General features: G+C 32.3%; 3 protein-coding genes and 1 long non-coding RNA gene across 4 annotated transcripts; 2 read left to right on the plus strand and 2 right to left on the minus strand.

Annotated features, from left to right (window-relative positions):
• Positions 1-38,451: 38,451 nt before the first annotated feature.
• Positions 38,452-42,547, plus strand: LOC105780269 (V-type proton ATPase subunit C). Its single transcript, XM_012604495.1, has 11 exons — positions 38,452-38,730; positions 38,812-38,880; positions 39,105-39,232; positions 39,343-39,442; positions 39,555-39,622; positions 39,703-39,844; positions 40,994-41,110; positions 41,267-41,392; positions 41,477-41,560; positions 41,648-41,727; positions 42,083-42,547. The coding sequence occupies exons 1-11, from the start codon at positions 38,617-38,619 to the stop codon at positions 42,180-42,182; spliced, it is 1,128 nt and encodes a 375-aa protein (XP_012459949.1). The 5' UTR covers positions 38,452-38,616; the 3' UTR covers positions 42,183-42,547.
• A 396-nt stretch (positions 42,548-42,943) lies between these two features.
• On the minus strand, positions 42,944-45,861 carry LOC105779775 (pentatricopeptide repeat-containing protein At3g26782, mitochondrial). Its single transcript, XM_012603698.2, has 2 exons — positions 44,760-45,861; positions 42,944-44,649 (listed from the first exon to the last, which is right to left on the minus strand). Exons 1-2 carry the CDS (start codon positions 45,693-45,695, stop codon positions 43,606-43,608), a joined length of 1,980 nt encoding a protein of 659 aa, XP_012459152.1. The 5' UTR covers positions 45,696-45,861; the 3' UTR covers positions 42,944-43,605.
• LOC105779776 (uncharacterized) lies at positions 45,638-46,177 on the plus strand. Its single transcript, XR_001129130.2, has 2 exons — positions 45,638-45,750; positions 45,886-46,177. It is a non-coding gene; the product is annotated as an uncharacterized LOC105779776 (long non-coding RNA).
• Positions 46,178-46,508: 331 nt separating this feature from the next.
• Positions 46,509-55,282, minus strand: LOC105779774 (probable alpha-mannosidase At5g13980). Its single transcript, XM_012603697.2, has 29 exons — positions 54,727-55,282; positions 54,544-54,627; positions 54,248-54,336; positions 53,938-54,112; positions 53,715-53,834; positions 53,438-53,521; positions 53,282-53,353; positions 52,590-52,703; positions 52,353-52,453; positions 52,179-52,272; positions 51,919-52,086; positions 51,740-51,829; positions 51,537-51,602; positions 51,394-51,450; positions 50,651-50,870; positions 50,386-50,525; positions 50,082-50,153; positions 49,875-49,931; positions 49,721-49,792; positions 49,399-49,446; positions 49,090-49,209; positions 48,739-48,804; positions 48,516-48,628; positions 48,237-48,321; positions 47,808-47,918; positions 47,625-47,720; positions 47,390-47,437; positions 47,019-47,087; positions 46,509-46,904 (listed from the first exon to the last, which is right to left on the minus strand). Exons 1-29 carry the CDS (start codon positions 54,922-54,924, stop codon positions 46,656-46,658), a joined length of 3,078 nt encoding a protein of 1,025 aa, XP_012459151.1. The 5' UTR covers positions 54,925-55,282; the 3' UTR covers positions 46,509-46,655.
• Positions 55,283-63,379: the final 8,097 nt, after the last annotated feature.

The raw sequence follows: 63,379 nt of genomic DNA on the forward strand, positions 1-63,379 counted from the left end.
TCCAGTATGGCACCCAGTGCCTCATCGGATAGTTCGAAGCAATAGTTGACACCCAGTGTCTCATCGGTAAAGCTGAAGAAAGTTGGTACCCAGTACCTCATGGAATCTATCCAAAGAAATATAGTGACACCCAATGTCTCATCGACTCGAGGTCGAAGTATCTCTGAACTCTTCCAATCCTATGGCATGCCAACTATATCCGACTCAGCCCGATTAGTTAATAGGGTCTCCAAATTCACATTTCAATTCAATTTCCCTTTTTCACTTTCAATCAAAATTCAATTCAATTCCACACATATATTCATCATTCAATTGAATTTCTTTCAACTTAATAATAATACTTAACTTATATTTCACTTACCATACATATAAATTTAAATATAGCATTTAATAATAAGTAATTTGAATTATAGTAATACAAACCCGGATTTGTTCGATTACTCCTCGACAAATTTTTCCTTTCCTTTCAGTACCAATGCCTCGGGTTCTTTGCTAGCTACGAAAATAATAATAATTTTCACTATTCAATTCCTACTTATTCTCAATTTAATCCTAAATAAGTTTACTTACTTTTCTAACTTCTTTTCTACTTAATTTCTTGCCATATTTAACTCAACTATTCAATATTAATAATAAAACCCTAATTTAAAACTTCTTACAATTTAATCCCTATAACACAAAACTTATAACTTCTTTTACAATTTAATCCCTTTATCAATTCTAACTTGAAATTCATTTAATTAAATCCATAATTTCACTATTTGTTTAACATGAACTATACTTAAAAACTTATGAACTTTCAATATATTAACTTAGTTTCATCAAAACCTTATTCTAAAGCTTTTAAAATATCAAAATTAAATAAAAGGACTTAATTGACTTACCAATTAAAACTTCAAGCTTTTAATCCTTAGTTTCTCCTTTTTCTTTTCTTTCTTCTTTCTTTCTTCTTATTTTCGTATGATTCTCTGTAACTCTTTCTCTTTTCTTTTGTTTCTTTATAACTTATATATATTAGTTTATAATAATAATAATAAATATTATAAAATCTATCTAATAACAAATACTTATATTAGAAATGGTCAATTATATATTTTACACTTGTCTCTATTTAATTTTTTACCTCATAAAAATCTTATAATTCAATTGTATAATTAATAATATTATAAAATCTTTTATTTAATAATAATAAATAATAAATATCTATTGTATAATTAATCACATATACACATTTGTACACACATAATTAATTACATTTGTACATCATCTATGCCGTACATTTGTCATCATTTATTTTATTTATCACACAAAATCTTATAATTTAATTATTTATTTAATAAATATCTATCTAATAATTTAATATAATTATTACATATGTATATATTTCTATCAACACATTTGTATTAAATCACTACCATACATTTGTCTTTGTTTAACTTATTTCATAATATAATAATAATAATTAATATAATTTATGATTTAATATTAAACCTTAATGATTATTAATGAAATTTTAATAAAAATATCACATAAAAATCTTCAATCTTACCCAACTTATGCCACCTCATACTTGTCAATTGGCTTAATTTCCATTTTGATCCTTTATACTTTTTAATCTATAATTAAACTTTTACCCTTTACTCAATTTAGTCTTTTTTGCTAATTACCCTAAATTAAGTTAAATTCACCTAATTAAAACCTAATTAAACACACTACTAAACTCATAGGTATTTCTAATAATTATCTACATGTTCAATTTTCTAAGACGGAGGCCCGATACTACACTTTTCTGATGCCCGTGAATTTTGGGTCATTACAAGTTTGTTCAGTTTTAAACATTTTTTCATTTAATGTAATCTAAAACCAACCAAAAAATAACACATGCCATATTCCAATTAGATTATTACAATCCCCACATAAAAAGTGATAAATTAAAGTAAAATACTTTTTAAAATAAAAAGTTTGAGACGATCCTCTGTATGTCGAGTCCAAATCCTAACATCATGGACTCTCTATAAATACAATAAACTAAGGAGTGAGCTATAGAGCTTAGTGTGAGTCTTAGCACATAAGGTTTTTAGTTGCAATAGGATAAAATAGCAATAAAGTTAACAGTGCACAGTATAACAGATAACATAAATTATATCATGTATGTACATGCTCATGTTTAAAAATGCAGTTTATTTTTCAATTCAAGAGAAAATTCCTACCTATCATCCACTACACACCACAGTAAAAGTTCCCCAGAACTCATCTATCCCTACACACTGCATTGTGGACATGCCACCAGTATTTGCAGATAAACTGCCAAAAAAATGTGGATAAACCACTATAATTGCAAATAAAATACCAGAAACTTCCTCCTTACATATCATCCCGATCCCCATGCAATGCATTATGGCATAACAGAATCAGAATCAATACAATAGGCATTCTTCAATATGCAACTAGTTTAAGCAGAAATAGTGGGCATGCTTTTCATAATGGGTTCAGTAAAATGGTGAAAGTAAATATGTTTTAACATGTGATCAAAATATCGGTAACAGTATTATGACATAATATCACAAAACATATGAATCAGAATAAAACATACAATAACAGTATACACAATTTCAGTCAACACAGAAGCCATAGTTTGAGACACTTACATTCGACCAACCCTAGTAAAGAGCTCAAATCTTATTTGGCTAACACCAAAGGCACTCATACATTCGGTTAGTCATAATTAAGGCATAGATTCATACGGATACTACCACACACACACATCAAACACTTATGGACAAGACATATGCAGATTACATTTGGTTAGAACCCACACCTTAATTCGTATGTCCAAATAGACTAGATCTAATCCACTATACTCGTTTGCTACAGATCTAATCAGATCTCATCCAGATCTTAACTTTGAATAAACACAACACACAAAACAATCCATATTAGATTTGATTATATGATCTTCCACGATCTGTTATGGCAAATTAAGGTTTTTTCGGCACTTAATGAGCTTGTTTTATAGTCTTTTTTATATGCTTTTATTTTATTTTTTTATTTTATTTTTACTTTTATATATTTGTGTTTAATTAATACAAAATAAGCATTTTTACGCAATTTTGAGTTATGTTATGACCTAATGGGCCACTATATGCCTAGGGATGATCTAACGGCTTTACCTAGTGTGTACGACACTATTTTCGAGCTTAGAAAGCGAAGGACGATTGCAGCGTCATGACACCAACACCGAACTTCGAAGCCAAAATACCCAGATTTTGAAGGCAATGTCGCAACATCGGTCTTATGGTGTCGCGACACCAAGTTACAAGTTGAAATTTTAATTAAGGGTATTTTAGTCCACACAATGTACCTTAATTAGATTTTTGGGCTATTTAGTAAACCTAATTAGGTCTAAGCATAAAATATGGCATGTTAAGTATCATTTGAAGTGGTTTTTTCCAAGTGAATCGTTTAGCTATTTTAAGGTTTTTGTTTAGTTTTTATTTTATTTTCAATTTAGTCCTTTATATACTTTTTTACTTATTTTAACTTGGATTCGATTTTGATCCAAGACTTTAATATAGTATTTTTTTTCCTTATTTTGTTGTTGATTCCAATTGCAATCGAAGTGGTATTCACGACTAGTAAAGGAGATTTCACTTCTGAGCTCAAATTGAAATAAGAACGAACTTATTTTTGTACTCCTTAATTTTATTTAATTTGATTCTTTGCATGTTAAATATGAGTTTAGGGATTATTGCATTTAGATTCCTCAGGGAGATTAATGAACGGTTGTGTGAATAATTAACGGAGGCATTAGGATTTGAAATCCAAGTTAGTTTGCTTAAATTATGTACGATTAAACCCTAGGAAATGATGCCCCTAGGAAGTAATTTAGGATAAACAAGCTTGAAAGATAAGTTTACTGATTAAATCATAATTTATCCCAGTCAAGAAAGTGAGGCTGAAAGGTAAGCGTGTATTGGTCAATTAGTTGATTAGTTAAAGGCCAAGAGGTAATAATTGGTTAATTAATAGCTAACTCGATAAAACCCTAATTCTAAAGTTAATTAGGATAACTGAAGTCAGTTGATCACCTACTTGTTTTATTGGATTTATTTCGATTGTTAATTGGTTGAATTTAACTTTAGGTAATTTTATGTTAGTTTAATTAATCCATTTTAATTTGGTTTTCATAATATAATTTTAAATCTGTACTATTTAGACATATTAGTATAGAGAATTAATTTAGGTTTAATTCAACCTCCCTCAGGTACGATCCTCGGAATGCTTCTCAAAGTGTTTTGTTGTAACACTAATCGATATTACAATTTGACTCGTATACTTACGGACACCGTTTTTTAATTATTTATCTATTTTGCTGCAGTATTTCCAGTCTAAAAGTTCGCACATATGACGGTGGTCATTATACTAGATCAGAGAAAAGATTTATAGATTTGATTACTAAATAGAAGAACACTTAATCTTTTTTTCCAATTTACAAATCTGAAACAACAACACTCCTATAGTTCAGATCTGGTTTGACGCGCCTAGATCTGTACCTTAAACAATGAATAACACACTTATTAGAATTAATATTCTCATATCTAGGAATGAAAAAGTGATATCTGAGATCTAATCAAAATAAAACACTTACTCTACACCAGTAATCAAATCGGGATCGAACAATTAATAGATATCTTGACAATCAAAGGAGATTCGGCCAAAGAGATGGTGAAAGAAAAAGGGGATTCGACTATAGGAGAATAAAAATTGAGAAAAATAAGCAAATATCAGACCACAAAAAAAGGAATGAAGATGAAGAGAGAGGCGAAAAAATGATGGTGTCCAGAAGGGGCGACGGTGCAAGGTGGTGTGGCGGTGGTGAAAGGGAAGAGAGTGATGGCACAAGCAAAAGAAATAAATAAGAGAAAAAGGAGAAAAGAAAAAAATGAGAGGAGGCTAAAGAGAGGGGCAGCACAAGAGTTAGAGGAGAAAATTTCTTTTAGATTTTTGGGCAAGGGTGGCAATGTGAAAGCAAAAAGGAGAAAAAGATGTTATATATTAAGGTTTTTAAACCCTAAGGATGGCAATTGGGTTAAAAACAAGGGAAATGCCTAAAATAGTAATAATAATGCAAGGGAAGGGACTCATACCTGAGTTTTAAGGAAAATTCCCCTAACACTTAACCATTAGACCAAAAACTCATTTATTCTAAACGCACGCTACATAAATATATAAATTGGGGCATGGCATTCAACATTATTTCTGATGTCATTCGTAATATAATCATACACCTCTGGTTGTACCACTCGTTTTCCTGTCTTTGATAAAATAATATTATCCAAGTCAACCTCTGACAATAGATTATCAGATAAATCACTTTCACCCTCGATTTCGTTCCCGCCATCACTCGAATCATTATTTTCGTCTTCACTACCCTTCTTCCTCTACTAAAATCCCCTTCCCTTTCAAGTCAATTGTCGCATTCCCATTCCCATTTTCCTCCTCCTCAAGATCATCATTGTCGACCTCGTCTTCATTATCGATTCGAGGTTTATGGAAATTTTGAGAGTGCGAGTAATTACCTACTTTGGGTTAGCTAGTTTTGTCAGGATTTGGAGTTTTGGGGACTTAAGTGATGAGCTTTCCTGGTGTTGGGTGGTAAGATCAGGGTTGGGTTTAGTAGGCAATGAACGTTGGTGAGGGGTGTTGGTTTCGGCCATTTGAAGAGATTCAATTCATAGCTGGGATTTTTCTATAGGTTTCACGGGAAGAGAAGCCCTCTAGGATGGATAGGCACAACAGAGGATGCCCCATATTGAAAATTATCGGGATATTTCCCAAGCAAGCCCTAATCTTTTGCAAAGTCCTCTTAATTCTTACTTAATTCTTAACACCATAATTTTTCTTCATTCATCTTTCTTCTTCTTCTTCTTTTCCCTTTTAGATTTTATTTTTTCAATTGTATTTGTTACCTTTCTAAACTTTAAAAATGAGAAGAAGAAAAAGAATTTCGGAAAAATGGTTGCAATTTTGTATTTAACTTACTTTATTTATGAATTGTTGTTTGTTTTTTTGTCATATTAGAGACTTTTTTCGCAAATTAATCAACTTCTCATGTACCACCAATAATCTTCAAGTTTAAATATATATATATTTTCTTTCAAAGCTCAAAATCATGTTTTTTATGGTAAATTAAGGAAAGCGAGAAAACAAAGCTACAGAAACTAAGTAATGATGTTGCAATTGTTAGAATTACTGTAGCCACTCCACACCAAGTGACCAGCTTCTCCAAGTGGTTACATAAAATGCTGCCACTATGTTATATGGCCATTCGATATCGAGTCAAAAAAACATAAAAATATTTAAAAATAAAAAAGGTTCAATTGATTTTTGTATACAATTAAGTATGTCAATTGGAGTTTTCCAATTTGATAACTTCTTTCAAAACTTTCAATTTTAAAAATCAATCTAATCCATCAATATTTGTGTGACTTTCATGTTATAAATATTTTTCAAGATTAAGACAAAATACTTTCAAATTTTCATCATCCAATGAATTTAATTTTTCTAAATTGAATAAAAACCAAAAATATCTTCATATTTTTAAATTGTTCAAATCTATTTTGAAGAGAAAAATTTGTTTGATATACTATGTATAAAAATAATTGATTATAAAATATTCTTGAGGAGGTTTTATTATTTCATTATCGACATTCTTATCAAATCATTAATTTCTATCAATAATATGTTTTTCACAAAATTCAGGTCTATTTCCATCTCAATAGTTATTTATTTAGCACACGTTATAGCTTTTTGGAATCCATCTTTCCTATATTTTTCAAAAAATGAAAGAAGACCTTTTAATTGTTCTATAGCTATACCAATTCACATATCTTTTGATTGTAAATTTTACTAACCTAGTTCACAAGAAATAATATTTCATACCAAATAGTCATGTTGTAACACCCTAAACCTAGCCCAGATGTTATGACTGAATCTGGAAATGTTCGAATAGGGGTTTTGAAAACTGAGTCATTTTGCAAAAAAAATGAATTCGAGTTTTTATGACTCATATCCATTTATATCTATTATCGAAAGCATTAATTAGTTTATTCATTCACCAAAAACAGAACTTACAGCGGAAGTCTCAAAATCGTAATATTTTAGAAAATCAGGTCATATTTTTAGAAAACTTTTGTTTTCGTAAAACCAAATTTCAATCAAGCGTCGCAATGAAAGAGTCAAAAAACGCATCCAAAACCAAAACAAAACCAATAGTCCAAAGAGACCCAAAAATTACAAACTCTTCAAATAAAAAATATAAATATAAATATAAATAAGAACCGTAAATTACTAAGTAAAATAGTTTTTAATCAAGTATCACCGCTGAGCCTCATTCACAACATCTCGTCTAAGTCTGTGGATTACCTATACAGAACAGACAAACGGATGTGAGTTTTTCGAAAGCTCAGTGTGTAACCCAACAGAAATAGACATGCTATACATACAGAAATCACATACACAGTCAGATTCATATTCAAATTTGGATTCGGACCTAAGTCCTTCCCAGATTCAGATAATAGAAACAAATATGCAGAATAGATATACAGAATCCTACCCCCATTCTCTACACACCAACTTCGACCATCCCAACACACTATGTGGGGTTAAAAACATCCACCCATCCCTACACACCATATCGTGCCGTTACGACATGTATCAGAAAATGTGCAGGCAAGCTGCCAGAATATAGGCGATGATCGCCATACAGAACACTTCCTCCTCATATAAAAATCCCACCCCAAACATAATTACAAATTACAGTTACAGAAATATTATGCTCATGTTCAGATATCAAATATGTAAATATAACAGAATAAGCATACATGCATAACAGTGTCATACTTAGAGCAAAATATCAGATTATCAGATCACATAGTTTTAGGGTTTAGTTAGCCCTTACCGACCCTATGGTAGGCCCACAGTTGATCGGACCGACCTGTACGACCCTAGGAAAAATTTTAGAAATATAGGCCCACATGCCCGTGTGAGCCCACATGCTCGTGTGACCCACACGCCCAAATTAGCCTTGCCTGTATGGCCCAAACGGCTTGGCCCAAAAACCCACACGCCTAATTTGGCCTAGCCTGTGTGACCCACACGGCCACACTCACACCATCACACGGCCGTGTCTTGCGCATGGCCATGCCCTCATCAACCACACGACCATGTCTCACACACGGCCAGGCACACACCCGTGTTACGTCGACAGTAAGGTTTTTAAACTTCCGCAGAAACTCATTTTTCTGAGTTTTGGGAACACACCTGGTATGATTTCAATGTGAAAACACTCCCGAGCCTAACAGCATCTAAATTTGACATAGAAAACCCCTAAAATCAATCTAAAACCAAGATTAATCCAAAACCATGAAACCAATAAAATTTCAATTCAACCGTTCATCACTTACCCCTACACCCCGCACGATTTCGACTACAAATCAGCACGATGAGAGCCTTTTTCTTTCCGATTCACTGTTGCCAAAACTCGAAAAGAATAGCATTAATTTGGACAGTAAAATAATTTCCCCAACCCACACAAAAATCACCCCTTACACTTACCAAATTGCGCAAAAACACCGAAGAATCGAAAACCAGGGATTGAATAACAAGATTCGGACAGAGTTTCAAAAGTAAGGAAAGAAAAGAATTTTGCTAGACAACAGAAAAAAGGACATTAATTCTTTTGAGTTTGAAAGAGAGAGAAAATAGTCAAAAAGAATAAAAATAAAAAGAATATCCACTAAATCCCTCAATTTACTCCCGACTAACCCACTAACAAACCACTTCCTCAGAATCCCAACACCATCAAAACACTAACAAAACTGAGCAAAAATAATACCCACACTCATACAAGGATTCGAACACAAGACCTCTATCACACTTACTCCCCTACCACTCAAACCAACATGCTAATTCTAATATAAATTAACAGACAATTTATGTCAAAAATTTACAAAAACGGAAATAAATTATTTAGGGCATTACACATGCCCAACAAAAACTCAAAATTTTCAGGTTCATATATTTCTAAACATTCATGTTCACTTTTGACTTTAAGATCATCACTAACTTCAACTAATTTCAACAAAGCATCTCTTATTTGTGTAGCTTGAAATATTATAGCTTTAGCACTTCCAATAAGACTTTCCAAATGTTTTTGTGACAATGATTTAAGAGTCAGGCTCGGTAAATAATTTTTAAAAATTTTCATCTTTTCGTTGAAAAAGAAAAAAAATGAGTATATTCATTGTAATACTCCAAAAAAAAAAAAGGATGCAGTTTTAGAATTAGAACAAGTCATATCACAAAGTGCTAATTGAGACTATGACAACCATATAGAGTATAAAATGATCTTGGATTAATATCTAAAAGTCTTTTTTGCCCTCCTTAATGTTTTCCTTTCATATTAGATCCATTATCATATCAAGTTCAACCTTTTTTATTTCATCCACAATAGCATCAAAAATACATTTTCCAGATGTATCATCTACCTCTAAAAGTTTTTAAAACACCTACGCATCGTAATATAATAGACAATTGCTCTTGATGACTAATATTAAGAGTACAATCAAGTATTATTGAAAAATATTTTACTTCAATAATTTTTAGTTTGACTTTGTTTCTCAATTCATTTTTATATTATGACCAAGGTAATGATTACGAATCCCATCATCATTTATGCCCAAATTCAACAAGCATTTCTATTAAACTTGAAAAATTTTATTACCTTCTTCATAGATCTTTGCTTTGTTTTCCACAAAAGACCAAATTATTTTTACCAACAGTTTTACTATAGCAATTATTCTTACTAATACATTTCGCTAATGTTTCTTTTCTCTATTTATTCAATTATTTTACTTTTTAATAATTGAAATTTTAAATCATTTCATAAACTCATATTAGTAATATGCTCGTTATTTATTTCATGTTTTTAAGCTTTATACTAAGATTTCTATAATCATTAGTACCTTCACTAGCTATTTTACTTGTATTAGGCATAACATTAAATAATTTACAACAAAAACAAAATACTTGGTCCACGTCTTTCATGTTTCATTCACTTGCCAACTTTTGAATATAATGTGAAGTTATAAAACGTCTCGAGAAATTATCCTTAGGAAAATCTAGATCAACAACTTTAGTGGGACCTTTTTTAATAAAAGGACTCTCAAGGATCATAAATATTTTCAGCCTTAGGAATTGAATTATCTAATTCATCAACTTCATTGTCTTCATAATGAGCTTGGAGATCAACATAGGTGTTTTTGTTAACTAATAACTCTTCTTTTTCTTTTCTTCTAAAATGTTATTATTATCTATAAATCTACATCATTAATTTGTTCATTCAAACAACAATCACCAAAGTTTTCCAATCTACTTTTTTTAGAGGCTTTTACAAATTTATCAAGAGATTCTTTTGTGATTTTATTAATGCTTTAACTTTTCCTCTCTCTTTTAGTTTTGTTTTATCGATTCAATGACATTTTTTAAAATTTCTTATATAGAAAAACTAATATAAAAAACAATATTGATTATATAGAAAAAAATAAGTTCCAACAAACCAATAATCCAAATTAGATAAAATATAAATTAGTAATATTAACATTCAAAGTTAGAATAATATAATCTTATTAGAAGAGTTAGAATAATATAATCTTATTAGAAGAGTTAGAATAATATAATCTTATTAGAAGTTAGTTACCAATTGTAACACCCCAAAATTTTGAGAATTTAATTGTAAAAATTTATAGTAATTAAGTCTTTGTATCTGTGGTTGTGTGTTTTGCTTTTGTGATTAGGTTTTAGAGTTCGAGTCGTGTTGTTAGCAGTTTTATAATATTTTTAGAAACAACCCTTGTCCATGTGTTATGTAATTAAGTTTAATTCAGTGTAAACCTGTAACAAGAATGGGCCTGCTGGTTCACTGGTTAAGCATCTGTCTGTATTCTATTTGGTTCCGAGTTTGAATTCCAGGGTATGCGATAGGGAACATTCTTTTTGCTAAGTGCTAGTATCTGACTGGAAGTTAATAGGAATTAAAATTTTAGTCATCTTCCACTCGTTCTTTTTTTGTCATCATTCTTTTATTTTTCTTTTTCTCTGCTTCCCTTTAAGTTGCATTGATCGAAGGTTAGTAAGTAAGTTTCAATGTCAATTCGTTGAATTCTGGGGTTATGTTCTAAATTGGGCATCTTGAGCGTATCGTGTAATCTCTGATAATTAGTCGCTTGGTTTCCTCTTAGGCGGAAGTGTTGGGAGTAACAAACCTCAACTTGACAAACCGAGTGACCATTGTTGAATTTCCAGTAAGTTTGATTTAGTTGAAGGTTTCATGTCGAAACCTTCGACATAAAGTATTTTGTGTAACATGTGCATTATTGTCGATAATGTTGGTTGATTAAGTTATTGGGTGGTCGTTTTAGGCTTCAGAGACTATCATCATTGTTGTTGCTTTGAAATCTCTCCAGGTGCGTGCCGGAAACCTAAAATTTTCAAGTTTCTGTTGCTGGAAAATGTGGCTATTGACGCCACAAGACCAAGCACACGGGCGTGTGTCCGGGCCGTGTGGTTGGTCGTGTAACTCACTATTTATCAATTTGGGGCCACACGGGCAAGGCACACGGGTGTGTGTCTAGGCCGTGTGTGGCCATATTAGTGCAGGGTTCACACAGGCAACAGACATGGGCGTGTGTCTGGGCCGTGTAACTCACTGTTTGTGGTACAATACCACACGGCCAAGGACACAGGCGTGTGCCCAAGCTGTGTGAGTCACACGGGCAGGGACACAAGCGTATGCCCAGGCCGTGTGAGTCACACAAGCAGGGATACGGGCGTGTGCCCAAGCCATGTAACTCACTGTTATTGCTTTAGAACCACACAGGCAGAGGACATGGGCATGGGACTAGGCCGTGTGGCATGTCATTGGGGTCCGAAACCTATTTTTAAGGCCGTGAATGTTGCTTAACACTGATATTGGCTACCCCAATGTATGAATGATTGAATTTGATTATATGAGAACTGTCTGATACTCTGAGATTGATGTGTGAATAACATAGTTGTATGTATACTATGATAGTTCACACAAAAAAATATCGCCATTAATTCCTATGACATGCGTATTTGTATGAAAACCACAAATTTAGAACACAAATATGTGTTTAATAAAAACATATAATAAATAATAAAATGTATGATTTGAAATTAATTAATAATAGTATCTCATGAAATATATGCGATATTAAAATAAAAAAAAAGATTGCTTTTATCATGGCGTTATCATCTATCAAATAAATTATTAATATATACAATTGATAGAGATAATAAAGTATGCATAATAAAATTAAAATGTGTACAAATATATTAAAATAAAGTTACCGCCATGTATAGTAAATTAAATATTTTATTAATATAGTTTATGTAAATTTAAATCTCATATTATATATATATTTTTATTAATTTTTAAAAGTTAATAAAATAATATAAAATACTTTTAAATAATATGATTATATTTTATATTCAATTTAATATAGCTTGAAATTTTATTTTAATATATTTGTATCAATTTAATTTTTTTGGGGATGAATTATTATCTCTATCAATTGATATATTAATAATTTATTTGATTGATGATAACGCCATGATAAATAGGTTTTTTTATTTAAAAACAATATCGCATATATTTATGTGATACTATTATTAATTAATTTCAAATAATACATTTTATTATTTATTATATGTTTTTATTAAGCATATATTTGTGTTCTAAATTTGTGGTTTTATATACAAATACGCATGTGATAGGAATTCTAGTACTAGTGTCTGCTTGTTTCAATTTGAAAATGGCTTTTGAAAATAATTTCTAGAAAATGACTTACTTTTTCGGAAAAGTTAATATTTTCGGTATTTGGATGAATCTATGTAAAATATTTTCTATTATTTGAAAATTTTCTTAAAATATTTCATAAAAGTTGTTTTCAATGAAACAAACATGCATTTGAGATTTTCTTATCTTTTCGTTGTTTAATTGGGTTTATTTTATATCTATAAATTTATATTTTACATTATTTTTGCATATATGAAAAATATTTTGTTGAATTTAAGTTCATTACAACGTTATTTTTAGTTACATGAGTACCAATTGAGTATTTTTATTTAAAATGTGACATCAATAAAATTAAAATATTAAATAATAAATTAAAATAATAAATTATATTAATTATATTAATAATTTATTATATGACTAAATATAAATAATTAAATATGTATGTTTAATAATATTGAAAAATAATATTTTATATAAATATTTTAAATATTTTTAAAATAAAAATAAAATATATTATCGATATAATAATATTAAGCTTGATTTATGTTAATTTTATATAAAATAAAATTACCTATAGAGGAGCTATTTTCCGAAAAATGACTTACACTTTTTAAAAGGGTAAGTCATTTTACAAGAAAAAGAGTTGATTTTACGTTGACCTGTAAGTCATTTTCCATTGATCAAACTGTTTCCTGTTAAATAAACACATGAAAATGCAGAAAATATTTTTCGTAAAACCCTTTACATGTAAACAAACGGACCCTTAATAATATTATTTATTTCGTTAGTGTCACAAATTAACTCAACATCAGCTCATGATTGACGACAATACTATGATAAACAATTGTGTTTATTTAATATTCTTAATCTAATGTATTTATGTGTTTAAATTTTGTTTTACTTATAATTTAATTTAATTTTTTCAATTTAATTTTTTTGTTTTAACATTATACATATTTCATATGTTATTATTAATTAGTTTCACATAGTACATTTCATTATTTATTATATATTATTTTAAGTGCACATATGTATTCTAAATATGTGACTTCCACACGCAAACGTGTGTGATAGAATTTTTAATTTTCAATAAAATGGTTGAGTTAATTAGGTTTGGATATTAAATTAACATTGTTTAATGCATCAATGTGATTTGTTTCTTCAAATGGTTCTTATTATAGGTTCTTATCATATCTGCTCTTTTTTATGCAAATCTAGAATTACTCATATCCCCTCCCCAACCCTTAAATTGGAGGATAATACACTTCAGCACATTTGAATCCACGTCCTCTTACACTGATAACAATACCGATACCAATCGAGCTAAGACTCAATCGGCCTTTAAATAGTAAATTAAACTTATGTTGAAAGATAATGTTTTCATTATTTGAGATAATTGAGTTTTAACTATAGTATTAAATATTGGTCCCTGCTATAATATAGTTTCTACACAGGCTTTTGCATATAATATTATAAAATTGATTTTAAATTTTATACAAATACCTATACACAAAATTTGTATTAATACTAAAAAATCTTTACTTTTATAAAGTTATTGTAATGAACTTTTATTAATTAAATTATCTTTTAAATTAATTTAATACCATATAAATTTAAGGGTCTTTTTACAATAATGATATGTATTCTTTTGCATTTTATAATTAATTTTTAAATCTTATATATGATACATTATTTTGCTTTCATTAGCAACATAATTACAAATACGAAACGAGATTTATTTATGTAAACACCCAAATTTCAAATAATTGCAAATATGGATATCAATAATTAATTCATGTTTGCTTTAGATATTCAATTTATTCTATTCTTAATATTCTAAAATTAAACATTTATATTTTTACTTTCTTAATCGTAGTATTATTGAAATGTTATAATTTTTTAATAAATAAATATAAAATGTTAAAATTGATACATACAACTGCATAGGATAAAAAAAAAACTAGTTAGTGCATATGGTAGGATTTAATGAGTGTGCCAAAATAATTTATAGTTATATTTCGTTGTTGCAACTTGTGGCTGAGAGAAGAGAAGAGACGTGGTTCAATTCATTCAATTATGATATTTTGCAAGATGTGCTCTATCTTATGCTAACAACGATAATTACAACATCTGATACACTACTATTTTAGTTGGCAATTTTTCACTGCGTTTTTATATAATATTATGCAACAAAAATAGCAAGTAGGATGTATTGTAAGAAGTTCATGAAAGACTTATCTCTTACAGGGCAAGTAGATAAGGCATGAGGCATGAAGAGTTCTTATTGAATTAAAGATTATATTACTGTAGATACTGAAGGATTTGAGGGTGTGACCATTTCTAATAAGGAGATGTTATGAGATTTTGAAAATAAAGGTATAACTTGTCACAGTTGATGTTGGGCTTAAATCATTAATATTTTATATTGTGTTTATTTTAATATATTTGTTTTCTAAGTATAGATACGCAAACTTAGATTAAGTATGAACTGTAGAGGCCCAACTTAGCCCGGGACCGATTTACAAATAAAAATTATCATTACAAAACCCAAAAACCCAAGTCTCGACGGGCCCAAAACCTTAATTGGTTTCGGTAAGGCAGAAACCCTAGTGCCCTAATGCGCCGTTGCTACCCATGTGCCTCCGTAGCGCACTCGTCGCCCGATGACCCCATGTTGCACCAAAATGGCAAATCTTTTTGCCAATTGACTCCACAGACCTGCAAACAATAAGAGAAAGAAACAGAAGCAGCAGATATCGAGGAACAGTGGCAAGTATTTTCAGCTATAAGAGCCGGATAAAACCAATGTAAAAGGGGGTTTTTCAGAAATAAAGAAAAAAGAAGATGATTCGGAAATAAAAAAAAACTAAAAAACTTGAAAGGTGGATTTGTTTTTTACCATTTTCTTTTCGTATTCTTGTTCATTTCCTTTTTTTTGCTTGTTTATTTTTTATTTTTATACGAATCAATAATAAAAAAAAAAGAAGAAAGGGAAAGAGGAACTTACCGGGGTAACAGAATCGGTCGGTGGTCCTCTTCCTTTTGTTTTTTGGGTATTTTGTGACCGGATCCGGATTTAGGAGGTCGAGATCTACAAAGGGGTACCTTTTTACCCTCACCGGCCACCGTGCACGGCGGCGCCAACGCCGGCACTGGCGGCCGGTGCGGTGGACTAGTAGACAAATCCCTAAGCCAGACCTCAGATGGCCATAGAGCAAAGAAATGCTCTCTTTTTTTTTTTTTTTTTTTTGCTAGCTGTTAATAAAGTATCAAAACGGCGCCGTATAGAGCCTGCTTCAGTGGCTCGAAAACAACGCCGTATAGGGCCACCCGTGCGCGACCTGACCCACTCTAGGGGGGATCCGCGTGTTTTCCTCAAATGGGTTATTTACGACCCTGGTCCTTCTGCATTTTTACTTCTTTTAATTTACTCCCTTTCTGTTCATTTTCCTTTTTTCAAATTTGGCCCCAGAATTTTGTTTGGTTTTCAGTCAAGTCCCTAACCCACCAACGAGCTGGACAACAGACAAGTGTCCGGGTTTGGGTTTTATTCCCATTTGGTCCTTGACCTTTGTGCGTCTTTTGATTTTAATCCTCCATATTTATTTTATTGCAATTTCGACCTTTAAATTTTATTTTTATCCCTAATTAGTCCATTTGTGTTATTTTTGTTGTATTATTAATTAATCTACTTATTATCATACTTGTATTTTCATTTTATATTTATTTATTTATTATTATATTATTATATTATACTATTAGTTTTGTATTATTATTATTATTATTATTATTATTATTATTATTATTATTACTATTATTATTATTATTATTATTATTATTATTATAACTATTATTTACTCATTTATACCATTTAATTTTAGATTTAATCATATATACATATAAATCTTTGACTTATATATACTTACCTATATTTTTATATATGCTTTATAATTTATATATACGTATGTACATTTTATAACATGAATATACATCTATACGTACATATTTTTGTAATCTATTTGTATATGTACATACGCATACTTAGTTTCTTTATACATATTTTATAATTTACATATACACATCTATATATATCAACATGCATATGTTACTCTCATAAATATATATACATACATATATATGTATTCTTCGTGTTTCAAAACACACCCTTTTTTACATATATTTTTTTCATTTTATAATTCATATATATACATACACATTTTTCATATATCTTACAATTTATATATATATATAAATATATATCTATGTACATTTTATTCTTTATAATTTTAATACACATATACATACTTTATATTTTTATAATTTTGTTCATCTCTTTTATTTATTTATTTATTTATTTATGTTTTATTATTCTTTTAAAAGGATGTTTTAATTTTATTTGCTTATGCTTTTTATTTTGCATGTTATTAATTTGTCCCTTTTTATTCATTCATTTTCATTATTGTTGCTTGTATTATTTTTTATACTATCGCATTCAATATTGCTTTGTATGCATATTAACCTCGTGTTTCATTTCTACTATTTCGAGTCAGATTTATCTCGACGCATAAGTTTCGACTTTCCAATAAGTAAAATTTCATGTTTAGATTCGAAAGAAATCGTACCCTAACTTACAGGGTTTCGACTTTTCTCGACAAGTTTAAAGAACCAATCATTTTTAAAAAAAAAATCAAAGCATAAGTTAAATAAAAACTTATCCTCGGGAGTTTAAAAATGTTGTGTTCTAACTCACTGGATGTGACATTTTGTTATCTCAAGGTAAAGATTTCTAAAAACACAAAGGCAATATTCTGCATGTGAAACTTTGAGAAATCCAGCCCTAAGTTATTGGGTTCCGATTTTTTTCATTTGATCCAAATGATCGAATATCCTTTTAAAACTGAAATAAGTGTTTTAAATGAAGAAAATAAAGGCGAGCTTATTCTCAAAAATACGAGGTGTTGTGTCCTAACTTACAGGATGTGACATTTAGTTTTCTTCGATATAAGGAGGCGTTTATGTACTACAATTCATTCAATTAATTTTAATTAGATGATATTAATAAAAATGGGTTGTAGTTTAAATTCTTTCTGAATTTTCAACTTTCGACATTAAGATACTAATTAATCAACTAGGTACCAATTTTTGGGCGTTACGAGGGTGCTAATCCTTCCTTGTACGTAACCGACTCCCGAACCTGTTTTTTTGAATTTCGAAGACCAAAAGCATTGTTTTAATAAATCTAAACCATTTATTAAACACAACCGTTTTACGAGGTGACACGATCACACCTCAGCAAAAAAGATTGGTGGCGACTCCCGTTTTCACAAAAAAATGGTGTCAACATGAACCATGTTAATAATCTTTTTGAAGTGTAACATGTACGATACAATTACAAATATAAGTTCGAGTAACCACAAGTATCAAACTATTACAATGGAACTGTACAAGTAACCACTAAATAGAATTAAACTATTACAGCACAAACAAACTAAAAACTCATATAATTGTACATGTTAACAATATTTATGTGCAAATTTTTTTTGTTATTATTTCTACTATTGTGGCCACAACTCTTCCAAAACATAGACAATCATGCATTCAATTGGTATAAGAGCAAACACATGAAATTAAATCATATAAAATATGTTTCAATGATTTTAATTGGATAAAACCTTATTTACCAAGTTATTTAAATAAGATATTTAAATAATTCGATTAAGGAGATACATATTATTTTCAAATAATATCATATTTAATTTTAAAATCCCTTAATCCTCCGAGAACATGATAGTGGTTATTCAAAATAGTTTGAATAAAACAAGAGGTTATTATCCCATTATTCGAACTTAGCCAAAATTCTATGTCTAGCACACGAGTTTTTCAAGAAAAATATTTGAAATATTCATGAGAGAATTCTAATCATATTTGCCAAGTGAATTATGTTAGAGGCCAAAGTTTTTCAAAGTTGTTACTAGAGGTTTGAAAATAGCATTTAGAACACACATTCTGCTTAGGCAGATCTAGCTCCTACAGTATCTAATAAAATTTTAAAATGTTTTCATTTGGATATGTTATCTCACACTTGAATTATGGACAAGAATGACCTTTTTTTTTTTTTGCTACGTTTATGGTGCTCCAATGACCTAATTTTCTCAACATGACCTAACTTGTTCAAAAGTTAGAGACTCTTCTTTGACATTCCTACTACCTTTGTAAATCTTTCATTTTCCTTATTTGAGAGGTCTACTAATCTTTCTAAAAGATCTTCAAGTAGTAGATGAACACTTAACCTGACTTCGTCAACTTTTATACTCTACATACTTTGTAATTAAAACTTTAGGTTGAAGTTTTTCCTTTTTCAACATGAGTTTCCACTAGAGCTGTCTATGTTCAAGTAGCCCGCCTAGCTCAAATGTAAATAAAATTATTTTATTTAAATTTGATTATAAAAATATATTATTTTATTATTTTTAAATAGTAATATGGGATTTTTGGGCGAGACAAGCCCGAGCTTGGAACATTTTATAAAATTGGGTGCTAGCCCAACCTATGTACACCTCTAGTTTCCACAAAAGTTTAATCAGAAGGATTTTGAAACTTTGTATCTTTAAGCCCCAACCCACCTTCATTTTTTTTATTTGATTAAGATTTCTCAATAGACACAATGGAGCTTCCTTTTATTCTCATCCTACGACAAAGGAAATTTTTATTAATGCATTCGAGATCTTTAGAGGGAATCAAGCAGCTTTACACATAGAAAGTAAGAATTGCAGCAGTGGTGGGTTGTATGAGTGTAAGTCCACCCGCAAGGAACAACAAGCTAGCTTTTCACACACTCCAACTTTCTCCATAATAAAACAATAGACATGTTTCACTCTTTTGTGATGGATTAGGAGACCTCACACTAGTCTCATAGATGTTCAAATTTTGGGAAACTAAATCACGTTGTATCTAGTTTGAAGTTAATCAAATTTTATTTCACCATTTTTGAAAAGTTTGTTGTTTCAACCACTAGAAAGGGGATTTATGAAATTTCTATTTTCTATAATTAACAATGTTTAAAATAAATGGGAGACATATCTATTAATAATAGTTTCCTTCCTTTGATTTATTTCCCATTATTACTCGAGAAGCTCATATTTTACTAAAGCTTCTTTGCTTAACAGTGGGTAAGTGAAAAAAGAAAGTATTTCTCTCACTCATTATGATTCGGCTATGTTTAGTTGTGCTTTCGAAAAGCACTTTTAGTTTAAAAAGCACTTTTGACTTTAAAGTTGTGCTAAATAAGCACCATTTGCTTGAAAATTTTGGCTTTTGAAAAGCACTCTTGCTTAGATGGAAAAGCTAAAAATTTTAGGTTTTTTGAGTCAAAAGCACTTTTAGCTACTAATATACTTTTTCATCCTCTAATTTTCTTCTCCCAAAACACATGGTATACTTCCAATTTCTTTTTCACTTTCAAAGTTGGTTCTCTGGTTCTCCTTCTCTTTTCTTTAGTTTTTCCAGTTTCTTTAAAGTTTTTGCTTCTCTCTCTCTTTCTACTCCCCTAATCCCATCTTCTCATTTCAACTCCCCATTTAATGACTTTGGTTTTTTCCCCATATCAAGTTAAGCTATTGTTGGTTGCTGCTTTTTGTGTTAGCTTTTTATCTAAAAATATTAGGTTAGCTTCTTTTTGAGTTATAGTTTGTTGGGTTTATATATATATTTCATTTTTAACTGCAATTTTTCCTCTCATGGAGAATCCTGGGAATTTTAGATTAGTTTTTGGGATTTCATTTCACTAGGATTCAACCCTATAGGTAACTATTTGATAGATTGTGGATCCTTCAAAAATAGATTAGTAGGTGTTTAGAATTTGTAGCTGATAATACAAATACTTCATCTCATACACTTTCAACCTCAGAACATATTTTTACCAATTTTATTTCAAACTTCATCTCACTTTACCATGATTCAACACTGTATCAAACTGCTAGAATCTTCAATGGACCTTCCCATTACAATCAAAGAACTAGGGAAGCACTGGATTCACCTTCATTTCTTTCCATTTGTATTCCAAGAATATGATATGAGCAAGGCTAAATTCTCTGTTTCTGTTCAAAAATTTAGCCTTACTAGAGAACCCCAATCAGGGAAAGTTTCTATTGTTAAGGAATACTGCTTAAACATTACTTCTAATAACTTGATTCTTAGTTTTATCCTTGAATCCAAGTCATTTGCTTTTATGGGAATAAACATAACTTTTCTTTGTTAACATGATATATAGTTTTTATCCTTAGAACAAACATTTAGCATTTGGAATAATCATGTAATTCAATAGTTTCTTTGTGAGAAATATATGTATTTACCTTATTTGATTCCATGGCCAATTAGAACCCTATAATTAACCATTATAATAAAATAACTAATCATTTCAATCTTTCTTCATTGGTGTTCAACTATTCTTTCTAGCACATGCAGTCAATGAAGAAAATTTCAAGCATTTTGTTTATTACACATAATTGGCTATGCATAGGATGTGAAATGGCTTCAAACAATCACCACATTGCCAATTCTTGTGAAGGGTGTACTCACTGCTGAAGATAGGTATTTCAATTGTATAAGATGTGCATGATGGAGAAAGTGGTGATGATGATAATGGTGAATCAAACAATTCAAGTGGTTTTGAAATGAAATTAACAAGAGATGTTATAGCTTCTAGGTTAATGAATTCACTTTAAATTGTAAATGCTAATATAAAATTTGTTAGGTTTATGTTTTCTATGTTATGTCAATATCTAATATGAGTTATATATTCAAATTACATTTTAAAATAAAATAATACAGATGTGTTAAAATCATTAATTAAAAAAAACATTTTTTTCAAACAAAGACAGGCTGGGCTTTATTAATAATAAACAAATAAAAAAAATTTTGGGCCCATGTGGTCAGGCCATGTGTCTTACACGGTTAAGAGACACGTCTGTGTCTCAGGCCGTGTGGGCATTCGAAATAGGGACAGACGGCCTTGTTCAGCCCGTGTCCATACCCGTGTAACTCTCTGACTTGGGTCACACGGCCAAGCCACACGCCCGTGTGAGCATACTGACTTGTAATTAAATTGGTGCAAGGGCCATACAGCCAGTTCACACGCCCATTTGCTAGGCTGTGTGAACAATTTTGAGCATTTTGTTTTGAAAATTTTAAGATGTAGGGGACACACGGCCAAACCACACGCCCATGCGTTGGTCGTGTGTCACACACGGCTGTGACAAATGCCCGTGTCTCTGCCCGTGTGGACGAAAATATGTCATTTCTAAAGCCACTTTTCTCACCCAATTTGTCTTCCACCTACATTAACATTTTCACCAACCAATACAAGACATCTAATTTAAGCTAAAACCAAGTTTAATACATGTCATAGCACACCATATGCCTAAGTATTCAATCTTACCTAAATGACCATATAAACACATATACATATTTCTCTAATCATGTTATTCTAAACCATTCATCAACATAACAAACATGATAAGCCACACTTATATACGTATCAAATATATCTAACTCAAGCCATTCCAATGGCTATTTACAACAAAATAGTTTTAAGCCAACATTGGCCAAATTACCCTATACATGCCATTATAACCAAAAGTAATTTTGCTATTTATACTGAAATGAGCCGAAGGATAGTGTGATGTTGCTCCGACCAGCTTCCAACCAAATCGAGCTTCCGGATTACTATAAAATAGAGAAAATGAAATGGAGTAAGCATTTAATGCTTAGTAAGTTCGTATAACGGAGATTAACTTACCATTATTTCACATATAAGGTAAGCATACAAAACATATTCCAAACAACATGGCCAAAAGCCTAACACATATCTTCAAAAATCATGTTAGTCATATAAACACCAATAAACATGTATGAGCTTATTAAACATCAATTTTCTGTGTTCATAATTTTCCACTTCTTGTGTTCATATATCAATTCCATATATTTCATGTATATACGTGTAATAATTCAATTTGAATTCATATTTTCTTTCCTATCAGGATTTTGCCCGTTGAATCATTAAAAATATCGATGGATACTTGGGTAGCACACACAAGGTGTACAAAACTGTAATCCGTTAAATCATATACATGAATGCTCATAGAAACATGTAAATAGGAAGCTCTTTCGAGCTATAACGGGAAGCTCATCTGAGCCATAATCGGGAAGCTCAAGCGAGCCAATATCGAAAAGCTCCAGAGAGTCAATTAATCGGGAAGCTCATAAATAAGCCTTTAAATTGGGAAGCTCCGAAGAGCCACATATTGGGACGCTCATAAGAGCTACAGTGTGTCCACAACACATGCAGGATCACAACCAATCGGGATAACCCGAAGAGTGCTCACAAGAACCATATAACGGGAATCCCATGAGAGCTAATAACGAGACGCTCTTTCAAGCTGTGGTGTGTCCGCAACACATGCAAAACCACAACCAATTCGGGAACCCTGTATCTATCAAATTTCTTTTATTCAAACAGGACTTATACTTGTCAGTCATTGTCAGATATGTGATAAATTTCATATAAATGGCAATAATACAATTTCATAAACACAATTCAATTCAAACATATAAATATACAATTTAGTTGCATGAACTTACCTCGACAATGTTCGTGTACACAAAAACTACTAATCCTTTACTTTCTTTTTTCCTTGATCTACCTCCATATTTGATCTATCCGGATCTATATGAATGGATTTACTATCAATTTATATTCAATTCAGTCCAATTCACATCTTTGAAAAATTACCATTTTGCCCCTATACATTTAATTAATTACAATTTCGTCCTTAGGCTCGGAAAATAAAATTCATGCAATTTAATCCTTATTCCAAACCTAACTAATTTTCATATATCATAATAGCAACCCTGTATTTCATATAATTCAAAATTTTTCCATGAATTTTACATCTTTTAATTTAGTCCCTAAATTATAATTTCATCAAATTTCCCTTTACAAAAGTTGTTTATCTATCAACAACCTTTCATTTTCTACCATAAAACATCATAATTCAACTATATTCATCCATGGCAAAACCCTATTACTTTGATAGCTTTACAAATTAATCCCGAGATAGTTAAATTAAGCTATTACGATCTTAGAAATATAAAATTATTAAAAACGGGACAAAAATACATACCTAATTAAGCAAAAATATTTTGCTTGAGCTCAACACCCATAACTAGGGTTTCCATGTCTTTAATTTGGGAAAGATGATAAAATGATGATATTTTAGTTTATTTTATTATTTATCATCTTTTATCTTTTAATTTCCAATTTAATCATTTTCTTTATTTAATTTTCCATTGGTGACTAATCATACTTATCTACTAACTCTTCTTAATGTTAATATTTTTCTTTATTTAATTTTCCATTGATGACTAATCATACTTATCTACTAACTCCTTTTAATGGTCTATTTGCCATATAAGGACCTCCAATTTTAAATTTCTTAGCTATTTGATACCTATAGCTACCAGAACTCAACTTTTGCATTTTATGCAATTTGGTCCTTTCCATCTAATTAGGCATGTAATCAATAAAATTTTCTTAACAAAATTTTTATACGATATTCCTATCATACGATAGACCATAAAATAATATTAAAATAAATTTTCTTCTGAACTCAGATTTGTGGTCCCGAAACCACTATTCTGACTTCATTAAAAATGGGCTGTTTCAACTCTCTCCGCTTAAAGAATTTTCGTCTTCGAAAATCTTACCAGTAAAGGGGTTCGAATATTGCTCTCTCATGGTTTCCTCAAGTTCCCAGGTAGCTTCTTGTATTCCGTGTCGTTGCCAAAGAACTTTTACTAAAGCTACTTTTTTATTTCTTAATTCTTTCACCTCGCGTGCTAGAATTTTGATTGGTTCTTCATTGTAAGTCATGTTAGGCTGAATCTCAACTTTCGTCAGAGAGATAATTTGTGTTGTAACATAGACACATGAAAAACATTATGAATTCTATCAAGTTCTAGTGGTAAAGCTAATCGGTATGCAACAGGTCCAATTCTTTCAATGATCTCATATGGCCCGATAAATCGTGGACTCAATTTTCCTTTACGGCCAAACTGAAGAACTTTCTTCAAAGGTGAAACTTTTAGAAATACCTTGTTGCCAACTTGAAATTCTATCTCTTTACGTTTTAGATCCACATAGAATTTCTGATGATCAGAAACTGCGTTTAAACTATCTCGGATTACTTTCACTTTTTCTTCAGTTTTGGATCAGATCAACTCCATGTATCGTTTTCTCACTGAGCTTAGTCCAATACAACGAAGTTTTACACTTACGACCATATAGCGCTTTGTACGGTGCCATCTTTATACTTGACTGATAATTGTTATTATATGCAAATTTGACTAACGGTAAATATTTTTCCCAGTTGCTTTCGAATTCCAATACACAGTACTGAAACATATCTTCAAGAATCTGAGTCACACATTCTAATTAACCATCAGTCTGAGGATGAAATGTAGTACTGAAATGTAATTGCGTACCCAGAGCCTCTTGTAACTTATTCTAGAATCGGGATGTGAACCGTGGATCTCTGTCTGGAATAATGGAGACTGGCACTCCATTTAGCCTAACAATTTCAGAAACATATAGTTATGCTAATCTGTTCAGGAAGAAATCCATATGTACCGGAATAAAATATGCAGACTTCGTCAAACGATCGACGATTACCCAAATGACATCTTTCTTTTTCAAAGATAAGGGTAACCCTGATACAAAATCCATAGTAACTCTTTCCCATTTACATTTCGGTATCGTGACTGGCCGTAATAATCCCAAAGGTACCTAATGTTCCGCTTTAACTTGTTGACATATCAAACACTTAGATACGGGTTCAGAAATATCACGTTTCATTCCCATCCACCAGTACATCTATTTCAAGTCATTATACATTTTATTACTCCCCGGATGAATAGACATGTTACCACTATGAGCTTCATGCAAAATTTTCTGTACAAGCTCTTAATTTTTCGGTACACAGAATATGTCTTGGAATAACAGAAAATCATCGGGTCCAATCTAAAATTTTGAATCGAAAGTCAACTCACATTGTACTCGTTTAGCCCGTAACTCATCATCATTTTTCTAGGCTTCAAAAATCTACTGTAGAAAGGTCGGTCTAACTTTTAACTCAGCTAAATTTGAGCCATCAACAAACAATAATAATTGGGTATTTACTGCTTGCAAGGCAAGCAGAGACTTTCTACTTAGAGCATCTACAACGACATTTGTTTTTCCCAGATGATAATCGATAACCAAATCATAGTCTTTCAACAATTCAAGCCACCTGCGCTATCTCAAATTCAAATCCTTTTGCGAAATTTGGTACTTTAAACTTTTATAATCGGTTAATATGTGACATTTTTTACCAAACAAGTAATGTCGCCAAATTTTTAGCGCAAAAACAATAACTGTCAATTCTAAATCATGTATTGGGTAATTCTTTTCATGTGGTTTTAACTGTCTAGAAGCATAGGCTATTACTTTACCTTATTGCATCAAGACACAACCTAAACCATTCAATGACGCATCACTATAAATCACAAATTCCTTACCCGATTCAGGCTGAATTAGAACTGGTGCTTCAGTCAACAAGGCTTTCAATCTGTCAAAACTCTGCTGGCATTTATCAGTTCATTCAAATTACACATCTTTCTACAATAACCGTGTTATCAGAGAAGCTATCATCGAAAACCCTTATACAAATCTCTAATAATAACCGGCTAATCCTAAAAAACTTCTAACTTTAGACACATTTTATGCCTTCAGCAGACACTATATGTCCAAGAAAACCAACTTCCTGAAGCTAAAATTCATATTTGCTAAATTTAGCATACAATTGTTTCTCACGCAGAGTTTGCAGAACAATTCTCAAATGATCAGCATGTTCATTTTCATCTCGAGAATATACCAGAATATCATCAATAAATACCACAACAAATCTATCCAGATACGGTCTGAAGATTCTATTCATTAAATCCATAAATACCGCAGGTGCATTAGTCAAACCAAACGCCATCACAAGGAATTCATAATGCACGTACCTGGTTCTAAAGGTTTTTTTGGCACATCTGAGTCTTTCACTCGTAACTGATAATAACCGAAATAGAGATCAATCTTTGAAAACACTGTGACACTTTTTAACTGATCAAATAAGTCATCAATACGGGGCAGTGGATATTTATTCTTGATTGTAACTTTGTTGAGCTACCGATAATCAATACATAATCTCAAATACCCATATTTCTTATTAACAAATAGAGCCGGTGCACCCCAAGATGATGAACTAGGTCGAGCAAAACCTCTATCAGTCAGTTCCCTGCAACTGTGCTTTCAATTCTTTTAATTCTGTAGTGGTCATTCTGTATGGTGCTATAGATATAACTGTTGTCCCCGGAATAAGATCTATGAAAAATTCCACTTTTCTAACCGGCTGTAATCGAGGTAACTCCTCTGGAAACACATCAGGATATTCACAGACTACTGGCACTGATTTAATCTTTGATTCAGACACTTTAGTATCCAACACATAAGCAAGGTCGGCATCATAACCTTTTCTGACATATTTCTATGTTGACATAGTTGATATCACATTAGACAACCCATCCATTTTATCTGATTCAATACAGAGCATTTCCCGATTCTGACATTTTAATACAATATGCTTTTGTTTACAATTTACCACAGCATCATGCTGAGTTAACTAATCTATACCCAGAATCACATCAAATTCATCAAATGGTAATAACATCAAATCAGTCAGGAAAAAAAAACCTCGTATCATTAATGGACAATTCTTACAGATTTTATCCACCATCACATACTGGCCTAGGGAGTTTGATACTTTAACCACGAATTCAGTGGACTCAACAGGTAAATTTTTACTAAACACTAAATTCGTGCAAATGTATGAATGGGTTGAATTAGGATCAATTAAAGCAGTTATATCAATATCAAGTAGAGAAAAAGTACTAGTGATAACATCGGGTGCAGAAGCATCCTCATGCGCACAAATAGCATATGTTTTAGCTGGCGTTCAAGCTTCAAATTTGACAGTTGAATCCTTTGTCATACCTCAGGTACCACTCACATTGTCAGGATTACGAAGTGGTCTACCTCTCGTGGCGGGGTTGCTCGGCTTTGAAGTTTGAACGATATCTTTTTTAGGCTTTTTCGGGCAATCTTTTAGATAGTGGTCAAAGGAACCACATCTAAAACAAGCTCCAATTTTCATGTGGCACTCACCAAAATGCGGTTTATTACAGTGCTTGCATCTAGGTTTGGGGTTTCTAACACTACCTGCACTTGCTACAGGTGTAGCCTAAGATCTTGGACTGGAGTGTTGAATACTTTTATCTCTATCTGAATATCCCGAAGAGGTAGTGGAACGATCATGATATCTTTTTGATTTCTTTGAAGCCGACTGTTGTGACTTCCCTATAAATCTTTTGCTTGAAATTCTGACTTCCATCTCAACTTGTCTTTTTTCTTTACTGAATTCTTTAGCTTTATGTGCTTGGTCAACCAGTACAACAAATTCTTTTAATTCAAGAATTTCGACTAACAATTTTATGTCTTCATTTAAACCTTCTTCAAACCGCTTACACATTGCGATTTCAGTTAGGATACATTCTCTAGCATATTTACTCAGTCGAAAAAATTCCTATTCATATTTAGATACTATCATATGCCCCTGTTTAAGCTCTAAAAATTCTTTTCGCTTTTGGTCAAGGAATCTCTGACTGATATACTTCTTTTTAAATTCAATTTGGAAAAATTCTCATGTAACCCTTTCCTTTGGTACAACAGAAATTAAAGTGTTCCACCACTGGTAAGCTGAGTTTTTTAACAGAGATACATTACATTTCAAACATTCATCCAGTGAACAAGACAATTCATCGAAAACTCTAATGGTATTTTCTAACCAAAATTTAGCTCTTTTTGGATCATCATCAACTGTAGCTCTAAACTCTTCAGCACCATATTTACGGATATTATCAACAGGTGGCTTACCGATTCTAATAAATTCTATACCTTGTGGCATATCGAGAACCGATTGAGGAACATGAAGGGGTGGAGGTTGTTGTACAACCGAACTTGTTCTTACAAATTCAGTAAACCATTCGTTCATCATTTGAAAGAAGGCTTCTTTAGCCTCTCCTCCTTGGCCCTCAAATACGGGCCTTCTACTACTTGAGGCTGCTTTTTGAACTGAAGCTTGAGTATTTCTCTTAGCTTCTTTGGATTCAGCTCAATGGATGACATTACTATATGAAAAACATGTTTTAAAATGGTCAAGAGATATCACACTATCACAGGTTATATAATGGCATGTATAGCTAGACTTGTATACGCTACGTTAGCCCAAGAATCGGCTAAACCATAGCTCTGATACCAATAAATGTAACACCCCTAACCCATATCTGTCACCGAAATAGGGTTTCAGAGCATTATCAAAATTCACAGATCATTTACATATATTTCATTTCATTTGACATTCATATCATAAACCAAACAGAATCAATCATATGGTTCCTTATATGAACCCTCGAAGCCCAAAATACACATTAGAAACAAGTTAGGACTAAACTGGGTACTTAGAGAATTTTTCTCAAAATATCAAAATTTTTCCAAGGTGCAGGGGACACACACTCGTGTGGCCAAGCCGTGTGTCTCACATGGTTAAGAGAGACGTTTGTGTCTTAAGTCATGTGGACATTCAAAATAGGGACACATGGCCGTATCCAGCCCGTGTCCATACCCGTGTAACTCTCTGACTTAGGTCACATGGCCAAGCCACACGCCCGTGTGCTAGGCTGTGTGAGCATACTGACTTGTAATTAAATAGGTGTAGGGGTCACAAGGCCAAGTTACACGCCTGTGTGCTAGGCCGGGTGAATAATTTTGAGTATTTTGTTTTGAGCATTAATCTGGAAGCTCATCCGAGCCATAATCGAGAAGTTCAAGCGAGTCAATATCGGGAAGCTCTAGAGAGCCAATTAATCGGGAAGCTCATAAATGAGCCTTTAAATCAGGAAGCTCCGAAAAGTTACATATCGGGATGCTCATAAAAGATGTGATGTGTCCACAACACATGCAGGATCACAACCAATCGAGATGCTCCGAAGAGCTATTAATGGGAAGCTCGCAAGAACCGTATAACGAGAAGCTTATGAGAGCTAATAAGGGATGCTCTTTCGAGCTGTGGTGTATTCGCAACACATGCAAAACCACAACCAATTCGGGAACCCTGTATCCATCGAATTTCTTTTATTAAAACAAGACTTAATACTTGTCAGTCATCGTCGGATATGTGATAAATTTCATATACATGGCAATAATAAAATTTCATACATACAATTCAATTCAAACATATAAATATACAATTTAGTTGCATGAACTTACCTCGACAATGTTCGTATACACAAAAACTACTAATCTGTTACTTCCTCTTTTCCCCGATCTACCTCCGTATTTGATCTATCCAGATCTATATAAATGAATTTAACATAAATTTATATTCAATTCAATCCAATTCACATCTTTGAAAAAATTACCATTTTGCCCCTATACTTTTAATTAATTATAATTTTGTCTCTAGGCTCGGAAAATGAAATTCATACAATTTAATCCTTATTCCAAACCTAACTAATTTTCATATATCATAATAACAGCCCATGTATTTCACAAAATTTAGAATTTTTCCATGAATTTTACATCTTTTAATTTAGTCCCTAAATCATAATTTCATCAAAATTCTCCTTACAAAAGTTATTTATCTATCAATAACCTTTCATTTTCTACCATAAAACATCATAATTCAACTATATTCATCCATGGAAAACCCTAGTACTTTGATAACTTTACAAATTAATCCCGAGATAGCTAAATTAAGTTATTACGATCTCGAAAATATAAAATTATTAAAACGAGACAATAATACAACCTAATTAAGCCAAAATATTTTGCTTGAGCTTAACACCCATAACTAGGGTTTCCATGTCTTTAATTTGGGAAATATGATAAAATGATGATATTTTAGTTTATTTTATTATTTATCGTCTTTTCTCTTTTACTTTCCAATTTAATCATTTTCTTTATTTAATTTTCCATTGATGACTAATCATACTTATCTCGCTAACTCCTCTTAATGGTCTATTTTCTATATAAGGACCTCCAATTTTGAATTCCATAGCTATTTGATACGTATACCTACTAGAACTTAATTTTTGCATTTTATGCAATTTGGTCATTTCCATCTAATTAGACATGTAATCAATAAAGTTTTCTTAAAAAAAATTTATACGATATTCCTATCATACGATAGACCATAAAATAATATTAAAATAAATTTTCTTCCAAACTCGGATTTGTGGTCCCAAAACCACTATTCCGACTTCACTAAAAATGGGTTGTTACATGTTTAGTCAGGTTCTCACAGCCATTCTTCTTCCATCCGTCGCGAAACGAAGCCAGGGACCGTTCCATTCAGGTATTCTTATTCTTCCCTTTTTAAACTCTCCGTAGCTATGGTATGTGCCAAGCGATTTACTTCCTTTTTAATGTGTTTGAAGTGAACCCACAAAAAATGTTCCGCAATAAGGTGAATATTTCGTATATATACAACGATTTCTAAATTGCCCATAATATAATTCTGGCATTTTTATTATTATTGAAAGCGCCTCCCCTTCTATTATTGTTTCTGATAAACCCATCTCTATTCATGTTTGAATCGCACATAAATATGCCAAGGCCTCTGCTGCAAAAGCAGACCCAACCCTCCCCATTCCTTGCTACTACTTCGGATGTCGATTAAGATCTTTGCTTGTGAAACGCTCCATCAAAATTGATCTTTATGGTTGTGCAGATGGGGGTACCCAGGTCGTTATTTCAGCATTTCTTGTAAGTCCACTTCCTTCTAAACTGTCCATTTCTTTTATGTAGCTATATATGAATCTAGAGATCTCCCTTGCAGAGTGGGTCTTTCCTTCATGCAATATTTTGTTTCTATCCGTCTAGAGGGCCCAAAGAGCACAACAAAACAACCTCCTTTGATACAGTGAGCTCTCTTCAAAGACCCAGATAAGCCATGTAAAACTATCAAAGTCTGGTTTTTGTAAGATCCATTGCATCCCTAATAGAGACCAAACTTCCACTGAAACAGGACATATTTGGAAAGTATGATCCATAGTTTTGATTTCTCTATTGCATTTGGGGTAGCCCATGTTAGACACCATTCCTTTGTGATTTAAGTTCACAAGAGTCGGGATGAAATTCTTTGATATCCATATTATAATTTTCAATTTAGTAGAACGCTTTAGGCTCTAGAGTTTTTTGTAAAAGTTTTTTGAAGTGGCCTATAACTTATCTAAAGTAGGATCAAAATTACTTCTATGTAATAGTTTATAGGCGCTGCGGATGGAGAACTCGCCTGAAGGCTCACCCCTCCACACCACTATGTCATCATGTCGCTCTGTTGCCAAGGGAATCTGTAAAATCCTGGCCACATCTGCTGCCGAGAACGTATTGATGATAAGCTCTTTATTCCACTCTCTGTTGACATTATCTATTAGTTTCGCAACTACAGACATATTAGTATTGGAAGAGTTATGATTTAATCTGTGATAATTGGAACCTGGTAACCATGTATGCATAAAAATGGATATCTTTTTCCCTGTACCAACCCTCCAGCCTAAATTGTCCATTGATAAACCTCGCGAAGCCCAAATACTCTTCTAAGTAGATTTAATGGTTATATTTAAATATTTAAAATATAGTTTATATATTCTAATTAAATTTTGTAAATAATTAATATTAATTACTAAGAAATATTTAAATTTTATATTTCATATATTAAAATATTAACAATAAGTTATAATAATTTATAATAATTTATTTTTATATTATTGCTAAAATATCATAATATTAACTAATTTGAACATTATTTAAATGCATATTTGTCACTTTATAATACCATGTCTAAAATAGATATTTTATTTCTCAAAAGCACTTTTTGACAGCAATACTAAACACTTATGTTGACACCATTTTTTTGATGAAAATGAAAAATGAAAATGGGAGTCGCCACCGATCCTTTTTGATGAGGTGTGATCGGATTACCTCGAAAAGTGGTTGTTTTTAACAAAATGATTTGATTTTATTAAAACAACAAGTTTGGTCCACGAAATTCAGAAAAACGGGTTCAGGAGTCGGTTACGCACGAGGAAGGATTAGCACCCTCGATACGCCCAAAATTGGTACCTAGTTGATTATTTAATGTCTTAGTGTCGAAAAACTGAAAACTTTAAAGAAATTTAAAATACGATCCTTAAAAAAACTCGAATAGCATAGATTAAAATCCAAGAGGATATTTGGCAATTTGGTTAAACGAGAAATCGAAACCCAGCACCTTAGGGCACGTTCCTCGAATTTCCAAACACAAAACATTGCCTTATTTTGTAATTTTTGAAAGGATATTTAGCTATTTGGTTGAACGAGAAAAATCGACACCCAGCACCTTAGGGCATATTATCTCGAATTTCCAAACGCAAAACATTGCCTTATTTTGAAATTTTTTTAAAAGGATATTTAGCCATTTGGTTGAACGAGAAAAATCGACACCCAGCACCTTAGGGCATGTTTTCTCGAATTTCCAAAAGCAAAACATTGCCTTATTTTAAAATTTTTAAAAGGATATTAAGCCCTTTGGTTGAACGAGAAAAATCGACACCCAGCACCTTAGGGCGTGTTTTCTCGAATTTCCAAACGCTAAATATTGCCTTAATTTGAAATATTTTCCTTTTTGAAATAGGATATTTATATGCATAATGGAATAATAGATATGATAATGTGAATAAAAAAATGAACAAAAGCGAATAATAAAATAAACCAATCATACATATACCATGGCAAATAAATAAATAAATACACTAAAGCATAAAATGGATATATAAATAAATACATGAATGAACATAAAAATAAAATAAATGAAAATTATAAAATATATAAAAAATTTGTATGTACATATAAGGAAATATACACGTATGTATATACATAAAATTATGGAAATATGAAAGATATATATATTATGAGATATAAAAATATAAATATCTACATGTATATGCATATAGATTATAAAATGCAAAATATATATAAAATATAAGTATATACGTTATAGAAACATGTGTATGTACATTTTAAGGGAGATATATATGTGGATTATAAAAATATATAAAATAAAATATAAAATATACATATATATATACATACTTTAATATATAAAATTATATATATATGAATAAGTATATACATATTCGTGAAAGAAAAATATATAGATATGCATACGTATAGATATGTTTATAATAAAAATATTTATATATGTATTAGATAAGTTAGAAAAAATGTATGTACATGTATATATAGGCTACTATATAATAATAATAATATGATAAGTAACAATAATATAAATAATAATAAAAATGATAAAAATAATAATAACAAAATAATAATAATAATAATAATATTACAGAAAAAGGACTAAATCAAAATAGAAACAAAAATACTGGGCGAATTCAAAATAAAAGGGACTAAATTACAAAGCGCGCCAAAAGCGAAGGGATCAAATAGGCAAATAACCCAACCGCCTCAAAACGCAGCGCAACAGTGGGCCAAATTGAGAGAAAAACAAAACTTTGTGGCCAAATTGCAAAAGTGCAGAAAACTTCCCTGAAAGTGCCACAAAATCGGAGGGACCCATTGCAAATAACCCAAAAGTCGAACACGGATCCTCCCTCGGGTCGAGTCATCATGGGTTAAGGGCCTCAAAACGGCGTCGTTTCGTGACCTCTATTTAAAACAAAAAAATTTTGAAACATTTCATTTCTTTCAGTTTTCAGGAAAAAAAAACAGAGCCACCCCCCCTTTTTCTCTCAAATCTCCGGCCAGGATTCGGCCATGGGTTCCGGCAGTCTCCGCCGTAACGCCACCGTGTGTGGCGGCCGGAGGCCCAAAATCGGGCCTTTTTGGTCCCTCTTTGAAGCCTATTGCTCCTAGGCCACGGATCTGGGGTTGAAGTTCGTAAAAAGGGGGAGCCAAAGACTCGAAAATGGGCCGAAACCCCTCGCCTTCTCCTCCTCCGGCACGGCGCAGGTAAAGTTTTCTTCCCCCTTTTTTTTATTTTCTTAAGGAAATAAAATCAAAATAAAATAAAAAAAATAAAAAAAAAACTTTGCGAAAAGAGGAACAAGAAACAGAGAAATAATATGGTGAAATCACCTTGAATGATTTGTGTTTTATTTTCTTTTAGCCAATCTCTATTTCGTGTTACAAAAATCGCTAGCCGACGAAACAAAGTTACATTTTTGTTGGCTTTTATAGCCGATTTTCAACTGCCTGCGTTCTTTGTTTGCTTGTTCTCTTCTTTGCAGGTAATGGCGCAAGTGGGGGTGGCGACGTGACCGGGGCGGTGGTGACGTGACGTGGCGGCAGTGGCAGAAGACCAAAAGTCAGAGGGGCGGCAGTGCCTAGGTGCGGCGCTAGGGTTTCTTTTCTGAAACCCTAGGCAGATTTTTTATTATTGGGCCTCGGGTTAGTGGGTTGTTGGGTCTGGTTTAGTTGGGTATTGGGTTGCTGCTTTGGGCTTTGGTTTGTAATTGGGTTAGGCTGTTGGGTTTATTTTTGGGTTTGTTATTGGGCTATTCGGGTTTGGGTAGGTTATTGGGCTGAGGTTTGCTGGGTTATAATTGTTTTTGTTTAGTTTAGGGTTAATTGGGTTTTGGGCTAAAAATTGGGCTTGTACAACTTAAATCTTAGACCAAACTTTTCAAAAATATTTCTTAAAAGCATTTTTCTACGTCACTTTTTAAAAATACTCTTCAAAAGCAATGTTAAACTAACCCTCCATCCATTAAATATTTGAGCTTGCATAGTTCTTCCACTTCTTTAATGAGTGTTGTTTGTAACTAGTAAAGGGATTCATTTGGGCTTAACTCAAGTGTTTCCTTAATGATCCGTTTCTTCTTTTTAAAACACATTTCTAAAAGTGTTATGATTTCATTCCTTAAAACGTGAAATAAACGCCTCATGGCAAGAACCATGCTTTGGTTTTGGTAGGTATAGAAACCATATTGGATGCTTTATCCCCATCTTTAAAATCTAATACAAGCCCACTTTTTAAGGTTAAGGTTGAGTAAAATATGACAGACATCCAATCCAAGTCTATGTAAATGCGTAACTACCACCACTACTAGGAGTTAGCAAAAACATAGCGAGTCTCTATTGCATTAAATTCGGAGGATTTTTAAGGTTCGACCCCCTAAAGGCCAATCCATTAAATGGCAATCATAGAAAGTCCTAAATCTCACTAGGGATAGGGGTAGACCACTCTGGTCATGGGGGGGCAAAATCTCATTAAAATCTTCTGCCATGAGCCAAGGGAGATTATGCATACAAGACACTATTTTCGTATTACCCCAAAAATAATTGAAGTTCAAAAAGCCTAGGACTAGACAAGATCCAATTATGATTAGAAGAGTGTACCTTCACGATTGTGTGAATCTTTTACTTCGTTTTGCAAACCTCTTTAACCATAATTATATTTGAGTGCAGTAAGATCCACAATATTTCTTGATAACTAATAGTATTGGTATTTTTTCAGATATCAAAATAAGAGACAATTGGTAATTTATCTAATAAAGAGTGTTATTTTTTTATCAGCACCTAATAAAAGGTTATGTATCGATACATCTCTTGTCCCATTGAAATTAATTGATATATAAAGTTAAATAAATAAATTGCTTGATGTTGATCATGATGTTTAATAGTCTCAAAAGTCTTAGAAAAACTTTAAAGAAAAAAATCAATTCAGCCCCTCCCAGCTTTTTACACCTAATTAAGCTCTTGAACTGACAATTTTGATCAATAAAACCCTTTACCAACGTTGACCACTAGAAATAATGGCAATACTAACATGGTAGTTAAAGGTCGTTGAGTTCGAAAACATACGAAAAAAATATTTTAAAAATTCAAATTTAAAATCACCTTTAAAACATGAATTTTCTAAAGTTATAATATTTATATAAAAATAAAAACACACGGGCTTTTGGTTTTGTCCCAACCAGTCCTGGATTTTGATTTGTCTGAAAGAATTCTAGTAGTTTGGTGTGAAAATCCAGCATTTCTCAATAATTATATTTTTATATTTTGGGTAAACTATACAAATAGTCATCCAACTATGCCCTTAGTTCTATTTTGATCACTCAACTATTAATTTTTTTGATTTAGTCACTCAACTTTTGAAATTAAATATTTTAGTTACCTTTTTATTGGCCAAATAACAAATTTAGCCCTCCAATATTTACACATTCTATCAATTAGATCCTAAATCTACAAAATTCAATAAATTTAGCCCTCAATATTTATACAATTTGTCATTTTAGTTCTAATTCTAAACAAAATTAATAAACTTAACCTTTTAACATTTATAAAATTCTAATTCTAAAAGTTAAAATATATTTTAAAATAATAAATAAAGTTGTTTATAGTTTACAAAATGAATTTTGAAAAAGGTGTAAACAATGGTGGGGGATCAAGACCTTGAAGGTAAGAAGGCAAAAACTCATGATTATGAATGAAAGCAACAAAATATAGTTCATAAAGTTAAATAGAGTTTTATGGTTTTAGTTTTCTTCTAACCCTCCTTTTTGGAGATGAGATTTTGGGTTTTCTAGTTTGATTACCATAATGTTTTTTTTATTAATGGTAGTCAACATGGTGTTGACTTTTTGTCTGCATTTTCCCTTTGGTGATATAGAAGTTGGGTCTGAGGAGAGCAAACTACAAAATTAAAGTTGGTTTGTAGTATGAATTTTTTTAATATTTTCCCTTTTGAATTAGAGTTATATTGAATTTTAAAATTCGAATTAAAATGATAATTTTTTTTAATTGAGGGTTGAGTTTGTTGAATTTTTTAGATTTAGGATATATTAAAGGATAAATTATTATTAAGCTAATTAAAAGAAGCCCACGTCACTTTTCTTCACTCATCTCACAAAGAGTGACTAAAATATTTAATTTTAAAAGTTGAGTGACTATATTAAAAATAATAATAGTTGGGTGACCAAAATAGAACAAAAAGCATAGTGAGGTGACTATTTTTATAATTTACCCTTATTTTTATAATAAATTTGATATTTTCTTTTCTTTTTATAATTTTAAGATTATTCTAGACAAATGGATGAATGAACATGGACAATCATTTGTTCAATTCGTTCTAAACTTGAATTTTTTTATTTTCTTTTGAATTTTGAATCGGCATGGACATGAATTGTCATGTTAGCATTCAATTGCTAATTTAGTGACTTTTAATGGCCATGTCAACATTGTCGGCTAATATATTAATAATATATATGTTTCGTAAAAAGATGAGAGGGACTTAATTGAAATTTTAAAATTATTTTGAATAATAATAGAAATAGGTTTTTTTATCGTAATAAAATAAGAGAAAGAAAAAAGAAAAAGAGAGAGAAAGTGGAAGTGGAAGTAAAAGAAGAAATAATAGTGGATTTTATGATACTTCCTTACCTTGGCCTATTATTGCCGTAGCCACGAGAAGCGACCTTTGGACCTCAATCTCTGTCTTTGTGTTTCTCTGTTTTGTATTATTTTTTCCTTTGTGTCATCAATGGCGAGCAGATACTGGGTGGTGTCTCTTCCGGTTCAGAACTCAGCCTCCACTCTTTGGAATAACTTACAGGATCAAATCTCCAAGCATTCCTTCGACACTCCTCTCTACCGAGTATCTATCTATCTTGTTTCTTTTCTGTTCCTCTCCTCCCCAATTAGATCTGATTTCCTAATCCTTCTCTTTTGATTGCAGTTCAATATGTCCAATCTCCGTGTTGGAACTCTTGATTCCCTACTTGCTCTCAGTGATGATCTCTTGAAAGTAATTTCCCTCTTTTTACTCATTCAATTCTTCGTCAATTTATTTTCTTTCTGCTTTTTCTTCGCCGAATTCTTGTCTACCTTAGATCTGTTCTTTTTCTAATGATTACACCGAAGCCCTCAGATTAATTTTTATCAACTTCTGATTTAGGCACTCTTGATTTGGTTTTGATTTTTGATCTTTTATTTCCTCCTTTTCTTTTGGTGATTTCGATGTATGTGCAGTCCAATACCTTTATCGAAGGAGTTTCCCACAAGATCAGGAGGCAGATCGAGGAACTGGAGAGGGTATCTGGCTTGGAAATCAATGCTCTCACTGTTGATGGAGTGCCCGTTGATTCTTATCTAACCAGGTAAAATCATTCCTAACTTCAATAAATGGATGTGGCATTCGTTATGAATCTGATAGGGTATTATGGATGATGGGTTTCGATTGAACTTGGTTTTGGTGATTTGATGGCAGGTTTGTTTGGGATGAAGCAAAGTACCCAACTATGTCCCCTTTGAGGGAGATTGTTGATGGTATTCACACTCAAGTGGCAAAGATTGAGGATGATCTCAAGGTAGTAATTCCATTTCTGGATTTTCTTATTTATACACCTTAATGCATGTTGGTTTTTTACTCGAATAGGTTGAATGGGCATTTGGGCCTTAAAGTGTTGTTTATTATGTTAGGTTCGTGTTGCTGAGTATAACAATGTGCGCGGGCAGCTTAATGCCATCAACCGAAAGCAAAGTGGAAGGTGTGACTACTGCTTCACTTGATTGTTGCATATGCCAGAATGTTTTGGTTGAATAGCTGATTTATTTCTGCCTATTTTAGCTTGGCTGTTCGTGATCTATCTAATCTAGTGAAGCCTGAGGATATCATTACTTCGGAACACCTGGTGACTCTCCTTGCAGTTGTTCCTAAGTATTCTCAGAAGGATTGGCTGTCAAGTTACGAAACATTGACTACCTATGTGGTAAAGCAATATCATTCTTGGCTCAAAGTGCTAACTCTAGCTGTCAATTCATAGCCGCTTGCTATATAAAATGCTACCTACCAGAGCAGTTATTCTTGTGATATTTTTGAAGCATCTGTGGTGCAGGAGCCTTTTATTTATTTATTATTTTTTTCATTAACATATGACAGACGGCTAGGATTGTTAGTTATTTTTAGAATTTAAATCTTGGGCTATGAACAAAGTTTTCTTTACAAGAAAGCTTAGTAACTTTACGTGCAAGAAAACCTAGTATATATAAGCAGTAAGCTTTACAGCCAATAACTTTATTATTTTTGTTCTTATTATTTTCTTTAAATTAAAAAGTGATAAACTCCCTATCTTTTCTAGAGTTCCAACTTCTTTCTAGCTCATTTTCCAGCCTTATTTCTTTTGATTACTGTTGTTTTCTCCCTAAACCACATTAATTTTGGTATGAGAACCTAACTAGATTCTAGTGTTTACGGTTGGGTTTGCCTTTTAAGCCATGGTTAGACAAATCAGAGGTCAAGGAACAGGAAATCAGGGTCAAGAAACAATATTGGCTGCAATAAGACGTGCCTTGAAGAATTGTCGTGTGCAATTTATGCTAGGTAGCCACAAGATCTGCCTAGCTAGATTGCATGTGGCAATTCTTCAATCGCACGTCGTATCGCAGCCAATTCTGTTTTTTGGCCCTGATTTTCTTTTCACAATGCCAATCTGGAAGAGTTGAACATTGTGATGCGGACCAGTTATTCCAGTTTATTGCTAGTGATGCAAGAAATAGAGTTTTTGTTTTGGGGATTAAATTTGTAGCTTTATTGATGATAAGAGTTGTTTTAGCCTATGTTGCTCGGACACTGCATTCTTCTTGAAGCACCTGTGTTCGATACTCATGTCCAACGCATGAACACGAGGATATGATCCTCCAGGATTCTCCAAATACAAATCTAATTACACCCATGTCCTATACATACTTGTATCCGACACTCACACTCAAGTCCGAGTAGCATAGGTTTTAGCTTCTTATCTAGAACTATTTCTCATATTGATTGTGGCATTCACTCTTTGTATCGGCAAACTTGTAGCTATTAAACTTAATTATTGTATGTTGAAGTCATTCTTTGTAACAAAGCAATGCATTTTCAGGTCCCTAGGTCCTCCAAGAAGTTGTATGAAGATAATGAATATGCTCTCTACACTGTTACATTATTTGGTCGTGTTGCAGACAATTTCAGAACTAGTGCACGTGAAAGAGGCTTCCAAGTGAGTACATTCAATAGTTGTTTTTTTCTATACGAGTACTAGTTTTTGGCCATTCCATGTATGGAGTACGTAATCTTAAATTTAAAAAATAAAATAACTTTTTTGGAGGATATTATATTCCCATCTTTCTGGTGCATTTCTTTTGATGCCATTCAGGTTCGTGATTTTGAATATAGTCCAGAAGCACAAGAGAGCCGAAAGCAGGAACTAGAAAAATTGGTACAAGACCAAGATATGTTGCGAAGCTCTCTTTTGCAATGGTGCTATGCTAGTTATGGAGAGGTATTGTGTATTTTCCATTTCCTTTGATATTCTCGAGTCTTTCTAAGTTTTGAACTGTTTTTTTGAAAAGTTGCTTGCCTGTAGGTTTTCAGCTCCTGGATGCACTTTTGTGCTGTACGCGTCTTTGCAGAGAGCATTCTGAGATATGGTTTACCACCATCTTTCTTGGTAATTGTGAACTCGTTGATTTTTTTTGTTGTTTCTGAATCAACATTTGGTAGATGTGTCTGACTGCTGGTTTTTAACTGATATCAGGCCTGTGTTCTATCCCCATCTGTAAAGGGTGAGAAGAAAGTGCGGAGCATCCTGGAAGGGTTATGTGATAGTGCAAACAGGCAAGTGTAAAAGGCCTCTATTTTTATTTTTGGTGTGTGTATGCTGTAAAAATGTTGAAACATGGGTCAGGCAGCTGTCATGGCTACATTTTGCTAATCTATCCGCTCAACTGGAAATTTTGTTGAAATGAGTTATAATACACATAGTGCGTTTTCTCAGTTTGTGTGTACATGAATAACAATGGGCATGCATGCATGCAAATCCTGAAGATACCGAGGTAATAGGTGATAGTGCAAAATCATTGTGAAGTCCTGAAAACAGTTGCCTAGGTAGATTGGTTTACTAAAGTTATACCCTTAGATTGATCCCCTGATTTGACATTGATCTAATCCTCTCCTTAAACAAAAAATGCAGTACATACTGGAAGACTGAAGATGAAGGTGGAGCAATGGCTGGTTTAGGAGGTGACACTGACGCCCATCCCTATGTCTCCTTCACGATCAACATTGCTTGAAACTGTTGTTGATTTCTTCAAGCATATTCATCAAGACATCAGTAATCATAATAATAATAACAGTTAATAATAATAAGAAATAAGGTAAAGCGTTGGAGATGCATTTGCTGTCTGTATATTTGGTTTGATAGATCGATTCTTTAGTTATTTATGGGCATACTCCCCTCACCTCAGCATAGCCTGCCTGCCTTCCTTTCCAGGAAAGGTTAGGGAAGAGAAGAGAAGCTCATTTTAAGGATTTTTGTGGAATATGGTGGATGAACCCTTGTGGAGAAGCTGTCTGCAACTTTTGTATTCTAAATTTTCGAAGCCTTTTAAAAATTTATTTATTCATATATATTATTACAAGATTTTGATTTCAGTAAGTGAATTGAGTCGATGACAAATCAGTGAATCTAAATTTTTATATTAAACTGACTGTTTATTTACCTATACTTTTAATAAATGAGTAAAATTGATTCACAAATCTTCACATACTGTCTCCTCGGTGCAAATCAGCTTAGAGGCCTCTCTTTCTACGGTAAAGTGATTCATAGAGAAATCAATGTTTCCTTCCATCCAATTAAGATTTTTGGTTAAAATACGTGACAAGTCCTTATACTTTTTGTAAATTTGAAATTTAATTTTTGTATTTTTATTTTTAGGAGTTTAATCCTCTTACCTTTCAGTTTCAAATTTTAGTTTAAATTGTTAAAGATTATTTTGTAAAATTTAAGTTCAATATGTCATATTTTAGTTATTTATAAAAAAAATATTAAGAATTAAATTTCGAATTTGTGAAGATTACAAAAACATTTGACATTTTAACCAAAAAGCTTTAAACCAAGGCCAGAAAAAAATAAGTGAAATTTCACCTCTAACTATCAATAAGACCAAAAGTTTTCCACACTCGCAACCAATCCAATGAGAAGGTTTTGCAGGCCTATTAAAACACTGAAAACTGCAACTGGTATAAGTATTTATATTGATTCATTAAAGAAGGATTCCAAATTCAGCAGCTGTTATCTTACCACTTCACTTAAAAGAAATTGTTAGTTGAGCATTAATGTAACAGTACAAACCATAACATAGCTTTAACTCCAAAGAATGATGATTTATTATTATTACCTGCCGCCGGCAGATGCTTGGTTTCTTCTTGTTTTGGAATTAGAATCGAATTGTATTTGTCTAGCTGTATGTATCTGAAAATAAAATACTTACTCTTCTCTCACAATTCATCCATCAACCATCTAACTCTGCTCAATCTGTACTGTTAGAAGGTACTGATGCATGCATCCCTTCATATCACTCCTCCTTAGGATGGAATGGAGCATCTCAACAGTCGGCTCTCTTTTCACACTTTGGACTCAAATTTCTTACATCCCAAATCCTTTAGACAGCCCTCATCAACACCTTGTCAATCCATGTCAAAGATGTATATATGTCACCAATAATCTCCACAGGAACAGAATCCATCTTTGAAATGATGGAATCGTTTTGAATCTCTTACAACAATTTCCCGGTCAACAATCTTTGAAATCAACTTAATGAAGGTATGACAGTCCCCACAAATCCTAAGATTCTTAATAACATGGATTGTTGCACCAGGAACCGTATGCATTATTGCAAACACAACCGCCAACTTCTCACTATGAACCCGCAATGTCAATCCTTTCTCTTCCTCATCAACATCATAGAGAACTGATGTCAACTTGGGTGTATAACCAACTCCTTGCAGCTTCACATATAGATCTTCCAGATGCTCGTATATTTTCTTATGTTGAGGATGCTCTTTATCTCCAACCAAGAAAACATGTATCCTCCCTTTCAGTTCAACCAAACTGAATCCTGGATGTTTAACCAACCCACGATCCTTCATAAGAATTCTCATTCTCTCTACGTCTTCCCACCTTCCAGCATCAGCGTATATGTTAGAAAGTAAGACATAGTACCCGCAATTATTCGAGTCTAATTCAAACAACTTATTGGCAGAAATCTCTGCAAGCTCCACATTCTTGTGAATCCTACAAGCCGCGAGAAGTGAGCCCCAGATTACAAAATCAGGTGTTACCTTCATTTGCTTGATCAAGTTGTACGCATGGTTGAGATGTCCAGCTCGTCCGAGAAGATCAACCATGCAACTATAATGTTCCAACCCAGGTTCTACTTTGAATTCTTCCTTCATTGCATTAAAACAATCCCAACCCTCTTGTACCAGACCTGCATGGCTACAAGCTGCAAGAACTGACACAAAAGTTATGTAATTTGGTGTGACCCCATCACTTATCATCTTGTAGAAGACCTCCAAAGCTTCTTTGGCACGGCCATGCATTCCATAACCAGCAATCAGGGCAGTCCATGACCTAACATTCTTCTCTTTCAGACAATTAAATACCTTCCTTGCCATTTCAACTTTCCCGCATTTGCAATACATGTCAATAATGCAGGTTCCCACTATCACATTATTCTCCAAATCCATCTTTATAACCTATGTAGAAAAGCACAAATCCTAGACCCCATTAAAGACTTGGCACTTCACAAAATAATTCTACCAAGAGATTAACTATATTAGGGAAAGTAAAGAAACTGTAATAGTACCTGGTCATGCACACACTTGCCGACTTGCAAAGCACCAGAATGAGCACAAGCTAACAGCACAGAAGAAAGTGTAATGACATTGTAATTGACATTATTATCCCTTACCATCCCATAGAAAGCCTCCAAAGCCTCATTAGACAATCCATTTAGTGCATAAACAGAAATCATAGAATTCCAAGAAATCTCATCCTTCTCAACCATCGAATCAAACACTTTCCTAGACAGATCCACATCCCCTCTTTTAGCATATGCATCCAGCAATGTATTTCCAACACCCACTTCTCCATCAAATCCCTTCTTTATGACCATTCCATGAACCCCTTCACTTGCTCCTTTTATAGGAACACGAGAACAAGCCGAAAGGACAGAAACAATAGCTACTGAATCAACAAAAACGTGTTCGTTTGCAACATCTCTATCATTTTCACTTTCCTGAATCAACAATTCCTTGAAAAGCAATAAAGCTTGACGGGGATTATTGTTCTGGACATATCCTGTAATCATAGAAGTCCAAGACACGATATTTGGTTGAGGAATTTGATCAAATAAGATTCGGGCATCTCTGAGTTGGCCACATTTTGAGTACATATCAATGAGAGCTGAGGATACAAAGAGGTCAGAGTGATAGCCAAAGATTAAAGCTTGTTGATGGGTTTGTTTTCCGGAATAAAGATCAAGCAAAGCGGAGCAAGCCTTGATAGTGCAAGGGAAAGTGGATCGGTTCGGTTTAAGAGAAAGCTTGCGCATTGAATGGAAGGCTTTGAGAGCTTGGGTAGAGTCGCCAGCGCGAGCTAAGTCGGCGATGATTGAGTTCCAAGAGGAGACGCTGGATTTGTCTAAGTATTTGTTGAACCATATTGTGAGGTTGGAGTTCGTTGAGAAGTGACTTTTCAAAGCAGTTTTGGTGAATGCTGAACTTGGATTTACAATCTTCATTGGCTTTCAGCTTTGGGTTTTTAATTTCAAGTTTCCAGTGCAGTGCTGCTTTCCTGTAAGTTATATACTTACTATTTTGACATATTGTGGGGAAAATTCAAGCTGCATCCATAACATATTTATGAAATCACCACTAGAATTTCTTTTCTTTTTCAATAATTAATTACAGTGGTTTATACTGTTATAACAGAGGCCCATATTTTCCGTACGTGATTGTACATTCTTTCTGGTGCCAATTTTAGAAAGGCAAACAGCCGTTGATACCTACAGCTTTCAAATCATATCCATAATGGTGCCAGAGTTGCCCTCTTAAGTTCGAATCTGAAGCAGCTCTTCTTGGAGTTGGTAAGTTTGAATATGAAGAAGCGCATTGAGTGACTTGTAAGAGAAGTTTGAATCAACTTCTGTACACAATGTTGTTAGATTGAAGTATTGGTTGGAACTAAAAATCCGATTGAATAGATAGTTAAACTGGTTTTCTCTATTTCTTAAAAACTTTCTAATAATTTATTTAATTAATCAACCTGAAAATCAGTAGATCAGTTCTGAAAGAGAGTATAAAAAGAAGGGAAGGAAGGAGGTGTTAAGATTAGATTAGTTGTCATAAAATTACTGAAATACCGCTGTTTAGGAGGAACTCTGTTCACTTTTCCATGTTTTGATGACTTGGGGATTGGGTTCACGTACTGCAGCAGCAAATGACAGTAACGTAATACTGTCATCCCCTCCGCTGCCGTTTCTGTCAGGTTCAGGTTCTAACAAGATTGGCTTAAGCTTCTAATTCTAATTCTAAAGCCGCAACAATTGATGAAATTTGCAGACAAACTTTATACCCTTTATTAGACTCACATGCTTAGTCCATACACACCTGCTCAGCTCATGGTGCCCACAACAGTTTGCAAATTCCACACTATACAAAATTACATCTCTCAATTGTAAAAACAAACTGCAGGCAGCCACTTATGCATCAACTATTCTCTTGAAAGTAGTAGACATCAGGTCAACTTCAAATTCCATGACAAAGGTACGGATTTCCATCGGAGCAAGCTCCACCTCCAATTTTTTTGGATCAACTGGTGCACCTCTCACCACCTTGGGATTTTCATTTTGATTTTCACTTTCTCCTTCTACTTTCCAAACAAGCCTCCTCTTCTCCATTTCTTCTCTTTCTTGATTTGCAGATAAGCTCAACTCTCTCACCTTCGCTATCTAAACAAATGCATCAACACTATAGACATTACCACCACTTCAAATTTAAATGGTTTCTAAAATAAATAAACAAAAAGACAATTAAGTGGAGCCTGGAAACTTCATTGCCTGTACCTTCTTGCCTGGAAACAGCTTCTTCAGTTCCACTTTACTCATTACAGAAAGATCACTGTCCTCTCCAACCTGTGTAATCCAATAAATGTTGTATAGAAGGTTATTTAATTAAAACTACTTTGATATGGAAAAGAAATAAGGAAAACAAACAACTATAAATTAATCCAGGGGCTCTTCTGCACCATCGCAGGGTTGGCTGGCTGTCCTTAAACACCATTTACAGTTTAAAGAATATATATGATGTCGACTGAATTCATGGTAACACTTGTTCCTGAATTGTGAAAACCATTCCTATTTCCTTTGAGATTGAAGGGTAAAAGTTTTCTCAAAGCATGTACAAGATGGAATTAAGTGAAGAGTAAAAGGCTAACCTCGTATAAATGTGCCAACCTAAGGAGGACTTTTCCATCATCAAGCTCCTGTATAGAATAGGAATATAAGTTAGAAAGGAAAGGGGAATGCAAGCAACTTGCATGTCATAATTTACCACACCACTATAGACTTTTGCAGAATGCTCCTTTTCCTTAAACTCAATATAATGCAAGTATAACAAATTAATGGATAATTGTGCATTTCGCTTTTCCCGTCCATGAAAATACCATCTACCTGAAGAGTTATAAGTGCAACATTATCAGGTAAACTATAGGAGGCATCAATTGCAGAAAATGTGGGTGTGTGAGAACTCATCCAGTTCTCTCCATCCTGCCAAGACAATTTGGCTAGTTAAAAACAAATCTCCATGACTAGAATAAATGTGGAAAAACAGAAATAGAGGAAAAAGAAAGCAACCTCTTCTGCAAATGCTAAGAGGAGGGGTGAGTATATCTCTTGGCCAAAAGAACGACGCCACTTAGCACCCTCTCCAAGTGGGTCAATTCTGTAATAATATTTTCCTTGGACCTGGATGTGTTTTGGTGAAACAAAAAGCGGGCTGATTATTAGGAGAATAAAAGCACAATTTGTAGACAAAACTACACTTGAAGATGTTAAAGCAAAAGTTGAAGTCATTTTATACATACGAACAAGTTATTAACCCCTAGATTAAAACCCATGGTTATCGGCAATAAGTGAAACTAACTTCATTTCAACTATTTGTCAACAACCTCTTGAGAATCATGCAAACCATCATCAACCAGGGGTCTTAAGAGACAAGTTAGAGCCAAACTGATAAAGGAAAATGTCAATTACACAAACAGGATCTGGATAATTTTTACTTACAGCTAGTCCTCTGCAATCATCAAGAACGCAGACTGTTTCATTTAGAGCCTCATCAACACCTCTAGAGTCATCAAGGAGCAGCCTCCTACATGGCAATAGAAATCCAAAATCATAATTATCGCCAACTATCAGGTATGCAAGTATTATACACTTGGCCATGCCATAGAAACCCACACCTTTTACGTATTGCCTTTGGGAATTTTCAATATCCACCAAGTGCTATGGTCAAGGTAATATAAGAGTAACTGAAAACAAAGTAAAGGACAGATGAAAGCAAACCTGTGGAGCATCAACTCTATTTGTCCATCCACTATGCTAGATCCTCCTAGAGATCGATCTACCAGGACCGAGAATTCTTTCTTACTATCACGAATGTAAATTCCTAAATTAATCTGCATGGGTAAAAATGCTATATGTCAAAATAGAGTCTCTCATTAACAGCAATTCTCTAAAAGTATAAACTTTATCTTTTGGAACAAAGTTACTGATGAAAAGAACATACTGGGTAATAATTTCCAGCGACTGGTTGGTTTACTTCCAGGTCCCAGTCTGTCCTAAAATCACGAATCTGCAAAAGAAAAATAAAGATTGGGTGGAGGGGAATTAAAAGTCCATAGTTTGTTACTGCTAAAAATAAGTAGTTAACAAGCGCAAACTTAAAGAAGTGTTTCTTTGCATTCTAGATTAACACAAATAACTTACTATAAGATATTTCTTTCATAATCTATCTTGGAACATGAAGGCATAGCCCAAATCTGGACTAAAGTTTGAGGCTAAAAACCATTCTGTGTCTCAAGATGGTATTCAAACAATAAGATTTAAGGCTTAATACTGCAGCATGCAATCAACATACCCGTTTAATAAAATCACGTCCATTAGAATCAGTGTAGAATGTTTTGCTGTTTTCCAGAGAAGTAGTTATCTGAGTTGCTACTTCTTTTCCAAATTCATCATCAATTGGCACAGGCCCAACCTGAGATCCAGACACGATTAATGTATACAATCCAACATGCAATTTTTTTTCTTATAAGATGGTGACAATAAAAGTAAAATGCATACAAAAACAAATAAATGAAAGAAAAAAGAAAAATGATCACTAAGCGTCAAATACTCAAGACTTTTATAAAGCCACAAAGCTGAGCAGGCCATTTGGTAAACTTACAATGAACTCAACTTCAACATGCTCCTTCTCTTTGTAAAGTCTAGTAGTCTGCAAAACATATGCCAGTAAGAAAGCTACATTCTCTAAGAAAGATAAGAGATCTGAAACTGCGAGAATAGGATATCTGTTTAGATGGGAAGAAAGCATCATAAAATTGTTAAAGAGCTCTACTGCTAACTCTTCACGATTCGGTTAGTTTCATCCACCAGCATAAAGCATTACTTAGCCACATTTTATCTAATATTAGTTCAGAAGAAAACAGAATTCTAAAGGGGAAAAAAATTACACCAACAAAAGATAAGCATCAGACAAGGCAAGACACCTGAAATATCCACGGATTGATCTGCTGATGCACCTCATTTATCAATGGTCCTTGAATAACAGTCAATGAGGCCTGAGACTTAACAAGAAGTATTAGTTTATAGATAAGGTAATTATCTGTTTGAACAAAAACTTCTTTGAATAAAACCACAGACCTGTTCAGCTTTTATGTGGTATGTGCCATTTGGACGGAAGACATATGCCCCAGAGTTCTTGTAAAAGTACCAAAATTTTTATATGAGAACAACCAACAAAGGGATACCTAGTGTTTTACTTAATTGCCAAGCAGGCAACAGTGCAATAAGAGAACATAGAATGCTAGTTTGTAACGCATGAGGAACTTCAATGTTACATATCGATACCTGGGGTGCTTTGTCGTTAACTCCATTATATCCAGTGTAATAGCTAAATGATTGTTCCACTGATTCCTCAACCTTCAAAAGTTTCAATCAAGCATTAGCCACACTGATTTTTAGCCTCATATCTCTCACCTCCTGCCATTGCAGAAAAGCAAGGAAGCACAATACAAAAACAGCAATACTGATGTGACAGTTGAAACAACCTTTTATATTCATTTGTAATCGCAGTTGAAACGGCACCAACATAAAGATATGCTTCAAGGAAGATAAAGCATCAAATAAACAACACTAATTATGTGTTACCCACCAAGTTTCTGTTGTTGACATAATTTATGATCTTCCCTGAAGGAGCTGAAAGAGTAAGCTTTAAATTTCCTTCACCAACTTCAATAGCTGGTTTCTCACCCTCCTGAAATTTGTATATAGACGATTTGGTTGATCCAGCTCCTGAAATCAGACACAGCAACAGATTGCAACAATTTATTTGCATTTGATAATCAAAGAAATAGAATCCATACTTGTTAAACTATATAACGGAATTTTTAATAAGTAGAGCAGCTACATGAGTAAACCTGGCTTTTTAGAGGCAGAGATGGTGTAAGTGCTGAAGCCAAGAGGTGGAACAGATACCGTAAATGCAATCCAATACTTAGGTACATCACCTGGGCTGCTACCTAAATATGCCCTAGCATAATACTTCCTTAGGTCCACATAGGCATCAACTATTGGAACAAGCTGTGATTCAATTTTTCTTCCCTCAGAATCATGAACAGTAACATCTTCATTAACAACCTACAACAAACCAGATAAACATATGTGATTCCTAGCACCAACACAGCCTGATAGACGAATGTAGATCTCACTAACATTTTCCGTGGTCAACTTTGATCACCTAATTAAATAAGATGCACACCAAAGAACAACTCTGGCTGCAATATTAGAGAATGCTTTTAGACAAATAATTACCTACATTTGAAGCAATGCTGTTCAAAGATGAATGTTGGATATGCAAAAATGTCCATCATGGAGATGCTCAATTTTTGTGAGTTTTTTCCTTATCCTCATGACCATGTCCATCATAGATATATCTAATTGTTATAAGTTTTTTTCTTACAATCACAACCATGTCCACTTCAATATGTCCAACAAAGGTACTCCAGAAAAAATAAAGGATTGAAGCAATATCATATAAGTAATCTCTGAAAACAAAGTTTCACAAATAGCCAATATTTATCAACAGAAAATTACTCTACAAGCTCCTTAATTTGAGGAGAAGAAAAAGGAGTTCAAGGCAAAGAGAAATGGATGTACTCACAGGAAAACGTATGACATCCTCTCTTTTCCATCCCAAAGAATTGTAGACCACAACAATCTGTCAATGAAAAGAACTAAAAATTCATTTATCTAAGAATTATTTATGAGGTCAAACAACAGACAACATGGAAAATTCCTTCTTACCAAGTTCTTTCCATGAGACAGGTCAGCTTCTGATGCAGGACAGTAAGTTATATTCAGAAGTGGACACTGGGAAAAGATCAAAGAGGTGGATAAGAAGACACATCTCACATGTAAAGCCACTTAGCTAAATTTCATATCATGATTAGTTTGAAAATCAACCGTATTACACGTGAAACTAAAATTCATCAGTCATGACTTATTACCTGCTGGAAATTGGTGGTTGGGTCACCACATCCAAAGGATGACTTCGAATCAGTTAAGCAAGCAAGTGAAGATGCAACAACCTTCTCAGCCTTTACAAAGATAACGAACAAGTATACAACTTTAAACCAAAGTGAAAAGAAATGAGTATCCAAGAAAATTGTAAGAATCAAACCCGCACCTCTGTGTAGCCTATTGATAGCCTTTTTGCATAATCATTGGCCACATGCTGCTTCTCAGTGCCTGTAACAGCATCATGATGTTGAGCAATAGCCATAGCATCTGCCAGTGAGTCCGTATTTGGCCCTGAATCATTCCTCCCTTTGAAAAATTCAAGTTGCCTTGCTGCCTGATTAAATATTCACAAATATGAACTATATGTGTTAATGAAAAAGATTATAGAACCAACTATATCACATTACAATGAATAAAGAACAGTACCAGATAGTAGCCACTCATTTTTCTAACATAGAATTTTAAAGCTGGTCTACTTGTAAAGTATCCTGTCCAGTAAGCATTTGCACGATCTGCGTATCTGGTAAGAAGTACACTAACTTCTTAGAAAATACAAAGCGTGAGAACCAAGATTTAGAGATTCTCAAGAAATGAACTCACGGAAAGTAGTCCTCAATTTTGAGAGGCCAAGATTTACTTGTAGCATATTTAGCATCAGTATATATGGATGGAGTAGAGTAGAGAGCATTGACACGTCCATCCTGCAAGTTGTCATTCAAAACCGCTTAAAACCAATGGTTTGGATTAATAATATGACATCCAAAGAGGATAAAAGCAAACCAGGTAAAGTATGCTAAAAATGTCACCAGAGAAATGAAAGAAACTAGAGATGCTCACCTTATTCACATAATGAATAAGCTTGTCCATGTTCCGGTACCAAGTGTGTGCATACTGATACCTAAAATCTGTTCCCATGGTCCACATTATGTGATTTGTTCTAGTTATGTTTGCCTGCCAATAAAACGTTTTCAGGACCGATATGGACAATTAAATCGAAGATAGAATTCTTGAAGTAAAAAGACAACATAGTTTCCAAATATATTCAGAACACACCAATCTTTCTGTGGCAGACTAGTAAATCAGGAAGGTTTTATTAAATACTGTTTTGTTTTAAATGGATAAGTATTAGGATACTTCTTTCTTATAACGAAAACAGATCCTTTTCATTGAACAAAACAAATGGTCCAGCCAAATACTTGGGTAGATACTTCTTCTAAGTAAGGTTGAACTTATTACTTATAATGATAATCTTGAAGATTATACATATTGCGGGAACTTTGCCAAAACAGGTACTTTCCACCTCATAAACTAGACCAATTATTTCAACATTAAAATATTTAATAAAGAGGAATAAAGAAAAAGGAAAAATTTTAGTAAGAAAAAAGATATCCATAAATATTAAGACCAAATAACACAAGAAGCAAAAGCAAAAACCTTAAGAAAGTTCCATAAAGTACCAAATTTCCACAAAGAGATGGGAAGGAAACCAAGATAGAAAATTCCTAACATTGCAATTTAACTTCATTTACCTGTGCTATTGCAGCGGCAACAAAGTCATTCACTCTGTCTTGGACATTGTAATCAAACAAATTGACATTATCCTGCAATAGAGGCAGCCATATTTAACTAGGACCAATTACATACTCGAGTCAACAGACTGACTAAACAAATAAGATTGAGCTTACTTGAACAACAGGGGAATCAGCATTAACTTCAAAGTAGAAACCTGGTGGAGGTTCATAATTTTCTGGGAATGCTCCTGCAAAAATCTGCAACGCAAATAAGTTCAAGTAAATAATAACTGAAGAATAATGGACTGTTGATATACATCCCCAGCCACATTTTGAAAGGTCAATAAATCAGTAAATGCAACACTATAATCATGAAGTTGAAGTACAAAATGTCATATCAAAAGCTAATCATGCATACACCAAATACAAGCAAAACAAACAAACTGTTCACCTGAGCAGATGAGCCCAGGCTCTTAGAACCGCGCCAAATAACTTCGAGACTCTTCTCTTTTTTTCGCTTAATCCTGTCTTGGTAGTCTATGCGGCCAAAGAAAAATGAGTCGAATCCCACCTTCAAACATAGAAACATAATTCTATCTAAACTATGCTGCTTGAAAAGTGAGTAACAATAACTGAAGAAGAAAACTAGCAGCAGTAGTTACAGATAGACTTACCTCCGCACCCAATAAGTAAGCCTGTACTGCAGAATGTCCAAAAGGATCAATTTGCCATCCAATTCTTGGAGTGACACCAAACTCCTCTTTTAGGAATCGATGTCCAAGAGTTGTTTGATCAATCATGTCTATGTAATGTGGTACTGCCTCATCATGCATGCACATGCCTCCGTTTCTGGAAGAAGCAGAAGAAGAGAATGAGTGGAAGTACAAACTCGTCGGGATATGACAGAAAAGAATAGTTTTTAAACATGCAACATAGAGGCAACCATGGATGTTTGGAAAAGGGTTTAGTTATGTCACGAATTACATGAACTCCAGTTGACCCGAGTTGACAAGTTTCTTGACTATACTCTGAGTTAGCTCACTCTGATCATTCCACCATCGCTGAAAAAATGCCTGCATGAATCAATTAAGACAATTAAAACGCAAACACGACATATGACATATGACACATGACAACCACATATCTCTTGCCAGTACAGTCGAGCAGCATAACCTTAAAATGGGTTTAATGCAGCGTTTTAGACAAGGAATACGAAAATTGGAGGTTAAGCTTCAAGGAAAAAATTATACTAAAGACAGTCAAAATTCGAGATTTCTTGCCTGCTCAACATAAATGAACTTGCGATTTTTGTCAGCTAACAGTGCCGGCACCAAAGAATCCAACACATTCTGCACACAAGCTCCCTAGTGGCGGAAACCCCACAGAAACAGAAATAGAAAAATATAAAAAGAAAATTTAAGATAGAATCGTAGAAATAGAGAGTGGAAGGAGAAAGGGGGCACCTGGATGGAATTGTTAGAGCCAACATAATACTGATCAACGGTTTTTAACCAACCAACATCATCATGGGTGTGAGGAACCAAATGAACATTGATTTTCCCAGCATCTATTCCAGCTGAAGTGTTATAAACCATGTATTTCGATTCAGCACATAAAACCCCCAAAAATAGCACCACGCCGATCAACTCAACAGCACCCATACTTGGCAGTTTAGTTTAGAGTGTAGGTGTGGGTGTTGGAGATTTAAGCAGTTTTAAGGTGTTGGTTTGAGTTAGAAAGGGAGAATGGAAACAAGTTTTTGGCTTCAAGCAACAGATTATGTAGCTTTAGACGTCATAAACCGAAAGGACAGCAAAGGTTTTCAGTAAAAAAAACGTTTACGAGACTCTGCTTAACAGATAAGGGAGGAGCAAGTCAAGCAAGGAAACACTCATCCAAACATTTCAGCAGTAGATGGAACAGCGGCAACTGCCATTCTTCACATTCTTTTTTGGTATTGACTTCTCCTGATGAATACCAATACCAGTTGTAGTGTAGGTATTTAGTATTATTATGATAATACTGCCATCCTGCTTCTTTCAACTTCTTCCTTATCCAAAACTTTTTTTTGAAATAAGGTAAATTATGTTATTTAACATTCGAGAAAAATATTAATATTAAAAATAAAAGTATTTTAAATTTGTAAAGACTTTTGTTGCAGTGCGCTGCTGGTCTATTAATTCAATCCGCCTCGTTTTTAATTTAGTATTATATTATATAATTTTAATTCATAAAAATTAATTTAATAATATATAATATTTTAATATAGACATTAAAATTATTAAATTGTCTATATAGAAAAGGTTAAATTCTATTATTAGTCTCTCTCTATTATGTGTAAGTTGTGAATTCAATCCTTATACTTTAACTTTTTGTTATTTTTAGTCCTTTTATTTTTCGAATTTTAAAATTGTAGTCCTTATCAAATTATAGTTGTTAAATTTATGAAGTTTTATTATTTTCAAATTTTGAAGTGGTAAATGCATTACCACATGTATAATATCATGCCAACTTGCTATTTCCACATATTACTCACAAAAAGTCAGTTAATGGCTTTAACTACTATCGTTTGCATCAATATTAAAATTTCCAGATTCGAAAAGGGACTAAGAATGATCCAATTAGAGAATATGAATTAAATCTACAATTTCATACATAGTAGAAGATTAATAGCATAATTTAACCAACCGATCTTAACTGCTACCATTTGGACCGGGACTAAAATTTCAAAATTCGAATAGTATATGGACTAAAACTAACCAATTTGAAAAGTACAATGACTAATTTTGATTAAATTAATATATAGGAACTAAATCCACAACTTATGCATAGTATAAGGACTAGTAACATAATTTAACCTATAGAAAGTTTTAATATATGAAAAAATAAAACTATTATATATTTTCAAAAATAAAAAATAATATGAACATACCTAAAATGAGTTTGAGTTAGCCATCTATAAATATGACAAGCTTTGACAAAATTATAGACCCATATTTCAATTCAAATGGACTCAAACAACATAAAATATATTAATATTATACTTAAACCCGACTCATGAATACTTCTAATTTATAAATAGAATAAGCATTGTTTTTATGGGTGAGGGTTGAGTTGCACCAAGTTGTTATGTAGTTACAATATTATATATATAATCCTTAAGGTTTAACATGGTTTAAAACATTGATTTTAAACTTTGTTCAAATTTATATATATATTTCTAAATAATTAACTTGAGTTAGTTTATGTTTGTACATAATGGTTTTTATTTAATACTTAGTAATTTTATGAATATATATTTTTAGAGATAATATATACATTGCCTCTAAATTTCATCACTTTTGTATCTAATTGGTACCTAAATATTTTTAGACTTAACTGGTACATGAACTTGGAGTCTCACACATTTTGGTAATTATGTTGTAACATTGTTAGAATGTGATGATGTGGTATAGCCATGCAATAATAGTTCAACACATGTGAGTCTAATATTATGACATGTAGCAAGTACTAATAAAATAAAATATATATATAAATTTATTAAAATTTATAGGGTTAATATGCAGATTTACCACTATACTTTAATTGGAAATTGAAAATGATCATTATACTTCACTTTGATTGAGATTTGCCATTCTCCTTGTGAACTAGAGATAAATTTATCGTTATACTTTAACCCTGTATTTAATTTTATGGCTTTACTTTTATTTGGTTAAATTTTGCCACTAAATTTAATTTCTTTTATTAAATTTTGCTATTCAGTTTTAATTTAAAACAATTCAAATGCAAAATTTATTAAAATATCTTTTTATATTTTATTTTAATATTTAATGATTATAAGTTAATTAATATAATATTAAAATTAAATAAATATTATTTTATAAAAATAAGTTTTTCTTTTACAATATATGTATTTTTATTTTTCAATTTTTATTTCATTAAATAAAAATTCTAATACTAATTTTTAATATCTATAAGTTAAATAATTTTCAAGTATTAAAATAAAATATTTGAAAGAATTTTTCTTATCAAATCATGTTTTCAAATCATCAAAATTAATATTGAGTGGTAAAATTTAATTTTAAAAATCAAATTTGAGGGCAAAATTTAGTAAAATTCAAAGTTTAGTGGTAAAATTTAATCACATAAGAGTTGAATAGCAAATTTACCCATAATTTCAAAATATAATGACAAATATCAATGAAAACAAAGTATAGTGGAAAATTTCAATACTCACCTATAGTACGATGAAAATTTACATTTTATCCTAAAATTATAAAATTATATCTAGACAGATGGATGTCTAGATTCAAATGAATTCAAATGTCATTTTCTTCTAATTTATTTTTGGATATATTTTTAGTAATTTTAATATTTAAATTTTATAAAAAATGATTATATGAATATTTTGGTATTTAAAATCCGATATTAACAATTCAGTACTTCATAAAACAAAAATTTTAAGAAAAAGACATAATAATATAATAAATAGTAAGAAGAAAAGAATTCTTAAATATTTTTCACCAAACTCATCATAATTGATTAAAATAGAGAGTTTTTTTTTTCAACCAAAACCATTTCCAAGCAAACCCCACACTTATTGAAGCAAAAACAAAGAATAAAACATGTAAATAAGGTGAATTAGACTTATAAATAAATGATCTATTTAATGTATAAAATAAAAGAGGATAAAAGAAGAGATGACTTTATCGAAGATAAATGGAACATTTTTAAGATGAGTGTCGAGAAATGTGAAAAAAATTCTAAAGTTTTAAAACTTCAATTTGATTCAATTGATTTTATCTTATGGTAATTATTATACTTTTATTAAGAATTAATTATTGTTGAATTATAATTAAATTTTTACCATAAAGTAATATAAATGAAAAGATATTATTTGTTAATACTATATATCGTATAATCTATATATTAATTTTTATTTTCTTATTCAATTAACTTTTATTTATATCGAAATATACTACTAACAATCATTTATGCCAAATCATTGCAGTGAGCGGAGTATATTTTGTTGGATGATTATATGTTTACCCCATCCATGACTATGGCTTAAAAGAAAAAGAAGGGAAAGAAGCTACTTTTTCATCTCTCCATAACCCACCAACCACTATATCAAAACACTACACAAATTATACTACCACCTAAAGCACTCTCTTTAATTATAATACAAACAACATATTTATTTCAAAAAATTAAATATCTCTTTTTCGACCACCTAACATTTGCATTTGCACTTGCAGTAAGGAAAGTTGGGATCTCCATTCGACCACAACCAGCTTGGCAGGCAGGATTAATAGCTCCAAACCTGTTACCCAATTAACTCAAAAACATGAATATTTATAAGAATGATCCAACTTCAAAAATAATGACAACATTACTTAAAATAAACCGTATTGGGCAATTTCAGCACCCCATGACCGGCACCCAAGTCAATCATCTTCCAATCATTAGCTTTTGATTGCATAGAGGTTTTAAAAAATATTTGTTTTGGTGTCGGCCCTGCAATGACTGACACCCGTATGTATTTTTATGTACTTTTTTTTAAAAAAATATGGGTATTTCCCGATTCAAAAAAATATTTTTTTATTAGGTGCCGGCGTTTAGGTGATCGGCATCAGAAAAAAAAATTAAATCTTTGTTTGGTATTTTTTTTGTGCCGGCACCCATGGCAGGAAAAAAAAAATTTAGTGTTGGCCTTATCTTTGTCGGCACCGGTGTGATTTTTAATTTTTTTCTGGCGTGCTTTGGTTGTCAAGATCGGCAACTGTTTGGTTCTTCTTCAAGCTTTGGACAATGTGACTCCTAAGCCTTCAGTTGCAAAAGAAGAGAGATTTGAAGAAAATAACACAATATTAATAGAGAAAAGCATTGAATATTTGAGAAAAAAAATAAAATGCTTTTGAGTTTAGTTTACTTATTATAGTACTTAGTAGGCAAAGAAAATAAGAGAAAAAGATGATGAAAAAAAAAGTTCAACAGTAAAAAAAAACAGAGTTTGCCATTTATGGTTTCAATAGTGAAAAAAAAAGGTTGTATATGGAATTGCATTAATAATTTTAATTAATATTCAGTGCATCTTAAAGAAAAACCAAACAGTCACCAATCCCAACAACCAAGGCACGTCGACAAAAAAAATAAATTTAAAAATCACATTAATGTTGGCAGAGAGAAGGTCGACACTAATTTTTTTTCATGCCACCACAGTGCCGACATCAAAAAATACCAAAAAAAATTTAAATTTTTTTCTCAGTGCTAACCACCTAGACATCGACAGCTAATAAAAAATAAATTTTTTAATTGGAAAATACCCATATTTAAAAAAAGTACATAAAAAAATACATACGGATGCTGACCATTGTAGTGTCGACACCAAAAAAAAATATTATTTTTAAACTCCCATGCAATCACCAGCTAATGATTAGGGGATGCTTGACTTGGGTGCCGACTATGGGGGGTATCGGCACCGCCTGACACTGTTCATTTTATATTATTCTAGTCATTATTTTTGAAGTCGGCACTGCCTGACACTGTTCTTTTTATATTATTCTCGTCATTATTTTTGAAGTTGTGTCATTCTTATGAATATTTATTTTTTGGGGTTTAGTTGGGTAAAAAGGCCAATAGCTCCTTTTTACTACACTGCATGCTTATTGTTCTTTCTTTCGATCCAAACATATATGGCACAATTATATCATAAATAATTATTAAACAGATATATAAAGAGATGAGTAATAAAATAAAACTGTCAGCCAAGGTTTCCACAGTTCTAATTCTAGAAAATAAATGAAAAAAATACATAGTTTTTCATCACAAGACATTCCTTGTGTCTTTGACCGCCATCGCTCCATCTTCTCCTTATCATGGGCTACTTTTTGAAAAAAATACATTTATGTCCTATGTTCTTTTTTGACTCACAAGAATTCTATAAATAAAAATAATCATACATGGAGGTGATCATGGGCAGGGCGGCCCGGCCTGGCCCGATAGCCCGCCCGAAATATGGGAGGGTTCCGGTAAAAATATAGGCCCGAAATATGGGTTTGGGCAAAAAACGAGGCCCGTTTAGAAAATGGGCCGGGCCTTGGGCAAAATTTTTTTAGAAAAAAATTTCTAATTTCTCCTCCCCATTTCCCATTTCCCATTTCCCTAAGCCCGTAAAAATCCCTAAGCCCTTCCCTCCTCCCTTTTTTTTTATTTTTATTTTAAAATTTTTAATTTTTATATTTCAAATTTTAAAATTTAATTTTAATTATTAGTATTGTTAAATTTGTTGATATGATGTTCCATGGGCAAGGGTTCTACTCTAAAATAAAAATAAAAATTCTTTTTATAAATCTTTATAATTTATAAAATTTTAAAATAGTAATGGTAAAATTACACTTTGCCCCTCAAATGATAAAAAAAGTTAATTTAATCTTTTAAAAACTATAAAAATATAGGCTATTAAAATGGTAAAATCATTTTTTTCTATCATTTAAAAAAATGGGCCGAGTCGGGCCGGGCTCGGGCTTAGTATATTTTTCCCGGGCCGGGCCTGGACAAAATTTTAGTCCCATATTTTGGGATGGGCCCAGGCCTAAGAAGCGGGCTGAAATTTTTTTCTAGGCCCGGGCCTAAAAAGCGGGATGAAATTTTTTTGGGCCCGGGCCTAAGAAGCGAGCTGAAATTTTTTTCTGAACCCGGACCGGCCCGGCCCGGCCCATGATCACCTCTAGTTGACGGTCTGTTTCCTAAAAACCATAACCTTAGCAAAAAATAATAATTATATAATAAATATATATATAATATTACATTCATTCACATAGATTCCCCTAAATATGCGAATAATTACAAAAATGACACATCTTATCAAATATTAATTAAACAAGATGAAGAGAGAGATTTGGTCTCGGTTTACACCATAAACATAGCACAACTTGGAGATCTGATACCAATTGTTAAAAAAAAACCTGATTTGAAAACAGTTTTCTTACATAGCGGAAAATTAAAATTTTGAAAATCAATCCGATTTGTAATATTTATAGCAATAAACCTTAACCGAATTCGTACATGTGTTTTTAGATAAGCGGATCCTTGATGTTTTTTGGCTTTCAACCAAACGATCTTCTTCGCTATTCTCGTACCATGAACTACTTTGACTGTGGGCTCGAACCAATTGAATCGAAACACAGAACTAGAAAAAGTTCTCTCCTTTTAGGGTGAGAACGAAAATTCTTTCTTCTTTAATAGAAACTAGTAAAATAGTTATTCTGAAAAAATATGTTTATAAGTTGAGAATAAATTCTCTCTATTTTTCGGTAAAATAACAATCTCTCAAAAGTTGTGTAACAACCCGATTTTGACCCTAATCGGAATAGTGGTTTCGGGACCACAAATTCGAGTCTGAAAAATATTTTAATATTATTTTATGTGTTTATTATGTGTGAATTTACTTGTGTGAAAATTTCGTGTGAAAATTCTATCGTTTGTGTGCTCGATTTTATAAAAGGACTTAATCGCGTAAAATACAAAAGTGGCTAGCAATTTGTTAAAGTGCTATATTGCCATGGCTTTTATAATGTGGGGTCCTTATGTTGATATTATACCATTGAAATTTTGAGTGGACTTTTATGGACATGGTTAGTTAATTATTAAAGTAAAATCATTAAGGTTAGTTTTGTAAATTAGTTAAATATGTTAATATAATAAAACATAAAATAAAAGCCATGCATGTTATTCATTTTTTTGGCCGAATGTGAGAAGAAAAGAAAGTCATTTACCTTGTTAAGGGTTCGGCACTTTCAAGTTTGGATTAAGGTATGGATTTAGTTCGGTTTTTGATAATTTTTATGTTTTTGAAATCGTTGCTTTGAATACTTCAAAACCCATGCCTTAATTTTGTAAATTATTGATGATTTTAAAATGTGCCATTGATGAATGCTTGAACATTGTGATAGTTGATGATGAAAAATGAAAGAAATGTGATAGATTAACATATTTTGTCTTTGAATTTTTAGTGAATTTGAGAAATTAGAGCTAAATTGTGAAAATGAATTCTTGAGGGATTAAAATGTGAAATAAATGAAATGTGTGGACTTGTATGAAGACAAGGAATATTCGGCCCTAGCTTAGTGTGGGCAAATTTTGTGTATTTTGTGTTTTGTGCAAAAAGGATTAAATTGCAAAAAGTGTAAAATGTTAGGGGCAAAATGGTAATTTGCCCATTTATGTATTTTTGGACTTAATTGAATGTTTTGATGAATAAAAAGGTTAAATTTGATTATGTTTAGATCAAGAAACGAAGAAAACGGATTTGGATCGGGGGAAAACGAAAGTAATTGAATAGTCGATCTTGTCCACTAATATCCGAGGTAAGTCTATTAGCAATTTGATGTTACTAAATCATTATATATGCATGTATATCTATTGTATTTTGATGAGCTGAAATTGAAAGTATATGGATTGAATTTGGTTAAGTATGAATGATATGTATATATATGTATCAGTTCGAAAATATATATATATGTATAAATTCTTGTTTTTAATCAAAGGTATATATATAATATATATATATACATAAGGTTCAATATATATATATATGAGCATATACATGTATAAAACCTTGGACTTGGTTAAAGGTAGGAATGTTATATATATGTATATGTGAGTTGGAACATATATTTATACTCATAAATAAGTCTTGAATATATTTAAAGGTATGAATGTTATGTATGTATATGTAATTTCAATATGTATGTATATACATGTATAAGTTTTTGTTCGAATCAAAGGTATGAAATTGTTAGCTTAGATTATCTATAAGGTGTCGAATGTATGATATATTTTCTTTGATTTGATTTTTAAGGTTATGAAATATATATGTATTTAAGTGATTCGATTAGTAAATGTATATTACTTAAGGTATGATATAAGTTAAATGATAAGATTTTAGTAGTAGAATTTAATTTATTAAGTTATATATATGTGTGAGTTTTCGGATGTATAATTAACTTATTTAGCTGAATTTGGTATTTGATCTTTATATATCTATGTGGTTTAAAGATATAGTTTATAAATTATTGAGCTGAATTTTTATGTATGGATATTATATACAAATAT

Source organism: Gossypium raimondii, chromosome 4 (genome assembly GCF_025698545.1).
Source record: "Gossypium raimondii isolate GPD5lz chromosome 4, ASM2569854v1, whole genome shotgun sequence".
Taxonomy (NCBI): domain Eukaryota; kingdom Viridiplantae; phylum Streptophyta; class Magnoliopsida; order Malvales; family Malvaceae; genus Gossypium; species Gossypium raimondii.

What these genes read in the sequence shown, in the direction of transcription:
- LOC105780269 (XM_012604495.1), top strand. Translation starts at nt 38,617, where the DNA reads ATGGCGAGCAGATACTGGGTGGTGTCTCTTCCGGTTCAGAACTCAGCC. An exon ending in TCGACACTCCTCTCTACCGA is followed by an intron (nt 38,731 to 38,811) that starts GTATCTATCTAT and finishes TTTTGATTGCAG; the next exon opens with TTCAATATGTCCAATCTCCG. An exon ending in AACCGAAAGCAAAGTGGAAG is followed by an intron (nt 39,623 to 39,702) that starts GTGTGACTACTG and finishes TGCCTATTTTAG; the next exon opens with CTTGGCTGTTCGTGATCTAT.
- LOC105779775 (XM_012603698.2), bottom strand. Translation starts at nt 45,695, where the DNA reads ATGAAGATTGTAAATCCAAGTTCAGCATTCACCAAAACTGCTTTGAAA. An exon ending in GCAAGTGTGTGCATGACCAG is followed by an intron (nt 44,650 to 44,759) that starts GTACTATTACAG and finishes TTTTCTACATAG; the next exon opens with GTTATAAAGATGGATTTGGA.
- LOC105779774 (XM_012603697.2), bottom strand. Translation starts at nt 54,924, where the DNA reads ATGGGTGCTGTTGAGTTGATCGGCGTGGTGCTATTTTTGGGGGTTTTA. An exon ending in AGGATGTCATACGTTTTCCT is followed by an intron (nt 50,871 to 51,393) that starts GTGAGTACATCC and finishes GGTTTGTTGTAG; the next exon opens with GTTGTTAATGAAGATGTTAC. An exon ending in ACCACATAAAAGCTGAACAG is followed by an intron (nt 49,793 to 49,874) that starts GTCTGTGGTTTT and finishes GTTAAGTCTCAG; the next exon opens with GCCTCATTGACTGTTATTCA.